At 47.0% G+C, this 53,536-nt stretch overlaps 2 protein-coding genes across 4 annotated transcripts; both read right to left on the bottom strand.

Moving 5' to 3' along the window:
* Nucleotides 1–1,327: 1,327 nt before the first annotated feature.
* On the bottom strand, nucleotides 1,328–33,467 carry LOC100688697 (cytochrome P450 2C23-like). 3 transcript variants are annotated; one of them, XM_038579212.1, is made up of 11 exons: nucleotides 33,449–33,467; nucleotides 22,992–23,083; nucleotides 22,062–22,302; nucleotides 20,153–20,315; nucleotides 11,446–11,595; nucleotides 11,113–11,273; nucleotides 10,569–10,745; nucleotides 9,699–9,840; nucleotides 7,379–7,566; nucleotides 1,999–2,140; nucleotides 1,328–1,536 (listed from the first exon to the last, which is right to left on the bottom strand). In XM_038579212.1, the coding sequence occupies exons 3-11, from the start codon at nucleotides 22,239–22,241 to the stop codon at nucleotides 1,349–1,351; spliced, it is 1,491 nt and encodes a 496-aa protein (XP_038435140.1). In that variant the 5' UTR covers nucleotides 22,242–22,302; nucleotides 22,992–23,083; nucleotides 33,449–33,467; the 3' UTR covers nucleotides 1,328–1,348. The 3 variants fall into 3 exon arrangements, with proteins under 3 accessions (XP_038435140.1, XP_038435139.1, XP_038435141.1); XM_038579211.1 differs by lacking the exon at nucleotides 33,449–33,467 and having other exon boundaries at nucleotides 22,992–23,120; XM_038579213.1 differs by lacking the exons at nucleotides 22,992–23,083; nucleotides 33,449–33,467 and adding an exon at nucleotides 22,866–22,978.
* Nucleotides 33,468–34,901: 1,434 nt separating this feature from the next.
* Nucleotides 34,902–44,928, bottom strand: CYP2E1 (cytochrome P450 family 2 subfamily E member 1). The gene is given in 9 exon segments (NM_001003339.1): nucleotides 34,902–35,323; nucleotides 35,762–35,903; nucleotides 36,318–36,505; nucleotides 38,502–38,643; nucleotides 40,128–40,304; nucleotides 40,630–40,790; nucleotides 41,068–41,217; nucleotides 43,674–43,833; nucleotides 44,745–44,928. Coding segments are annotated over 9 exon segments (1,485 nt in total). The 5' UTR covers nucleotides 44,922–44,928; the 3' UTR covers nucleotides 34,902–35,135.
* Nucleotides 44,929–53,536: the final 8,608 nt, after the last annotated feature.

The following is a 53,536-nucleotide window of genomic DNA, read 5'->3' as shown; positions in this document are numbered from 1 at the left end:
TATCCTGGAAACCGGCATGACTGTTATTCTGTCAGGCCATTGATGTGGAAAGTTGAAACAATCCAGACAAGAGTTGAGCTAAATTTGGGATTTGTTGTTATCATTACTTCTTTTATGCCAAGACTTCACATTTCTCCAAGGGAGTCATCTCACTGCCTTGGGCACAGGGCAGAGGCTGGGGTGCCGGGATGCCTTTCTCAACCCAGGTGTCCACACTCAGCTTTCAGCCACTTCTCCATTGTTCTTGCCTCTGTCGCGCAGCAGATGGCTGCCGACGGGTTCTGGGCTCACTGTGAGGGGCAGGGGACCCTCTGTGTCCTGCTGACCCTCAGCCCTGTGCAGGCTCTCGCACCTGGGCAGGATGCTCCTGTCTGTCCTGCTGACCCTCAGCCCTGTGCAGGCTCTCGCACCTGGGCAGGATGCTCCTGTCCCGCCCTCCTCTGCTGCCCAGCCTGCCTGGCGGGGGGGGGGGGGGGGGGGGGGGGGGGGGGGGGGGCGGGATGTCTGCCTCACACATCCCCCTCAGCCTGCGGTAGAGCTTCCTACCTGCCCTCAGGGGCTCAGGACTTTGCTTCCTGTTTGTCCCCAGCAGCCCTGGTCCTTGCCTGCCCTTCCCCAACAGCTTAAGGCTTTCTTGTCAGTGAGGAACAAAGGTCAGGTGGGTGGTGGTTTCTCCAGGCCCCCCCCCCCCCCCCCCCCCCCCCCCCCCCCCCGCACTCAGGCCCTCAGGCCTGTCCGCATCGCTGAGAGGGAAAGCGCTGCCCCCCGCCCCCCCCACCAGCTTCGGCCGACCCCATCTGTCCTGCGAGCTTATGGCTAGCGAATGAAGGCCCCTTCTCTTTCCTGTCCAAGCCCCCCAGCTCTTCCTGCCCAGACTTGGGCTCTGGCAATTCATTAACATTGGGGCAGACTTCTCCCTGTCCAGGTGACGGCTTCCTCTCCTCCCCCCTTGCAGAGTTCTGCCCCGCCTGGGATTTCAGGTAAGGCCACTTTGACCGGTGCTTTGTCTGGCTCTTTCTTGTCAGGAGGACAACACTCTTGAGCTTTCTACAGCTTGGTGGAAGTGGAACTCATATTTTCCTAACAGCTCTCGTTCAGTGAGGGGAACTCATGCCAGCAAATATCTTCCATGTTATAAAAAGGCCTGTGGATGACGGTCACACCCAGTTAAAACCTGTCATACATAGGACTGAAGTCATTGGCGCCAGCACTTACTTAGTATCCAGCGGGCATCTACTCTATGTGAGTTCTGATCGCGTTGAGGAAATAGATCTTGCGGGGATTTTAACCAGAGATGCTGGTGGCCACAGGTGGGCCGAGACTGTTCTGCTTTCCTCTGGTTTGTCTTTTATTTCAATCTGGGTAAGAAGCAGAGCTTGAAAGACTGACGTATGCTCAATAATCCATTACACATCGGGTCAATGTTCAGCTCCCTTTGATCAACAGCAGGCTTTAAGGTAAAATTCTGCAGAGTGGTGGTCAGGAATAAAAATACCTCCATTCGAGCAAGACTTTCTCCAAGACATGCCCGTTTTCCTGGAAGCAAAAATCATTTCATTAATTGACTTTTGTGAAGACTGACAAAGGAAAATGGAAATTTTATCGTCCAGAGTTCTTTTTGTTCTTTGCCCTCCAAAGATGGCTGGAACCTGGTCACCTGTCAGGATGACAGGATGGGAAGCCTCCCAGTGATCATCTCCAGGTACCAGAGGGAAGTGACAGAAATACCATTTTCAGAAAAGTTCATGTTGAGCTGGAGGGTGGCCTCTTTCATCATCTAGAGATTATTTTCACATGCGCACAAGAAAAATTCGATTTTTACATTGTTTTTATTGTAGATGGCCATGTATTTCAGGGGCAAGTGAAAATCATTTCACAATCATTTCCACAATCATTTTATTACAAACTATATTTTAAAATATACTGAATTGATTTATCTGTGATTCCATTTTAATGAATTAAATTGATAGATGGCCGGAAATGTGGAGTTTTATTTACCAATAGAGAAAGGCACGAAGAAGTCACTCTTCTGAAAGCTGCCATTTTCATCCAGAAAATGGTTCGGATCAAACCTTTGTGGGTTCGTAAACTCTTTACTGTCGTACAAAACAGAGGAGAGCAATGGGAACACAGTTGTGCCCTAAAACCAAGAAAATCTGATGGTTAACTGAGGCACTTCTTTCCAGAGAGCCCAGTGTCAGTTGGTGGAAGGTGGGATGACAAGTGACGCAGGTGACTCTGTGGGGAATGGCTCCATCATGACACTGGATCTGCGGCTTTCCCTGCATCTGCAGGAGGAATAGTTCAGGGACACATGACACACTGGGGGAGTCAGGTGGCAGTTGATGCTGAAGTGTCCAAGCAAATGGGTAGGACTCTCTGATCCAGGGCGTGAATATGAAATAGACCCTCGGGGTTCCCGCCTTTGCCACCACGTAAACACAGACTCTAAGACACACATCCTTGGATCTGCCTTCACCCTCACAGGAGCTGGTTCCCAGAGCCAGCGCAAAGCTTGAAAAATGATAACAGAAAAAAACTACTGAGAGAGGGAAATTTTGTGAACCTGTCTACAGCAGTGGTAAATCCAAGAAATTTTCTGTCTGATACTTTTTAATGAAAAGCAGAATTGTTTATTAAGGGGTTACAAACGGGAGCAAAACAATGAGGACAGAACAGAAAGAGAAGACCATTGTGGTTCATAAAGAAAACCATCGCAGCTGAGTAGATGATACTTATATTTTGCTGAGGGAAGATGTGAACATATGATGGTGCAGATTGTGTATGTAAACATGCAATTGTAAAACACAACACTTTAGGAGGAGCCTGAGCTTGAAGAAACATGAAGTGATGAGGACTGTGAATTTGATGGCTATGCAAGTGAGGATGAGGTGTAGGCCTGTTTTTTGAAAAAAAATGTAAGTCACAAAATATGCTTTCTTTTTAAGTATTGTCTTTTCTACCTTCTCTTTATTCTTTATTTTGTAAATCTCATCATCATGTTGCAATTTGCCTTTCCCGTCTCCCTGTCTCAGACTCTGTCTCTCCTATCTTATTTCTCTTTATTTCCCTGCAGTGGATCCTTGATAATCTTCCCCAGATCCGTCAGCACTTTATTTCTCACTTCAGCTGTGCATAATAGATCCATTATGCTGTTTAGTCCAACTATTATCCTTTAACATTTAAAACAACTGCTTATGTATTTAAATAACAGCTTTATTGGGATATAAGTTACATATCATAAAATTTAATCCTTTAAAGCATACAGTGCAGTGGTTTTAGCATATCCACAGTTGTGTAACCATTGCCTACTTTTAAACATTTTATTCACACCAAAGAAACCCCCATACTGCATTAGTAGTCATTCCCCATTCCCTTTGACTCCCAAACCTGATAAACACTAGTCTAATATCTGGCTCAAAGGATTTCCTAATCTGGACATTTCATATAAATGGGATCATACAAAACACATCCTTTGATCTTGTTTTTCTCATTTAGCATATTACTTTTAAGGTTTACATGTGTTGTAAAATGAATTGGTACATCATTTCTTTTTATGACTGAATAATACTCCATTGTACAGATAGACTTCTTTTTAATCTATTTGTGAGTTTTGGACATTCGAGTTGTTGCCATTTTTTTGGCTGCCATAAAGAATGCTGCTGGAGACACTTGTGTACAGGATGTGTGTGCGTGCGCGCACGTGTGTGTGTGTGTGTGTGTATTCACTGTTTGGTTTGTGAATTCTGCCCCCTAATAGCAGTGAAACTTTTGTGTCTAAACCTAGGCATGGCATAGGACTGGGCTTTGTCCTTACCCAGAATCCTTGGCAGTGATGATTCTCCATTGTGCTTGTTGGCTTGTGAGAGGAATTTTCTGGGTCTCATAGAGCGCATGGTCTTCATGCTGGGGTCAGGTCTAGCTGCTGCCCCACATGGACCAGTACACCGTTCTTGCCCATGGGGCTCAAATCTCTGGCCCCTAGCTGCTAGGATCTCTCAAAGCCTCTATCCATGTGAGTCACCCACGTTTTTACCAGTACTTGGTAATAAAATTTTTTTAAGTTACCTAGAGTATTATAGACTATAATTACAGTTTTAATTTGCACTTGCTAGTTTGCTTGAATATCTTTCCATACACATATTGACTTTCTAGGTGTTCTGGTCTGTGATTCTCTTAGTTTTATCTTTTGTTCATTTGTTCTTTGTTCTGTGTTTTATTTCCTTATGATTTGGGGAGTTCTTTACATAATTTAGCAGTTATTTATTTATCAGTTATATGCACTACAGGTATTTGTTCATGATCTTTAGCTTAGCTCTGGCCTTGTGTTGTGTTTGTTCTACAGAACATTTTCCCTTTTAATGAAATCACATTTGGCCATGCTTTTCTTCAAGATTGTGCCATTTCCATTGCGTTTGAGAAGAATTTTCCTGCCCCAATATCATAAAAATATTCTCCTGTTATTATAAATGAATTAATTTACTTCTTTTTTTTTTAGATTTTATTTATTTATTTATTCATGATAGACACAGAGAGAGAGGGAGAGAGAGGCAGAGGGAGAAGCAGGCTCCATGCAGGAAGCCCGACGTGGAACTCGATCCCAGGAGTCCAGGATCAGGCCCTGGGCCAAAGGCAGGCGCCAAACCACTGAGCCACCTAGGGATCCCCAATTAATTTACTTCTTGCATGAAAGTGCTCAATATTTCCAGAAATACCTTTTCTGTGGTTTGAGGTAGGGACTTCATAGGGATTTTTTTCTATCGTCATTTACTGAACAGTCTTTTCTGTCCCTAATTTACAATATCCCCTCATCACACACACCTGTCTAGGTCTCTTTCTAGGCTCCCTACTCTGTTCCCTGGGGGGAATCCCCACTATTTGAAACAATCACAATATCCACTGACATTAATTTAATATTATCACTCACCTTTTAAAAATGTATATGACTTTTCTTGGCATGTTTCCATTCTATATGAATCTAGGATCTTCTTGTTGTGTTCCATAGAAAACATAGTTCAGGTCAACTAATATTCGATAAAGGAGGAAAGACTATCCATTGGAAGAAAGACAGTCTCTTCAATAAATGGTGCTGGGAAAATTGGACATCCACATGCAGAAGAATTAAACTAGACCACTCTCTTGCACCATACACAAAGATAAACTCAAAATGGATGAAAGATCTAAATGTGAGACAAGATTCCATCAAAATCCTAGAGAAGAACACAGGCAACACCCTTTTTGAACTCAGCCACAGTAACTTCTTGCAAGATACATCCACGAAGGCAAAAGAAACAAAAGCAAAAATGAACTATTGGGACTTCATCAAGATAAGAAGCTTTTGCACAGCAAAGGATACAGTCAACAAAACTCAAAGACAACCTACAGAATGGGAGAAGATATTTGCAAATGACATATCAGATAAAGGGCTAGTTTCCAAGATCTATAAAGAACTTATTAAACTCAACACCAAAGAAACAAACAATCCAATCATGAAATGGGCAAAAGACATGAAGAGAAATCTCACAGAGGAAGACATAGACATGGCCAACATGCATATGAGAAAATGCTCTGCATCACTTGCCATCAGGGAAATACAAATCAAAACCACAATGAGATACCACCTCACACCGGTGAGAATGGGGCAAATTAACAAGGCAGGAAACAACAAATGTTGGAGGGGATGCGGAGAAAAGGGAACCCTCTTACACTGTTGGTGGGAATGTGAACTGGTGCAGCCACTCTGGAAAACTGTGTGGAGGTTCCTCAAAGAGTTAAAAATAGACCTGCCCTACGACCCAGCAATTGCACTACTGGGGATTTACCCCAAAGATACAGATGCAGTGAAACACCGGGACACCTGCACCCCGATGTTTCTAGCAGCAATGTCCACAGCAATGTCCAACCTGTGGAAGGAGCCTCGGTGTCCAACGAAAGATGAATGGAAAGAAGATGTGGTTTATGTATACAATGGAATATTACTCAGCTATTAGAAATGACAAATACCCACCATTTGCTTCAACGTGGATGGAACTGGAGGGTATTATGCTGAGTGAAGTAAGTCAGTCGGTGAAGGACAAACATTCTATGTTCTCATTCATTTGGGGAATATAAATAATAGTGAAAGGGAATATAAGGGAAGGGAGAAGAAATGTGTGGGAAATATCAGAAAGGGAGACAGAACGTAAAGACTGCTAACTCTGGGAAACGAACTAGGGGTGGTAGAAGGGGAGGAGGGCGGGAGGTGGGAGTGAATGGGTGACGGGCACTGGGGGTTATTCTGTATGTTAGTAAATTGAACACCAATAAAAAATAAAAAAAAATCAAAAAAAAAGAAAACATAGTTCAAAGTTTTATATGACTTTATAGATTAATATGGGAAAAATATCACCTTGGTGTTATTTTTTCTCTACTAATATATTAAGAATAACTCTATTTATTTAGGTCTTCTTTATGCCCTTCAATAGCTTGTTAATTCTCTCCACAAATGTCTTGCAGAGATCTTGTTAGATTAATTCCTATGACTTCATTTCCTATAATTTTGAGTCCATTTTAAGTGGACGTTCTTTAAATAAACATAAAATAATTTGTGTTTCACTATTGCTGATGTATGTAACCCATATTTTCTATCATATGAGTTTAAGATCATAAATTTTTATCACTAAAATATTATATTTGTTCCTAAATAAAAAAGAGAGCTGTGCAGCATACATTTTCTTTCCAATTCTCTTCTTGCTGCCCATGTAATTATCCCTTTATATCTTACTATTGTTTAAATCCAAATATATTCCAATTTCCATGAGAATTTCTGTTCTTAACTGATTATTTGATCTATTCCCTCACACTCTTTTGTTCTTTATCAGTCTCTCTAGAGGTTTGCTATTTTACCATTTTTCTCCCAAATCTAGATTTTATTTTTTTTCTATCATTAGTTTCTTTTTGGTATTATGACCTCATTTGTGCTCTCTTAGAGTCTGCACTGTTATTCTTTCTCTACCTTCTAATTGTAATATTCACTCATTAAACTCGAATCTGTCCTTTCTCTCTTTCAATATTCCTTTTGTCTTCCTTAGGTATATTGCACAAGCATTTCTAGTGGAGCTTTATTTAACTACTATTCAAGTGCAAACTCTATTGGAAATTGTGAAATCTCTGGAATAAAAACTGCCCAAAATATTTTTTTCTCCTACCTTTTCTTAAGATATAAAAAATTTTTTGATCATGATTATTAAAATGCCTCTTAAGAAAACAAGTAATTTTTTGGTAAAGTTTTTACTTACACAGAGTCAGCAAATGGGGCTAATAGAAACCCACTTCCCATAAAATAAAAAATCAGGCACTTAATTGTCATAATACAAGAATGTAAAGAAAGATGACTGACCTTAGGAATGTAGAACTGTCTGAACTTGGTGTCCTGAGTCACAGCATGAGGCAGATTAGAGGGGATGAGATTGATGTATCTCTGGACCTCATGCACCACGGCATCTGTGTAAGGCATCTGGGCCCTGTCGTTCATGCAGGGGACCCGGTCCCGGCCCACCACTCTGTCAATTTCCTCGTGAATTTTACCTGCATGAAACAACAGTGTCACTCATAAGCCATCCAGATGACATCCTGAAATGTCATCTGAAACTGGGCTACAGGGGTCCAGAAACTCAATTCTACAAATTCACAAAGGAAAGCATTCACTTCTATAAGTCATGCTGTTTGAAACTGTGGTAGAAACATGTTTGATTTGCCTGAAATTGCCCATAATGCAGGATGTGCCCAGGACCCCCCATGAGATGATCCTGTTAGCCTGAATCCTTCACTTGTTCTTTATGAGAACTAAAAGGGCAGGGTTACAACCATTCAGTTCCACACAGATATTTGCAAGCTATACTGCAGACAATTCTGACTCCGGAAGACCATCTAAGATGTCACTAGCAACCAGTATTCTGAACATTTATGAGAAGTGGTGGGAAAGATACTTACTAAGTGTACTAGACAATCAGCTAGAAACCTGTTCCTCTCAACAACACTCTAGGGTAGGTTTTAATCTTGTTTTTTAAAAAACATTTTATTTACTTATTTGAAAGAGAAAGAGAGTGAGCATGGGCAGAGAGAGAAGCAGGCTCCCCGTGGAGCAGGGGTCATGAGCAGGTCCCCCCTGGGATCATGACCTGAGCTGAAAGCAGACACTTCACCTACTGAGCTACCCAGGTGCCCAAATATTCTTGTTTTTAAGAGGCAACAACTACAATTCAGAGACATCAAGTGACCTCATGGAGGCTATCCTATTGTGGAGCCAGGATGGAAACCAAGGCTGTTTTACTGTAACCACACAATGCTTTTGGAACAAAACTTTCTAAGTGAAGAAAGTGTTGATTTCCTTAAAGCTCTCAAGAGACAGCTATTCTAATTTCATGAAATAGCTCCAGAGAACCACAGAAGCACTAGAGAGGGGCCCTCAGCTCTCACTTTGTGTTGCTTTGTACCAAGAGGGAGACTGAACTGAGAATGCACGTTTGTCCTGAGCCACACAGCCAATGTGCGGCACATGTGCAACAGGCATGTCACATGCCGACCCTCGTGTGTGAAATGAAGTTTGAGATTCAGAAACTAATTCCTTCCTCTTTCACTGATCAAAAAATTATTTATGTCATTTGATATCATCTTCATTGTGATTAAATATTTCAGTTTATTTATTGCCTGCTTGTATAAGGCAGTATATACAGGGGTTTCCAAGGACATATCAAAATTTGGGAATAATGATCAAAAGTTGGGCAGCCTAACTCAGTGGTTTAGCGCCACCTTCAGCCCAAGCATGATCCTGGAGACCCGGGATCGAGTCCCACGTCGGGCTCCCTGCACGGAGCCTGCTTTTCCCTCTGCCTGTGTCTCTGCCTCTCTCTCTCTGTGTCTCTCATGTCTCAATAAAATCTTTTTAAAAATGATCAAAAGTTATTTTAGTTATTCTAAATAATTTCTAAAAATTTATCCTAAAGCCATGATCAAAGGCATATAAAATTTTTGGTACAATGATCTTTTTCAAATTATGTATCATAGCAAAAAATGTAAAACAATTGAAATTCTCACAAATAATGAATTAGTTAAATTATAGTATGCTTCAGTATGAATAATTACATGCTAATTTAAAATAATATTTTATAAGAATTCCTAATAATGTGTAAACAAGCCCATGATGTATTACTAAGTGAAAAAATAAGGTTCAATACAGTAAAATTCTGATTGCTTGTGAAATGTGTATGTGCACACAGAAAGAGGGTTAGGAAGGAGACTGTCGGGACCCCTGGGTGGCTCAGCGGTTAAGCATTTGCCCTTGGCTCAGGGGGTCCTGGGATGGAGTCCCACATCGGGATCCCTGTGAGGAGCCTACTTCTCCCTCTGCCTATGTCTCTGCCTCTCTGTGTCTCTCACAAATAAATATAAAATATTTTTTAAAAAAAGAAGGAAGGAGACTGTCCAATGCAAATATACACTTATATCTGAATGATAGAACTGCTTAGTGAATTTTTTAAAATTTGTCTACGTAATTTTCTGTATTTTCCAATTTTTATAGGATGGACCCGTGTTAATTAACTTTTAAATCAGGGAAAGCTAGTACATGAAAAAATTACCTGGAAGAAATAACTGTTGAAGAGTTGGGATGCCATCTTCTTCCCCGTGTTGCCCCCACCCCAGCCCAAATGCTCACTCACCCTCCACCTCAGGGTGCTTCAGCAGGATCAGCAGCGCCAGCCGCAGGGTGTTTGTGACTGTCTCAGTGCCAGCACTGAACAGATTAAAGCCAACAGCTACTAGGTTCTCCAAGTTAAATTCAGAATATGGATTGTGTTTTTCCTGTAGATAATGGAGTGATCAGTACATGATTTCATAAGTTCACTACTAGGTACAGACAGATGCAGGTTAGAAATGGTAATAAGCCCTTAGGAAGTTGAATATTTACTGTGTATACGAATGGTTATTTTTATGTCTTTTTTTGCCAAGTGATTTTCATTTGATACATAATTTGTAATTGGCAAAGAAATTATTTCTAAAATTTTGCATAGTGGAAAATATATCTTAGGATGTTTCACTTTTGACAGCCTTGAAGGTAAAAACAACAGGACCTGCTTGTGTATAAACACATGCACATGACACACCTGTTCGTGTGCATGGACTCACACACAGACAAGCATACTCGCAGTATCCCCCAAGGCACTTATCATCTGTCCAGGTGGGCTCTGTCCAGGCATTAGAATAAGGTGACCTGAGCCCCCAAAGTAGTGATGGCAGCAACTGTCACTCTGCATATCAGCCAGTTTGCCCACAGTTGTAGGATCAGCCAGTGAGCTCCTCAGGGCAAACAGTGGCACTTGGGCCACTTTGCCAACAGGTGCACATACTCAGCCATCCATCAGTTAATGAGGGAAGGGTATGTGCTCCACATGTGAACAAGAAGGTTGGGAAACACACAGCAGAGGCCCAGGGGCTTCCAGACAGGGATTGGTTGACAGGCCTGGACCTGAGTGCCTGGAACCCAGAAGAACACATCTGTGCTCCAAGGGCCACACAGCCGTCACACATACCTCCTCCATCCTGTCGAGGAAGCAGTCAGTGTAGTCCCGGGGCTGCTCAGGCTTCAGAGTCTCTTGATGCTGTGCCACTTTCTCCAAAATGAAATTTTTTATATTCTGAATGTTTTTAAAAAATTTCTGGTGTCTCCCAGGAAGATAGTGAATGAATGATGGCCACAAATTGTAGAGCTGTAAGGAAAAGCCACATCCCCATTCTATCACCAGGAATCAAACACCAAGAGAGGGTTGTGTGGTCCTGAAGCATCTCTGTTCCACGGGACCCTACCCTCTGCAGCCCCTTCTTGTTTCTGGGTGCAGGATCTCAGGGTGGGCTCCTGCCTGCATTAGCAAGAGCCAGGGAAGCTTGAGGGCATCTCAGAAGAGACATACTGGCACAGGAAAGCCTGACTGCCCCTCATGGGCCCTCAGCTGTGTTCTGTCTCCCCATGTACACTCCGCACGGCTGCCTCCCTGCTGCCCAGGCTGGGACTCTGCACTCTGCTCACCCCTGGGACCAACGGCAGGCAATCCCACAACCAGGGACCATTGACTTCACCTGTGTCCAGAAAGAGCTTGCTATGGAAATGTTTTCATTCAGCAACATAATCAGCTGCTGCAATTCCTTGTCTTGGTAGTCAAGGCGCTCATTAAAGAGGATGGAGAAGATCATGTTGCAAGGAGCACAAGCAAAGATGAAGGTAGGGTCTACGGGCTGAGCTGATAAGAGGGAAGATTACAAACATCAAGGAAAACTTTCATGAATGGTCTACACTTTCCAAATAGAAAACAGGGAAGGTGGTCCCAGCGGTGTAGTGCTGGGCTCAGGGAAGCAAGGGGAGGTGGCCCTAACTCCCCCCAGATATCTGGCTGGCGGTGCATGCCGACCAACCCTGTGTGTGTGAGAGGGCCTGCATCAGGTGCTGGGCTTCCTCCTGGATGCGGTCCTCAATGCTCCTCTTCCCCATCCCAAAGTTCCGCAGGGTCATGAGGGTAAACCGACGCATTTGCTTCCACCGCTCACCATGGCTGAACACAATTCCTGAGGGAAGAACCAAGGACAGGAGTCTGGTCACCAGAGGGCAGGCAGAGGGGCCCTGGCACATGATGGACACTTGATACTATGGGGCTTCCTTGAGAACTTTCAGAGGACCAGAGCATCATCAACTTTTCCTTTTCTACCCCAGGCTGATGCTAGAAAGTAGATTTTTTAGAGTCCACAGAATGTCAGTTCTTCCTGGAGGCAGCTCATCTGAAGGGCTTTACTCTCAGACTCATCCCAGTTTGGCTCTTGTCAAAAACCCAGTTGTCTGCTTCTCTCTCTTTGTCCTATAGGAAAGTGCCACATCCAGCTGTACAAATCTGAAGTCAGTTCTGCCACAGGATTGTCAGGAAATACCAGCATGAGAGGATGTGAGCTCACACTAGTTACCCATATCCATCAATGGGGGCAACAAAGATATTTCTGATAATTCCAGGAATTCTAATTAATGTCTTAGACCAATTCAATAGGATCTTGGCACTATGACCAAAACAATAAGTAGTAAAAAGAGGCAGCCAGGACAGAAGAGAGTTTGTAAGAATTAAAAACTTACAGCATCTTATCTTCTTCTGACAGTGATGGGCTAGGTGATTCTAATCAATCCCTTCTGCTGAGATAAGATAGACTAGGTGCTACATAAACATATGTATGGTTCATAAGGACCAGTAGGAAAGCAGTATGGAGCCAACAAGGGAATGAGGAACTGTGGGGGTTGCTTTCCAATAGAAGCACAAGTGAGAGACAAAAACCAAGCAGACCTGTTGAACACTGGGAAGGTCCTAGAAGCAAGAGTCAAGCCTGCCAAGGAGAGCATCTTCGGTAACCATCTGGGGCTGCACCCAGGAGTGAGACTGACCTGGAGATAGATCAACCCAACAGGTCCACAGCCCAGCTTGAAGCCACCTGCTGGTGCAGGGCTAGGGTGCCCCTGGTGCTGTTGCCCTACCTGCTTCAAGGAAGCAGTAAATCTTCTCTGTACGAAGATGCCATTACTCAAGCCTGAAATTATCCCTGCAATTTTTAAGATAAGTTGTCTGGAACCTAGTACAAAATTAGTAGGCATCCCAATAGATGAGCACAGCCACGAAAGTACAGGTCACAGAGACCGGCTGGAGCTCCATCTGGTGGCAAAATCAGAGACGTTATTAACTCTGAGTAGGTCAGTGTTAAAAACATGATTAAGAATTTGTTAGAGATTGAAAACAAATCATAGAACATCAAGTTTTCAAACTGAAAAATAGAATAACTAAAGTTAATACTCACATTTACACACAACCGAAGAGAGAACTTGTGAGCTGGAAACTTAGAAGAAAACAGGTCAAACAACAGAAGTTAAAGATACTGAAAATCCTGAAAGAATTTAAGAAAGTTTTCAGATAACATGTATTATTGGTGAGTAACAGGGAAAGAATATTATGGGAGAAATGCTTGTCTGTATGATGACAGAACTTTCTCAAACTAACACACGTACTTTAAAAATGCAGAAACCGGGAGGAGGCAAGATGGCAGAGAGTAGGGGTCCTTGTTTCATCTGGTCTGTTTAGCTAGAAAACTATCAAACCATCCTGAACACCTATGGATTCAACCTGAGATGTAAAGGAAGAATGGCTGTAACTCTACAAATGGAAAAGTGATCACTTTTTGCAAAGTAGAGCGCGGAGAAGAGAGACGGAGGGGACATATGGGAAGATAAATGCTGGGGGAGGGAGTCTGTGTAAGCTGGCTGCAGGATAGAGCAGCTGATAGAGACCTGGAGCTCAAAATCAGGACCTTTAGACATCTGCTCCTGTGAGACAATTCCTTGCCTGAAAGGTGCTCAGTGGTGAAGTGGGGCAGAATCACAACAGAGATGGTAGGGTCTCAAGAGGGAACCCCAGAAAGGACAGAGGTTCGTGAGTCAGCAGAGTTCCCCAGCATTGGAGCAGGAAGTGGGTTGAGGTCAACTCACTTTGCCATAAACTAAGAACTAAGGCCAGGTTGGATGACCACTGTTCATGTTGGGTCCCTGCAAAGGCCTGGAATGAAGCAAACCTCGGCCTTCTTCTGGGAGAGACAACTATGCACTCTACCAGGCAAACGCCGTCTGTGCCAGGGCCCAGTGACGGACAGAAATGGGGCAACCCTCTGCTTCCTCAAGGAGAGGCTGAGTTGTGCGCACACAAGCTGCTGAAAGCTTTCCCTGCCCGGGCCACAAAAGGAAGAACCAGAAGTAATACTCTCTGTCACAGATCTAAAGGATATGAATTTAAGTAAAATGTCAGAGATGGAATTCAGGATAACAATTAGAAAGTTACTAGTTGGGCTTGAAAAAAGCATAAAGACTCTAGAGAATATCCTAGTGCAGAAATGAGATCTAATCAAGCCAAAATTATAAATACTCTAACTGTAATGCAATCTAAACTGAATGCTCTAACAGTTAGGGAGAGTGAGGAAGAAGAGAAAGTAACATAGAAGACAAGTTGATAGAAAAGAAAGAAACCAAGGAAAAGAGAGAAAAACAACCAAATAGCTCATGAGGAGAGCCTCTGAGAGATAAGTGGTGCCAAAGAAAAAGAACATCAAAATTATTGGAATGCAGAGAGAGAGAGAGAAAGAGAGAGAACCAGAAGGCATATTTGAGCAAATCATAGCTGAGAACTTCTCTAATCTGGGGAAGGAAACAGGCATTCATATCCAAGACATAGAGAGGACCCCTCCCAAAATCAACAAAAACAGATCAGCACCCTGGGATATAATAATGAAAACTTCAGAGGTAAAGAGAAAATCCTGAAAGCAGCTCAAGATAAGAGATTCCTAACATACAGAGAGAGAAATATTAGATTGGCAGCAGACATCTCCACAGAGACCAGGCAGGCCAGAAAGGGCTGGTGTGATATATTCAGGGTCCTAAATGAGAAAAACATGCAGCCAAGAATACTTCATCCAGCAAGACTATCATTCAGAATAGAAGGAGAGATAAAGAGCTTCCAGGATAGACAGAAACCGAAAGAATATGTGACCACCAAATCCACTCTGCAAGAAATATTAAGGGGGACCCTGTAAGGGAAGCGAAAGCCTAAGAGTGATATGGACCAGAAAGAAACAGACAATCTGCATAAACAGGGACATTACAAGTAATACAATGACTCTAAATTCATATCTTTCAATAGTTACTCTGAATGTAAATGGCTAATTCTCCAATTAAAAGACACAGGGTATCAGATCGGATTTTAAAAGCAAGATCCATCCATATGCTGTATACAGAGACGCATTTTAGACCTAATGAGACCTTCAGACTGAAAATAAGGGGGTGGAGAACCATTTGCCATGCAAGTGGACCTCAAAAGAAAGCTAGGGTAGCAATCCTCACTTCAGATAAATTGTATTTCAAACCAAAGACTATAGTAAGAAATGAAGAAGAACGCTATATCATTTTAAAGGGTGTATCCAATAAAAATATAATATCTAACAATTATAAATATAGGAGCAGCCAATTATATCAACCAATTAATAACCAAAGTAAAGAAACATATAGATAATAATACATTGACAGTAGGGGACTTCATCACCCCACTCACAGCAATGGTCAGATCATCAGCAGAAGAGCAAGAAGAAACAGGGGCTTTGAATGACACACTGGGCCAGATGGACTTCACAGATCTATACAGAACATTCTACACTAAAGCAACAGAATACATAATCTTCTCAACAGAACATATAACTTTCTCCAGAATAGATTTACCGGGTTACATATCAGATCTCAACTGGTACCAAAAGATTGGGATTATTCCTTGCATATTTTCAGGCCACAACACTTTGAAACTTGAAATCAATCATAAGAAATTTGGAAGAAACTCAAACACTTGGACGTTACAGAGCATCCTAGTGAATGAATGGGTCAACCAGAAGAACAGTAAAACAGATCAAACAGAAATTAGGAGCTTGTTCTTTAAAATAATTAATAAGATAAATAAACCCCTGCCCAGACTTATCAAAAATAAAAGAGAAAGGACTTAAATTAATAAAATCATGAATGAAATAGGAGAGCTCATGATCAACACCAAGGAAATACAAACAATTTTAAGAACATATTATGAAGAAAGAACATATTATGAGCAACTACATGCCAACAAATTAAGCAAATGGGAAAAATAGATACATTCCTGGAAACTTATAAATTATCAAAACTGAAACAGGAAATAATATAAAACCTGAACAGACCAATAACCAGCAAGGAAATTGAAGCAGTCATCAAAAACCTCCCCCCCCCAAAAAAACTTCCCAAAAACCAAGAGTCCAGGGCTAGTTGGCTTCCCAGAGGAACTCTACCAAACCTTTCAAGAATTAATAATACTTATTCTATTGAATCTGTTTCAAAAAATACAAATGGAAGGAAAACTTCCAAACTTGTTCTATGAGGCCAGCAATACCTTGATCCCCAAAACAGATGAAGACCCCATCAAAAAGAAGAATTACAGACCAATATCCCTGATGAACATAAATGTCAAAATACTAACCAAAATACTATTAATAGTTTCCAACAGTACACTAAGAAGATTATTCACCATGACCAAATGGGATTTATCCCTGGGATGCAAGGCTGGTTCAACATTCACAAATCAATAACATGATAGAACATTAATAAAAGAAAAGCCAAGTACCATATGATCCTCTTGATTGATGCAGAAAAATCATTTGACAATAGACACCATCCTTTCTTGATTAAAACTCTTCAAAGAGTAGGGATAGACAGAACATACCTTAATATCATAAAAGCCATCTACAAAAACCCCACAGGGAATATCATGCTCAATGAGGGAAAAACAGAGCTTTTCCCCTAAGGTCAGGAACACAACAGGGATGTCCACTCTCAGCACTGCTATTCAACATAGTACTAGAAGTCCTAGCCTCAGCAATCAGACAGCAAAAAGGAAAAAAAGGCATTCAAATTGGTGAAGAAGTCAAACTCTCACTCTTTGTGGATGACAGGTTATTGTATATGGAAAATCCAAAATACTCCACCCTAAAATTGCTAGAACACATAAAGGAATTCAGCAATGTGGCAGGATACAAAGTCAATGCACGGAAATCAGTGGCATATCTACACACTAACAATGAGGCTGAAGAAAGAGAAATTAAGGAACTGATCCCATTTACAATTGCCCCCAAAAGCATAAGATACCTAGCAATAAACCTAACCAAAGAGGTAAAGGATCTGTACTCTAAAAATTACAGAACACTGAAAGAAATTAAGGAAGACATAAAGAGATGGGAAAACATTCCATGCTCATGGGTTGGAAGAACAAATATTGTGAAAATGTCATGCTACCCAGAGCAATCTACACAATCAATGCAACCCCTATCAAAATACCATGGACTTTCTTCACAGAGTTGGAACAAATAATCCTAAGATTTGCATGGAACCAGAAAAGACCCCAAATAGCCAGGGGAATGTTGGGGGGAGGAACAGCCAAAGCTGGGAGCATCGCAATGCCTGACTTCAAGCTATATTACAAAGCTGTGATCATCAAAACAGCGTGGCACTGGTACAAAACAGACACATAGATCAATTGAACAGAATAGAGAACCCAGACATAGACCTTCACGTCTATGGTCAACTAATATTCCACAAAGCAGGAAAGACCATCCACTGGAAAAAAGACAGTCTCTTCAAGAAATGGTGCTGGGAAAATTGGAGAGTCACATGCAGAAGAATGAAACTGGACCATTCTCTTATACCAGACACAAAGATAAACTCAAAATGGTTGAAATATCTAAATGTGAGACAGTAATCCATCAAAATCTTAGGGGATAACATAGGCAGCAACCTTTTTGACCTCGGCTGCAGCAACTTCTACAAGTCACATCTCTAAAGGCAAGGGAAACAAAGGCAAAAATGAACTATTGTGACTTAATCAAGATATAAAAAGAAACTTCTGCACAGCAAAGGGTTGACAAAACTAAAAGGCAACCTACAGAATGGAAGAAGATATTTGGAAATGACACATCAGATAAAGGGCTGGTATCCAGGATCTATAAAAGAACTTCTTAAACTCAACATCTAAGACACATACAATCCAGTCAGTAATGGGCAGAAGACGTGAACAGACATTTCTCCAGAGAAGACCCTCACATGGCTCCCAAGCACATGAAAACATGCTCCGCATCCCTGGCCATCAGGGAAATACAGATCAAACCCACACTGAGATCCCACCTCACACCAGCGAGAATGAGGAAAATTAACAAGACAGGAAACCACACATGTTGGAGAGGATGTGGAGGAAGGGGACCCTCCTGCACTGTTGGTGGGAACGTGACCTGGTGCAGCCCTTCTGGAAAACTGTGTGGAGGTTCCTCAAAGAGGTAAAAATAGACCTGCCCTACGACCTGGCAATTGCACTGCTGGGGATTTACCCCAAAGATACTGATGTAATGAAACGCTGGGACACCTGCACCCCAGAGTTCACAGCAGCAGTGTCCACAGTAGCCACACTGCGGGAGGAGCCTCGGTGTCCTTCAGAGACCATGGATAGAGATGATGCGGTCTATATACACAATAGAATATTATTCAACCATCAGGAAGGATGAAATCTAACCATTTACATCATCGTGGATGGAACTGGAGGGTATTATGCTGAGTGAAATAAGTCAATCGGAGAAGGACAATTATACGGTTTCACTCATATGTGGGATTTAAGAAAGAAAACAGGATCATAGGGGAAAGGAGGGAAAACTGAATGGGGAAATCAGAGAGGAAGGCATACCATGAGAGACTCTTGACTTTGGGAAAAAACTGAGGTTTCGCTGGAGGGGCGGGGGTGGGGGGATGGGGTACCTGGGTGACCGGCATCAAGGAGGGCACATGATGTTAGATAACAGGGTGTTATACGAAACTGATGAATTACTGAACACTACATCTGAAAATAATGATGTACTATATGTCAGGAAATTGTATTTAAATTGTAAAAATGCAGAAACAGGATACATACAAACAAAACCATCCAAGGGGGATAAATACACACCATGCTCTAAAGGATGACACTATGAACTGTAATTTTGCACAAAAATAATAGACACCAGATACAAGGAATGGCATCTTTAAAAGAATGAGAAGAAATCGCCACTAACCAAAATTCTGATTCAGTTGAAACCTCTTTCAAAAATGAAGATAAAATTAAGGCAGGTTGAGGCAAATGTAATCAGAAAGAATTTGTCATGGAAGACTGCAGTAAATAAATATTAAAGGATGTATTTTAGGCAGAAGTAACTTGATTCCAATAGTTCACAGGACCCTTGTTCGTTTTTTGGAAACAGATCCAGGAATAAAATGACTCGCCACAGCTGGTGTAGTTTCTGCCTAAGTAGATACAGACCCACGACAGCAGGAGACGTGTTCAGGTGTGTTCCCAGCAGCAGCATGGGCCATGACCCCCAACCCAATGTCCACTAACAGTGGAAAAGATAAATGATGTCCAAACGGTAGAGCGCCGCACAGCGACAGAGCTGGCCTGAGCCCGGCAACCACAACATGCAGGCAGCGCAGAAGCACACTTCCGAAGGGAAGAGGCCGGATCCTACAGAGTAACTACTGTGTATGCCATGTCTATACAGCTCTAAAGTAGGAAAATTGAAATATGGTGTTCAGTGTCAGGGTATGTGTTAACTGGGGAAAGGCGGAGTAATGTGTTTGGGGGGAAGGCAAGCGGGGACTCCATGGTCTGGGGTGTTCGCTCCTTCATCTGAGTGGTGGCCGCACAGGTGGGCCGCACAGGTGCCCTCTGAGCTATACGATTGCGACTTTGTACTAACCCCAGGAAAGGTGGTAACAACTGTTATATTAAATGGTTCAAGCACTCTCCAAGTAACAGACACAAGGCTTAAGACTAAGCTGGTGACCCGAGGGAGGGCAAGGAAATCTTTCCTACTACAGAAATAGGGACAGCAGGGGGGCGGGAGGGTCACTGGCACCCCCAGCCTTGGACACAAAAGACGGTATCCATTCCAGATCTTCTGCTCACCAGCCACCAGTCAGCCATGAAGGCAGGAGGACACCCCTGGGTACGAGGACTCAGAAAACACCCCCACGCCCCCTCGCTCCCTCTAGGGTGGTGCCTCACAAAGCACAAAGGGAGAACCGAGATGGGCCTCTGCTCCCTGTGCTCTTGCTCACTGCAGAGCCCTTCCTGGCCAACCCTCCAGTCCACAGAAAATCTAGCACGGTGCCTGCCATCCCCTGGCACAGCAACTCTGCAAGCAATTAGACATTTCAGTCCTTGTGAAGATGAAGACCTGTCGCTCACACTTGCAGTAACTGGCACAAATCACTGTGTGATGCTCTACCTTCCTACGGCCCCCACCCCTTCAAAAAGCCACATATTCTGGAACAAGAGATGGAGGGGAATGAAAAAGGGGGAAGGGTACGTGGGTGGCATGGGCTGGGCAGAGCTGTGATGGAGTAACTGGGGTACCTGCCACACCCCCAGCACCCCAACCCCGGGAAGGGCTGTGAACCACAGCATCAGGCAGATCTGAGGCCCAGAGGGAAGGGGGCTGGCCCACGCTCTGGTTGGAGACATACCATATCCTCTGAGGGCATTATCCATGATGGGGAACTTCCCTCTGCCTTCAAAGTTGACTGCCTGGCCGCACAGGGCTTCCTTCAGAGCCTGGTATCCATGCAGCACGACGACCGGATGGGCGCCCAGGCGCAGTGAGTACACAGAGCCGTACTGCTCAGCCAGCTGGGGAGAGTGGCAAGGCACACCTGAGCAACTGGCCCGGCTCCTAGCTGCGCAGGCCCAGGTAGAAGAGAAGCAGCCCCGATGCGTGGCCAGCACCCTCCCTTAATGAACCCCGGCCAAGACTCGGGGCTGCAGTCCTGGGGGTGGGGTGAGTCATACTCCAGCCTCTTGAGCTCTTGTGCCTTTGCCCTAATCCCTTCCTTTACTGGAGGGAACAAACCACTTACTAAGCGTTGGACAAATCCTAGTACTACATGGTGTCTCGACTGGGAAAAGACAGGGCCCAGCGGGAAAATTACTGTCTTTGATAAGCTTTCTAGTGGGTGAGACGTGATGCTCAAGTCTGGACTCTGCTAGCGTGCAGACATGCAGAGGGAGACACCAGTGAGGATGGGGTGGAAGGCCGGGGCGTGGTCTCATCCTTGAGAGGCCACTGGGGAACGTCTCCTTGGAAGGCAGCGCTGTCACCACCAAGAAATAAGGGAATGGCAGCCAGGTGGGGATCTGCAAGAACAGTATGTCCTGCAGAGGGATCCGCGAAGCCCTGAGGATCACGGGTGCCTGGGGTGGGAAGGATTGAGGAGGCCAGTGGCCACAGAGGGCAGCGGAGGGCAGGAGGGTGTGCAAGGTGGGGCGGGGGGTTAGAGGGTGGGGGGAGTGGAAGGGCCAGGTCCTATGAGGGGCACGAGCTGCTGAGGGGGGTGGGCCACCTCCTTCAGGGCCTCTCTGCCTGGAGTGCGAACGGAACGGAAGGAGGCCATCTGTGGGCAGGACACTGTTGAATTGATCCAGGTAGAAAGAGAACGCTGGGTTCCCTGTGTCTTCCCAAGGTAGAGAGAGGGGTTTGCTGGTGGCTGGGATGTGGTGGTGGGGGGGAGTCAGGGTAACTGAGAATACAAGCACCCCTTCCAGACATGGAAGGCAGGAGAGGCGGCAGGGGCAGAGGTGCAGCTTCATGCCGGTCAGGGCAGTGCCCGTGAATTCCGTGGTGTGAGGGGGCTTCGAGAGCTTAGGGACCCATGAGTAGGGCCACCTGAGTCCTCCCAAGCCTGGCCCAGCAGAGGCACAGACTCGGGGCAGGGAGAGGGGACCACAGCTGATTGCCAGGGAGAGAAGCACATGACTAGGCATGGAATGCCAGCCGGGAAGGTGCCCACGTGGGCATTGGGGAAAGTGGAGACGAAGGACTCCATGAGGGCCCTGCAGAAGCTTCTAGAGGCAGTCTAGGACACACCCACCCACCTCTATGTCCCTCACTCAAGTCAGAATCCACTGCTGTCTGAGGATCCTGATTCCCCAACAGCCCTCCTAGCCTTTCCTGAGTGGATGCCCGTGATCCTGGCATCTGAGACTACACGGCACTGGGCTGACACAGGGCAGGGCAGTGGGACCAACGTGCTGGCAAGTCACGATGGTGCGATCCCAAGGTACAGCTGGAAAGCCAGATGGATGGGGGCACATCGAGTCACAACGATGGGGTACAGATTGGGCAATGACCGCACTGTGCCGCGGACACGCTCCTCACTCAACAGGCGCTCCGTATGTTATGGTCACATATCAGAGTCCAGCTGGAAGGGCCTTCTCTAGGGAGAGACCTGTCGGGGGGCCTCAGAGGCCGTTAGTTAAAATGGAGCCATTCTTGAGGGGTCACCATTCTTGCTCTCCTCAAAAGGATGGAACGAACAGGAAGTAGGAAGGAATCAACACCCGCCCCGGTGTTAGCTGGCCATACCTGAGAGGCCTTACCCTGGAGAGAGAGTTGGGCAGGTCCCAGAGGTTCACCTGCAGGATGTTCCCAATGATGGGAAGAGGAGGCGGGCCCGGTGGGAGCAAACGCCCGCGAGTGCCTCCTCTTCTCCACACAAAGATGAACAGCAGGAAAGCCACACAAGCCACCAGGAAGGTGGGCAGACCGAGCAGAGCCATGTCACTGCCCCGTGTGGGCCGTGGGGCTGGCACTCGGACTGTCAGCCACTCGTGGTGTCAGCTGTTGAAGACAGTGTGTTGTGATTGCAAACCAAGTATACAGGAGCCCCACACACTCCCTTGAGCCTGTTTAGAAATGTGACAGGTTTGGCATCTTTGAAGTCACTTAGTTCAGAGTCTATACTGTCCCCAGCAGGGTTCCCCTTGTCCCTTTGTTTCCCGCCCCCACCACCAACCTAGTCGTCAGTTTGGCTCTTCTCCCAGGATAGGAAGGGAGAATTTGGGCGTCTCTTGCTCCAGCATATACAGAGCTGGCGGTGGAAGAGGGTCTTTAACTGGATCCCCTAGCCCCCTCCTCTTCCCAACCACCTCTCATCCCATCTTCTCCCTCCTGGGCATTGGTGGTGTCCCCACATGTGGCACCTCCTCCCTTCCCACTGAGCCCCTGCATCACCCCTTCCCTGTTCAGTCCATTGAGGACAAAGCCGTCAGAATCTCCCTGAAAGACATAGATCAGGCAGGTCATTCACCTGCTGAACCCTCAATGGGTCCCCGGAATTTACCTAAGGGTAAAGCCTAAAAGCCTTAGAAAGACCTCTGAGACCCCCTAGCTTGCGGCCTTGCCTTCCTGCCCTGTGGGGAGTCCGAGCGCCCAGCTCCAGGAACAGCCCACAGTGTGGCCTCCGGGCATCTCCCCTGCCCTTCCCTTGGCCTGCGATGATGCCCCTCCTGCCTCTTCTGGGGACTCACCTGCACCTTCAGCCCAAGCCTCTCCTCACGCTCACCAGGCAGACCTCCTCTCATGTCTTAGGTGGTGATTGTACATTAACTTCGATGACTTGCTGTATTTGGACAGAAACCATGGAATTGAGGACAGTGAGCGAACTGTCCACTTACCCTTGGCCCCTGGGATGGGGTCCAGCTGCCCACACCTCCACTAGGCAGGTGCGTTTTGTAACCGTCCCGGCGTCCTCCATCTCAGGCATCTTCCACACTTGCCTGACTATTCCTTCTCTCCATCCCACGGTGGGCTGCCTCCTCATTTCCACTGGCACTTACTTAGTTATCCACAAGATTAAACAATTAGTATTTTTTAGGTTTACGGGCTATTTGTAATATTTGAACTGTTATTTGCCCATTTTTCTAATGAGATGTTTGCCTTATTGCTTTTTCAAGATCTTTATGATATAGTCAATTTTCCAAAAAGGCAGTAGCATCTTCATCTGCCCAAATAATATGCACATTAACTTAGTGAACGTGTTCCCCAAGTTAGGTGTCAGTTTGTCAAATTTCATGTCAGGATATTCAAGACAATGTCTTACATGAGAAGTAATGATGAGCTATTCCTTTTCTGGCATTACAAATTAAAGTTCATTTTTTAAGCAAATCCTCATTTTCACTGGGGAAACAATACACAGGTATGTGAAGAAAGTCACTACCCCCCGCCACCTCTCCTCCAGACTCACTCCCGCCTAGTCCCTGGGTCGGCAGCCAGCCACGCATTGCTCCTTTTGGCTGCACGTTTGGGTGCCTGCACGTGGGGTGGGGGAGCCAGTGCTGCTGGCCTTGCCAGGATCCTGGGGGCTCACTCGGTTAAGTATCTGCCTTCGGCTCAGGTCATGATCTCAGGGTCCTGAGATCGAGTCCCTCATAGAGCCCTGCATGGGGTTCCCTGCTCAGCGAGGAGTCTGCTTCTCCCTCTGCCTGCTGCTCCCCCCGTTTGTTCTCTCTCTCTCTCTCTCTCTCTGTCAGAACAAAAAAGAGTCCTGCCATCTGCTCTTCTACTTGTTTTTTGTTTTAAAGATTTTTTGGGGGGATCCCTAGGTGGCTCAGCGGTTTAGCACCTGTCTTTGGCCCAGGGTGTGATCCTGGAGACCCAGGATCGAGTCCCACATCGGGCTCCCTGCATGGAGCCTGCTTCTCCCGCTGCCTGTGTCTGTGCCTCTCTCTCTCTCTCTGTGTGTCTCATGAATAAATAAATACAATCTTTTAAAATAAAAGTCTAATCAATTTTTATTTATTTATTTATTTATTTATTTATTTATTTATTTATTTCAGAGAAAGCACAAGCTCACTTAGAGGAAGAGGGAGAAGAAGGCTCCCACTGAGCAAGGAGCCCGACTTGAGGCTCAGTCCCAGGACCCTGAGATCATGACCCGAGCCGAAAGCAAACACTTAACTGACTGTGTCACCCAGGTGCCCCTGGCCTACTTGGTTTTTATTCTCTCAGCAGCTATTCCTTGGGCATCCTCTTTGAGATCGATAGATGTAGCTTCTGATCATTCCTTTTAATGCTGCACAATATTCCATGGTGGGATACATGATAAGATAAAGGAAATTTTCAACTTCTAATGTTTATGGGCCTCAGGAAGTTATACTAGAACATTAACCAAGGTCAAAGCGACTCAGCAATGTCTCAAACCATGGCTCTATTTCTGGCCGGCACACTGTGTACATCTGTGTTGTTCAAAGTATAACTGAAAGGGGGCATTCCAAACACAAAGATAAACAAAAGGGAGAAAGCTCTTTGTTCCCATAAAATTAAAGCCACGCGCCCTGCATCTTGTGTGGTTTGGCTCACACCTGAAGCCCAAGGTGAGGTCTGCGACTCTCTAAAGCATCCTTTGTCTGATGACTTCTAACTGTTGTACGGGAACGACACGCACAACCCTGCACCAATATCCTCCCTGAGACCCTCTTCTCGTGGAGATCCTGTGCCCCAGGCAGTTGGCCTCACTTGGGCTCCCGTAAAACTCCTCCTCTTTTTAGGTTTCTTCATTTTTGCATCAACATACACCACACACAATAAACCATTCCCCTGAGAAGGTATATTTGCGTCCTTTCCAGTTTTCCTGTTTGCTTTTTGCCCACAATTAAGGAGGCTGTCTTGAGGGTTCTTTCATGTAATTTTAATATTCTGTTGTTTCTGTGGTTCCCAAAACAGGAACAGTGGGGTCAAAGGGTGTGTATCATGTTCCTTGGAGGAGGATTATTTCCACAAGACACACTCCCAACCTGGCGTCGCTGACCTCTGGTGGGGCTCCTTGGGGACTCTGGCCACAGGCCAAGCGTCCAGCCCAGTGGGTGGAGGTCACGGGGGTTCTGGCCCTCAGTTCTTCACCCCACGTTCATTCATGTGATGTCATCACATTCCTTGCTCTGTAGAATAACTCAAATACATCTTTTTTGGAACAAGCTTTTTAAAAAGATTTATTTATTTGGGGGGGCGCAGAGGGAAAGGGAGAGAGAGTCTCCAGCAGACTCAGCCCTGGTGGGGGGCCTCATGTGCCTGGACCTGAAGATCCTGCGATCAGGACCTGAGCCAAAACCAAGAGTGGGTGCTCAGCAACTGGCCCCCTAGGTGCCCCGGAATAAGTTTATTCTTCATCCCACAACACAAAATCACTGCTTTTAGTCTTTCTCCCACTTAAGAAAAGAATGACTGGCATGATTTTATGGACATCACAAGGAAACTTAAAGAGAGTTCTGTGTTTCTGGGTCTGGAACCAGGGCGCTTGGTCCCAGCGGCCCTCGCAGGGGCAGTGGCGGTGGTTTCCTCTGCCCTGACCAATGCGCTCTCTGTAAATAAAAGTGGACTTTATAACAAATATTTGTGTTTGGCAGAAACAACAGTTATGGACTTTGAGAGGGGTTGTGAAATTGGGGGGTGAACTCGTCTTGTGTGTGGGAAACAGGTGAGGCAACTCCAGCAAGTGTGAGCAAGAGGCTCCCAGGCCCCGCCCCCCAGCCCCTCTAGCCCCCTCAGCACCCCCCCGCGTCAATGCCCCTCTTCTTCCTGCACCGCCGTGGTCCGAGCCCTCCCGGGATGCAGGTGCGCTGCTGGATGAGCACCTGCTCCCAGGCCGGCAGGTGACCTCTGTCAGCTTTCCCTGGGCCGCGGGACCCTGACACACCCCCAGGGGAGGTGGGGAGCGCCTTCGTGCACCTGCCTCTGCTCTGTGCCAGGGAGCTGGTCCAAGACCAGGCCCCAACTTCCCCAGCAGGGAAGCGCCCCACCTGCAGCCTTCTGGTGCAGCCGGAGCTGAGCCACAGGCACTCGGCCACCCTCAGCCTCGGCCACGGGAACAGGTGCTCGCCCAACCCGCTCCTGGCCTTCTTGTCTTCCAGCACCACGCAGCACTGTGGAGGTACCCAGTTCTCTACCCCAAAGATCCCGAGGGGCTTCCTCCTGAGCCAGGCGTTCCCACTGCTGCTGCCCAAACACTGAAGGCCCCGTTGCCAAATTAGCAAGACCCTTGTGTTGGCTCCCACAGGGGCTTGAGCACTGGGCAGTTTTGCTTCAAGGGTGAGAGCTTCGTCACGTGGGAGTCCTGAACTGGGATGTCTCAACTCCTGAGAACTCACACCGGGGCTGTAACTGACCCCAATCAGGGAAGAGTGTGAGCAGTCCCTGAGAATGCCTGGTGTTCCCACCTACAAGAGAACAGTGTGGACAGCAGCTCTCACTTTGGACCACCCTCGCCAAGAGAAATCACTACTAGGTATGACGGTCCACTCGGTCCTTCCTTTGGGAAAGTCTTGGCAGAAAATTCACATTCAGTAGGTTTGCAGGTAAGCTGGAGATTGCATCAGGGCTCAGGGGCAGGTGAGCCCATGTGTCCTTGGGCCACAGTGGCCTGACATGGGGGTTGGGTCTCCTGTGACCAATTACCATCAGCGCCCTCCGGGCTCACCAGTCAACTTCCACCATATCCCAGCTCAGGTCTCCAAGGCCATGCAGGCAAGGGCTGAAGGCTCGCAAGTACCCTGGGTTCTTGTCAGGAACTTTATGCACCATCTGGCCCATCACTCTCACCCCACGCTCACACTTGCACACACTCCTGCTTCTCATCATGACCTGTACATGAGCCTGTTTCATGTCTCACACACATGCTTATACACAAACACATACTTCATTCATCATATACACACATACAACTTTCATGTCCCACACATGTATGTACTCATTATACACACACAAACACACATGCACATGCGTGTGTCCATATACATGAACACAGGGTCTTTCTCACTCTGATTCCTCCCTGCTCCTCTGATGGAGCATGCTATGGTCATCTGTGAGGCAGGAAATACCCCCGGTCGATGGCCTCACTCCCTGTGGGAACATTTGTGATTTCTGAATTGGGCCTATCCAGTCACATTCCCCTAGTTTCTTTGAGACAATTGGACTCCTTTCCTAGTGGAGTTGCTGTACCTTGAGTGGGTTAGCTTTGCTCTGGGCCAGTGGGGACACAGGCCATCTGCCTCCTTTTATTTCACCCCTACAGAACCTCAAAAAACTCCTCTCCAACTTAACAATATATTTGGTTTTAATTAAACCTGTCCTAAGAGCAAGTTGTATTCTTCTTATAATGGAACTCTCTAGTTATTAAATATGTATCTTTGCTGATTGACAGCAGCTTCCAAGCCACGTTGATGCCCTGCCTCATGCAAGCCTGTGTGATCCTAGATGCCTGAGCTCACCAGAAAGCCTAGCAGCCCTGCTGCCAGGAAATATATAGCTGTAAATACTTCCAATAAAAAAAGATTTCAAATCAACAACCTATATTTATACTGTAAGAAACTAGAAAAATAAGAACACACTAGATTCAATACTAACAGAGGAAGGGAATAATAAGGATTAGAGATAAATTACAGAGAGAATAGAAAAACGATATGAAAGATCTTTAAAGCCAAGAGTTGCTTCTTTGAAAGACCAACAACTGACAAACCTTTAAGGTTGCTTTTTCTTTTTTTAAAGATTTTATTTATTTATTCATGACAGACAGACAGACAGACAGACAAGCAGAGGGAGAAGCAGGCTCCACACAAAGAGCCTGATGTGGAACTTGATCTCCAGACTCTGGGATCATGCCCTGAGCTGAAAGCTGATGCTCAACCACTGAGTCACCCAGGGGTCCCGTAAGGTTGCTTTTCACTCTGCTCAGCTTTCTTTTGCTGTTGGGATGGAGTGGGGGCATCTTAGTTCCTTATATGTGGAACTCGAATCAGAAGTCTTCTGCACCATTCTTCTTGCATTCCTGAGAGAGGGTAGGACATGGGGAAAGCTGCTGCCCCCAACACCAAGAGACAGATGGGTTAACACAGAGCCACAACTTACAGGAGGAGGACCCACGAGCTGAAGCTGCCATGGGACCATGTGGGGCAGGAAACTTGAACTGTGCAGAGAACACAGAGTGAACTCCAGAAGGACCCACTCACAGGGGTCCCTACAATATTGTGAGATTTGTTTCCAGGACCTTGACCAGATTCCCACAGTAAATATCAGAGTAAAGGAGGGGGGGAAGGTGGAGGGGAAATGAATGGCAAATAAATGTACAATTTGAAACACATCAGAGCACACCTTTTCTTAACAGGGCCTGCCCTCAGGGGCACTTACTTAACTAGAGTTCAATTGACCTGGGAAGGGAAACAGCCCACCTCCAACCGCATCTAACCACCCTGTCCCACCTGGGGGAGAAGGGGAAGCTTAGAACCCCTTGTTAGGGTCACAGTCCTGAGGCATAGGCCTACTAATGACTGAGACCTGATCATAGGCTGTAGGACATGTCCCCTGCCCCATACTTCACTGCCACACAATGGCCTATTTACTGCAGTTCCCTTTACCCGAGTGTCATATTCAGCAATCAAGAAAAATTACAAGGCATACCAAAAGACCAAGATCACAATCTGAGAATGCAAAATAGCATCAGAACCAGATGGAGAGATATTGGAATTGTCAATCCAGGAATTTAAAACAACTATAATTAATATGCTAAGGGTCTTAAGGGATAGGGTAGACAGTATACAAGAATGCATGAGCGATGTAAGCAGGGAGGTGGAAATCCTAAGAACCAAAAGAGAAATGCTACATATATTTATCACTGTAACAGAAATGAAGAATGCCTTTGATGCACTCGTGAGTGACTGGACACAGATGCAGAAAGAATCTATGAGCTAGAAAATATATCAATAGAATCATCAAAAAGCAAAGAGAATGAAGAATGAAAAAAAAGTATCAGAATATCCAAGGATGTAGGACAACTACAGAAAATGTAACCTATATGTAACAGGAAGACCAGAAGGAGAGAAAAGAGATAAAGGACCACAAGAAACATTGAAACAATAATAACTGAGAATTTCCCCAAACTAATGTTAAACACCAATAAGAAATATGAAAACACCAACCAGGATAAGTGCCAAAAACAGCACACCTAGGAATATCATATTCAAACTGCAGTAAATCAAAAATAAAGAAAAAAATCCTGCAAGAAAGTCAGAGGAAAAAAACTATTATCTATAGCAGAACAGAGATAAGAATCACAACCACTTTCTCCCCAGAAACTATGAGAGGAACAAGAGAGTGGAATGAAATACTTAACTTGAGAGAAAAACCCACCAACCTAGAATACTATATCCTGCAAAATCAACCTCCAAAAGTGAAGGAGAAATAAAGACTTTCTCATATAAACAAAAATTGAGGGAATTTGTTTCCAGTAGACCTACCTTGCTGAAAATGTTAAAATGAAAATAATACAGATCAGAAACTTGGCTCTATATAATTATATATAATGTAAGGAAGAATATATATGTATATATATTACATATATATGCTTACATGTAAATGAAATGAACAATGATAATACAAGGAATTAGGACTTTCTTATATTATACTTACGCTATCTGTGAAGTGCTATACTACTACTTTAAAGAGGATTTGGATTAGTTGTAGATGCAAAATCCTGGACAACCATTGTAAATCATATCTTAATTTTCATAGTACAGATCTTTTATCTCTTTGATTAGGTTCATTCCTAGGTATTTTATAACTTGGTGCAATTGCAAATGGGATTCCTTGATTTCTCTTCCTCTTTCTTCATTACTGGTATAGAGAAATGTGACAGATTTCTGTACATTAATTTTGTATCCAGTGACTTTACTGAATTCCTGTGTCAGTTCTAGCAAATTTTTGGTGAAATCTTTTGGGTTTTCTATATATAGTATCATGTGATCTCTAATAGTGAAAGTTTAACTTCTTGGCCAATTTAGATTTCTTTGCCTTTTATTTCTTTTTGCTGTCTGACTGCTGAGGCTGGAACTTTCAGTACTATGTTACATAGTAATAATAAGAGTGGACATTCCTATCTTGTTCCTGGCTGTCACTTTTCCCCCATTGAGGTTATTAGCTATCGGTTTTTGATATATGGACTTTATTATGTTGATATATGTCCCCATTAACCCTACTTTGTTGAAGGTTTATCATGAATGGATATACTTTTTATAGCAGCACAATAAGCAATATTCAAATTATGGAAAGAGCCCAAATATCCATCAAATAATGAGTGGGTAAAGAGAATATGGTATATACATACAATGGAATATTACTCAGCCATAAAAAAGAATGAAATCTTGCCATTTGCAACACCATGGATGGAGCTAAGAAAAATAAGTCAGAGAAAACCAAATATCATATGATTTCATTCATATGTGGGATTTCAGAAAAAAAAAACAAATGAAAATAGGAGGAGAAAAGAGAGGCAATACAAGAAACAGATTCTTTACTATAAAGAACAAACTGATGGTTACTAGAGATGAGGTGGGGAGGAATGGGTTAAACAGGTGATAGGCATTAAAAAAGGTGCTGTTATGATGAGTACCAGGTGTTGTATGTGTTGTATGTGAGTGATAAATCACTAAATTCTATACCTGAAATTAACATTGCACTGTATGTTAACTAGCTGGAATTTAAAACTTGGAAAAAAGAAGTATAAGTAATAAGCTAAGAAAGGAGAGAGAATGAAATCATATAAAATACTCAATTAACAGTGTGCCTAGGTGGCTCAATCAGTTAAGCATCTGCCTTCAGCTCAGTTCACAATCTCAGGGTCCTGGGACTGAGTTCCACATCGAGCTCCTTGCTCAGTGGGGAGTCTGCTTCTCCCTTTTCCTCTGTACTCCCCACTGCTTGTGTGTGCGCTCTCTCTCTCTCTCTCTCTCACCCTCTCTCTCACTCTCTCTCTCTGTTAAATTAATAAATACAATCTTTTAAAAATACTCAATCAAAACAAAAAAAAAGGTAGTAAAAGAGTGGAATATAAAAATAGGAACAAAGAACAAGGGCAATGAATAGAAAACCATAATAAATATGGTAGATATTAACCCAAGTATATCAAGTATCACTTGGAATGTCAGTGGTAAAAATACACCAAATAAGACAGATTGTCACAATGATCAAAAAATAAGACCCAACTATATGTTGTCTACAAGAAATCCACTTTAATTTTTTAAAATTTATTTATTTATTTATTTATTTATTTATTTATTTATTTATGAGAGAGAGAGATAGCAGAGGGAGGGGCAGAGGGAGAAGGAGAGAGAGAATCTCAAGCAGACTCCTGATGAGTACAGAGCCCGATGTGAGCTGGATCTCACAACCCATAGGACCATGACCCGAGCCAAAACCAAGAGTCTGACACTCAACTGACTGAGCCCACCCAAGCACCCCACACCTTAACATATTTCAAAGAACAGAATTCATACAATGTCTGCTCTCAGATCACAATAGAATTAAGGCAGAAATAAATAACAGAAAAGTAACTGAAAAATCCCAAAATACGTGAAGATTACACAATACACTTCTAAATAATACAGGTGTCTGAAAGGAAGTCAAAAGAAATTTAGAAATATCTTAATCTAAATGAAACTGAAGACACAATTCATCAAAATCTGCAAAAGGTAGTGAAAACTCCACATAGAGGGTGATTGACAGCACTGAGTGCACCTATTAGAAAAGAAGGAAGACCTACAATGAGTGATCTAAGTTCCCACCTTAAGAAAGTAGAAAACTAAGACCAAATTATATCTAGGGCAGCCTGGGTGATGCAGCAGTTTAGCGCCACCTTCAGCCCTGGGTGTGATCGGGTCCCACATCGGGCTCCCTGCATGGAGCCTGCTTCTCCCTCTGCCTGTGTCTCTGCCTCTCTCTCTCTCTGTGTCTCTCATGAATAAATAAATAAATAATCTTAAAAAAATTATTATATCCAAAGTAAGCCAAGAAAAGAAATAATATGAATCAGAGCAGAAAGCAATAAAATTCAAAAGAGGAAATTAACAGAGAAAATCAACAAAACCAAAATCAGTTCCTTGAAAAGACCAATAAAATCAATAAGCCTTCAGCCAGGCTAACTAAGAAAAGAAGTAAGAGGATGCAAATAATATCAAAAATGAAAGAGGGGTGATCACTACAGATGCCATAGAAGTTAAAAGGTTAATCAAGGAATACTGAACAAGTCTATGTCACAAACATGGTAACCTAGATGACCATAATCATGGACAAATTCCTTGAAATCCCTACCTGCCCAATTAAAACAAGAGGAAATAAATGATAGGAATAGACTTATCGCTATTAAATAAATTAAATCAATAATTAATAACGTTCTAAATCCAAAAGCACCAGGCCCAGATGGGCTCCCTGGTGAAATCTACCAAACTTCTAAGGAATGGATTATCTATAATCTCTTTCAGAGGAAGAAGCAGAGGGAATGCTTCCTCACACATTATATTCATTACTCAAATACCCAAATCAGACAAACACATTATGAGAAAACTACAGACCAATTACTCTTATTAACATAGATGCAAAAATTCTCAACAAAATATTAGCAAATCAAATCCAGACGGGATTGTGGACTTAAATGCTAACTGCAAGCAGTAGGACTTTGAGGTTGTTGGGATGGATTAAGTGTATCCTGCAGGTGGTAGGACACGAATCTTGGGAAGCGAGAAATGGAATGCTCTAGACTGAATGTCTGTGTCCCCAGGATTCCTATGTTGAAGCCCTAATCCCAGGAGGTGGGGCCTTTGGGAGGTGATCAGGCCACGAATGGGACCAGTGTCCTTAGGAGAAGAGGCCAGAGACCAGCTAGCTCTCTTTCTACCACGTGAGGACACAGTAAGAAGTCAGCCACCCGCAACCGGGCAGCCCTCTGCCCTCACCGGAACCCCACGCTGCTGGCATCCTGGTTTCCAGCCCCCACACCTTCAGTGGCCAGTTACTCCCAGCCAATGATACTTCGCTACAGCAACAGAAGAGACCGAGACACCTCCCGAGCCTGTCCACCCTGCCCTTTCTCTTCCTGTTTTGCCAAAGGGGGTTCAGATTGATCAAAGATTTTCTAAGCTCAGGCTACCTCTTGAGGTAGTGTTACCTCGTATCCATGCTTGCCCGTGATCACACGGCAGGACTTCAAGAGCTGGGCCAGGAAGCCACCCCGTGGACGCAGTTTTGGAATGTGCTGACCAAGAAGCCAACTCAAGCCTGTTGATAATCGAAGGCTGCTGCCTGGGATCAGTTAAACATTTACACTCAAGTGGCCCCTACCCTCCCTCCCAACTGTTCCTTTTTTTTTTTTAAGATTTTATTTATTTATTCATGAGAGACACAGAGAGAGGCAGAGACACAGGCAGAGGGAGAAGCAGGCTCCACCCAGGGAGCCTGATGTGGGACCCGATCCCAGGACCCCGGGGTCATGCTCTGAGCCAAAGCAGACCCTCAACCACGGAGCCACCCAGGCGTCCCTCCCAACTGTTCTTCATTACATTTGAGTACTTTGGAATTTTCCTAGGACATTCTCTCAAATTTAAATCCCCAAAGCAAATGAGAAGGCATTTTCTCACACTCTTCTGCTGGAAGCAGGATTACCACTGGGTAGGCATGGGCAAGAGCAGGACAGGCAGCTTTCAGAATGCGGTAGCCGGGGTGTCAGTGTCGATTCTTGCTAGTGCCGCCTTGCGGGTACGACGGCACGCACATCCTCTCACCCCGGAGCCCGTGATGACTCTACCTTACATGGGGAAGGGACTTTGAATGTGTGACTAGTTAGGAACCCTAAGAGCGGGAGATTATCTGGTGCTATCTGGGTGGGCCATTGTCACCAGACGTGTGTAAGAGAGAGAGATGGGAAGATGCTACATGACTGGCCTTGAAACGTTACTCCCTTCACTAAGGAACACTTAGGCAGGACTCTGAGCGTGCCACACGTGTTCCGGAGGCCCTGCATACCTAACCTGTGCAGCCCTCACACTCTTTTCAGCAGCAGGGCCTCCATCAGGCCCATCTCACCGATGGGCAGTCCAAGCACGCAGGCTGAGCACACAGGAGGCCTTGGTGGGAGCCAGCGGGGTGGGGAACGAGTTCTTTTTCCAAATGCCTCTTCTGTTCCACAACTTTGTGTAGTTCATGGAGGCGACCAATCATTTCCTCATTTCTGCCTAACCCCACATGGGGTCCCCATGTGCCTAGAGTTTTTGTTCCAGGTAAAAAGTCGCATCTTATTAAGAGATAATAATGGATGTCTACGTGGACTTTTCAGACCTATTTTAATCTTAAAATATAGCACATAATGATACTGAGAAGTGAGCCCAAAGGAACAACCTCATTTCCGAGGCACAGATGGCACGGGATATGTTTTCAACGTGGCTAACAAGCCTTCAAGGTATATTATTTTCCTCTTTTCCAAACTAATCCAACAAAATAGCATCTGTATTCGTTTTTGTGAACCCTAAGCACCAGGCAGTTCTACCTTCCTGGAAGAGACATGTTTCCATTACTGTGGTCGCCCTTGTTTCCGGGGACTCCAACACAGACTCAACTAGGTCATAGTTTGTTTCAATTTGTTTAATTAGTTTTGCACAATCTTTTTTGGACGTTGCTGTCAAATTTCATCTGATGAGTGTGACTCTGAAAAGCAGCATCTCAGGACCAATTTATTCCCTGTGAAACCCTGAGTGCCTCCACCAGACTGTGCAGGGAGGGTCTTCCTGGAGGCATTAAAGGGATATGCGGAAGCAGGAAGACTCCAGGTTTGCACCAAAGAGCCTGGGGCCCGGGGGTCTTCAGCCCGAGCGGGGAACGACACAGAGTTTGTAATGGGGGGGGATCTTGGCAAACCCGATTGTGCAGGGACTGAGGTCAATATCCTTGGGGTCGACGAGAGACTTCAGGTTAAAGTGCTGCAAAATGGCGGACAAGAACAGGAAGAGCTCCATGCGAGCCAGGCCTTCTCCAACACACACCCGCTTTCCTGGAAGCGACAACAGTGCTGCTGAGGCTCTGAGGCGGTCAAGACACAGAGCCCTGTCACGGGGGGGGGGGTGGTGGTGGCAGCAGAGGGGGCCCAACCACAGCAGAACTGACCCCTCTCTGCCCCTTGAAGGGAAGCACATAACACACTTCAGTATAAGAACGCCCGTGAGCCTGCCCACGGCTTCCGTCACCAGGACCAGCAGGTAATACGGTTTTGAGAGATTTTCACTAAGCCCTATTAGATCATTTTAGCACTAGAACGAGGAGAAGTATCTGCTGCGCAGAAAGAATAATTCATCTCATCCCCAGGACTGCTGGTGGGAAGATGTCATTTAACCTCTGTGAACAGAGAAGAATTTGGGTCCCCGGGGCAGGTGCTTGACCGTGGCAGAGAGCAGGACCTGGGGACGGCTCCCTACACCTGCTCTCCTCTTACCTGCGGAGAATGCCTTGAAGTAGTCACTATATTTGAATTTTCCGTTTTCATTCAGAAAGTGCTCTGGCTTGAACTTCTCTGGATCAGGGAATTCTTGTTTGTCAAACAAGACGGAGTCCAGTGTGGGAATTACCACTGTGCCCTAGGAGGAGCAGAGGCCCGTGTCAGCCAGTCAAGGTAACAGAACACGGGCTTCCCCCTGGGACCCGGTGGTGGAAGCAGTTAGCTGACGGGCTACATGAAAGGCAGTCAGGGGTCAGGTCAAAACGGTGACGAGAGCTCTCATCTCATCAGAGAAGCTCACAGGCTAGATGGTACTGTTGTTGGTTTCTGGGGTTGGGAAGTATGATAACCCCCAGGCGCTGTCCCGGGGGCCCCCTTCCAGATTTTTCCCATATCTTGGTCACCAGGTGCCAGGGAGGTACCGCTCCATGGGCCAGGAGCACTGGCCTGGGACCCACTAGACCCACTAGTCAGCCACATCTACCAAAGGATCCTGCCCTTTGGTGGGCTAGTGGGTGGGTGGGTGGGGCGTCCACGCTAGCTCACAGCTGACCTTGGGGATGACATATCCTCTGAACATCGTGTCCTGGTTTGCTACATGGGGCAGGTTGGAGGGCAGCAGGTCGATGAATCGCTGAATCTCGTGCACCACGGCATCCATGTAGGGCATCTCCAGCCTGTCCTTGATGGCAGGGACTCGGCTTGGGCCGATCACCCTGTCGATTTCTTCATGAAGTTTCTCTGTCAAGAGAATAGATGCAGAGGACGGACTCCAGGGTGGCTCAGCACCCCCGCCCATCTACCCAGCACAAGCTTATAGAGCATTCCCAGCGGTGCTGCGGGGGGTCCTGGATACATTGGATTCTGGGGTCATTGCTCCACAAATGCCAATGAGAGCCAGTCGCCGCGAGACGCCTCAAGTCTCTAGCACGTGTTAGCCTCTAGCTGATCCAACTCTCGTCATTACGCCAGGAATAGAGAAGAACGAAAGGGTCTTAGGAATTTCAGTTGGAGGGAAATCTCTGTATGAGTTATACCCAGGCTGCTTCACTGCAGGCCCGGGAAGGTGGAGGTGACGGCAGGACGGAAACAGATGCACGTGGCCTTCTGCATGAGGAATGAGGGAGCGGGGTCTGGACATCCCTCTCTTTGGGTGGGGTCACCAGCAGCCTTTGACAAGTCACTGGGCCTTCATAGCAGGTTGAGGGACGTGCAAATGATGTGCCACATGGTTCCCAGGTGTACAACTGTAAGCACATCCCGTGTGCATGGTGTGCTGATACTTAATAAATGTGAAACGTGTGACGTTGAGCACCGAGACGACACTCAGCAGAAGTCTGGGGGTGGGCGGCAGGGGCCCGACAGGGGCGTCGGCGGGCTCTGCAACCTGCTGCCCCGAGCTCCGAGCAGGCACTGCAAACGTTCACGCTTGCTAAGTTTGGCTGTGGTGTGGCTGTCAGTCATATGTATCTTCTACCTTTTTCTCTATATTGGAAATTACTCTTAATTAATCATGTAAGACACTTGTCCAGCGTACAATTCCCCCGACAGACTGGTCAGAAGTTCTCTCAGATCTGTGAGAGATCTCCAGGGACTTCTGGCTCCTTCCCCCCAATTCTGTGAGACAGACAAAGCAGTGGCTTTGGGGTCAGAAGCAGCAGATCCTGTTCCTGAGCAGGTCACACTCCACATCCCTCAGGGAAATTACCTCCTGCCCTAGAACACCTGCCCTTAAGATCACGGGATATTCAAGGGTGTAGCCCCAGCCTGGCACAGAGCAGAAGCCAGATTAGCAGCAGCAGCGGCAGGAAGCGAACCTCAGGGTGATGGGGCCCCCCAGAGCCAAGCCCAGGGGAGCGGGGAGGCTGGGCCTGGACACCAGCCAGGAGGAGCCTTCATTCCCGGGAGCAGCTCCCTTTCTTTCCTCCTTCCTGGGAGGTTGGTGCTCATCCCCCTGCGAGTAGCGACGCCCTCACACTGCTTGTCCTTGGCCCATGCCATCGGGAGGTGCTTCCGGGCCGTGACCCCCTGCACGTGCGGCACCAGGGCCTTCTCCTCCTCCAGGGCACTGGGAGGAGGAGCCCCGGGGGAAGAACGAAGGGCGTCCAGGCTGGCGGGCAGTCCTGGAGCACTCGTCCCCGGGGTTCCCTCTTGGTTCCTATTCTTCCAGTAGGGTAAACTATGCCACGAGGGCCTCAGCCCCATGCTGCCTCATCTCTCTGTTCTGCCTAGGAGGCCAAGTCTTGTTTGGGGATGAGATAGACATTATTGGGACTGCTGGGTGGCTCAAAGGTTGAGCATCTGCCTGTGGCCCAGGGCGTGACCCCAGGGTCCCTGCATAGAGCCTGCTTCTCTGCCTGCCTGTGTCTCTGCTTCTCTCTTTGTGTCTCTCAGGAATAAATAAATAAAATCTTTTTAAAAAAGAGATAGCCCTTACTGTCACTGTCATAAATAGGTTATATTATGGAGCAGAACACAGACGCCGTGCGTGTCTCCACACTGCTGTTGGCTCTTCTTTTCTGCAATCAGGTGTGTCAGTGGGGCGTGGGGGGGGCTGGTGTCCCAGAGTGCCGGTGCCCGTCCTACACAAGAACATGTCCGCTGAATCCATGCGGTTGCGGTGGTCCCCGTGCCACTTTCCACTTTGCAGACAGAAAGTTAAAGCCCAGATGCTCCAGCCTAGCGGCCAGGGTGTGACAGCCATGGCCCCAGGACCCTTGTTTGTTAGCTGGCCTACCTTCGACCTCTGGGTATTTCATGAGAATCAGGAGCCCGTATCTCAGGGTGGTGCTGGTGGTCTCCGTGCCCGCAAAGAACAGGTCAGCCACGGTCACGGCAATGTTGTCCAAGGTATACCAAGGCTCCGTACCGTATCTCTCCTGCAGGCAGTAGAGTCAGACAGGGACTCTGTAAGAGGAGACTTCAGGTGTACGAGAGGGAACCGTCTCCCTCAGCAGAAAGGAACTGGAAGCCCTGCCAGCTCCACAGGGAGGAGGGGGCAGGTGTGCATGAGGCTACCCCATGGGACATGACCATGTCCGCAGTACTGTTAGGGGAAGCAAGGCTCCCAGAGAGCTGGCCACGGGCAGGACTGTGCGCTGCCCCAGGCTGTGCAACCGTGCTCCTTCTACAGAAGTAGGTGTAGGGGCAGCCCGGGTGGCTCAGCGGTGTAGCACCACCTTCAGCCCAGGTGCGATCCTGGAGACCTGGGATCGAGTCCCGCGTCGGGCTCCCTGCAGGAAGCCTGCTTCTCCCTCTGCCTGGGTCTCTGTCTCTGTCTCTCTCTCTGTGTCTCTCATGAATAAATAAATAAAATCTTTAAAAAAAAAAAGAAGTAGGTGTAGGGGTAGGGGTGTAGGTATTGTAGGCTTAGGGTTAGGGTATAGGTAGGAGTAGGCATAGGGTATGTGTGGGGTTAGGGATATGGCTAGGATTAGGGGTAGGGGCAGGATAGGGGTAGGGGTATATTTAGGGGTGGGGTAGAGCTAGCAGTAGGGCCTGGTGTAGTGGTACGTTTAGGGTGGGGGTAGGATTAGGGGAATGGTTAGAGTATGGGTAGATTTAGGGGTGGGGTAGGTGTTGGGGTAGGGCTTGGGTTATGGGTATGGTCAGGGTTAGTGTTAGTCACAGGGTTTGGGGTAAGGTTAGGGCAGGGTTAGGTTATGGTTATGGGTAGAGGTAGGTTAGGAGTAGAGTTAAGGGTGGGGTAGGGGTAGCACATTGTAGGGGAAGGGTCGGCATAGTGCTAGGGGTAGTTGTAAGATTAGGGGTGGTGTTAGTCCTGGGGGGCGAGGCTCTCCCTGGCCCTGAACCGTGACCTCCAGCAGCCCAAGGTGAGCTCCATGCCCCAGTCAGCACCACTGGGTCCCAGCAGGCAGGGAGTCACCAGGAAGCCAGACACCCGGGAGGGGCAGTGAGGAGTCCCACCAACGGAAGAGCTTCTCAGCCCCCAGAGTTATCCAGGGAAACCAGGTGGAGAATTCACATCCTGTTCTAGAGGCACGAGAGATGTCAAAAGAGAGAGGGGAAGCCTCACCATCTGGGTGGGGGTCTGGGGGCTGTCAGGTAGATGATGCTGGACAGGCCTGGAAACCCCTCAAGTCCCATACAATTTGGGGTCTACATGCTGGCAAGGAGTGTGCAGGGCTTCTCCCCAAATGAGACCAGCCGTGTGTCCCCACTTCTGGGAGCAGCTGTGGACCTGTGAGGCCGGCGTGGAGCAGGTCCCGGGCGTGGGCACGGGCCATGTGGACCGTCTGGGCGTTAGCAGGGCCACCCCGGGACCCGGAGCACACAAGCACCCCGCGCCCCGCCAGCAGGGCACCACGTTTCCCCGGCTGCGGGGAGCAGTGCATGCATGTACCTTCTGCAGCTCCTGGAGCAAGCAGTCAGTGAAGTCCCGGGAGCAGGTGGGGTCCAGCGACTCCTGGTGCTCCTTCACCCTTTCTAAGCTGTAATCCTTTAGTTCAGCCACATTTCTTAAGACTTTTCTATGGCTTCCGGGCAGGTAGTGCAGATAGCTTGGGAAAATGTTATAAAGCTAGAAAGAGAGAGACGGGGAATTTCCCTACTTGTTTCCAGATGCAACAGGGTTGGTGTCCTGGGCCCACTGTTTCTCCGCGTGAACTGATGCGTCATATGGTTTCACGACGGAACATTTTGGCTCACGGTATCTTTCGGAAACCAGCGGTCGCGTGTGTGGGGTCTCGCGTTGGCAGGGCCCCGCTTAGAGGGCAAAGCGGCCTCCTGGGGCCGGCGAGGGGGCACCGCGGCCCCGGTGTCTGCAGGAGCAGCAGCCGGCTCGGGCCTTGCGCCAGCCCTGGCTGACCTCGGGCTCCGCCGGGCCTGCTGCCCTCGGGCCTCACCTGGAGCCAGCCGGTGCTGAGCAGGTGGAAGTTCTCGTTGAACAGCTTCTGTATCCGCAGCCCAGTCTGATCCGAGTAGTCAAAGTGCTTGTGGAAGAGGATGTCAGCGATGACGTTGAAGGGGGCGAAGCCCAGGAGAAAGGTGGGGTCGAAGGGCTGGCCTGGAAGACGGGGCGGTCAGGGCGGCCCGCACCGCCCGGCCGCCCCGCACCTGGGGCCCTCCCCGCGGCCGCAACCCTAAAAGGCTTGTGGGGCCTCCCGGGGGGTGCCCAACTCCCCGGCTCCTCCGGGCGAACACGAGGGCTGTGGAGAGGACCCCGAGCTGCAGACGGGCTCTGTGGAGTCGAGCCACCCTCGGGGAGCCACCACCTATGACGGCTCTGGGGCCTTGCACTCCAGGGCTGCCCCTGGCAGAGCTGGGACCTGGGCCACACGCACCCCGGGTGCCCCTGAGCGCCTCCAGCAGGAAGGGGATCTCCCTCTGGATCCGCTCCTCGTTGCCGCGCTTCCCCATGCCGTAGTCCCGGAGGGTGCTCAGGGAGAGTCGCCGCGTGTCCTTCCAGCCGGGCCCATTGTTGAACGTGATCCCTGGGGGACGGGACAGCGGGGCTGGCTTACCGCGGGCGGCAGGGACCCGGGGCGGCCGCCGGGACACACTCGGTGTCGGTCCCACCCTGGAGCCAAGCAGGCCGAGGAGACGGAGAGTAGACGGGTCCCGGCCCTGATGGGGCGGGAGCGCACCGCGGCCCCGGGCCTGCTCAGACGGGCCACGGCCAGGCTGCACCACGGGGACGCCTCGGGGTCCCGGGAGCAGGGCTGCGCAGGCCAAGCCCCGGTTCCTACGGGCCCCGCGGAGCCTGCCGGGTGGACGCCGGGTCATGGCCTGGCTGTCAAAGGGGGAACCCAGGGCACATGTGACCGTACCCCCTCGTGTCCGTGGGGGCCACTGACGTCCCACCTCCCGGGGCTGCGCAGACTCGCAGATCCAGACAAGCAGGGGGACCAGAGTGCAGACCCCCGAGAGGCCAGAGGCCGGAGCTGTGGGCTGGGAGCCGCAGCCGGAGGACCCGAGAGGCTGGCAGGGACGCGAGAGAAGGGAGTGCCCACCGGACCTCCTGGCATGGCTGTGGCATGGCCACTGCGGGGCCGACAGGGAGGCCGACAACTTTAAGTTGGTAAAGGGAAGAGTTGTGTAGCAAAGGGAAGGTGGCAGATGCCACAGAATGTGAGAAGACAGAGAGACAGAGAGACTGAGACAGGGAGACAGAGACTGAGAGACAGGGAGACAGAGACACGGAGACTGAGAGACTGAGACACAGAATCTGAGACAGAGATAGACATTAAGACAGAGATTGAGACAGGGAGACGGGAGACAGAGACAGGGAGACAGAGACTGAGAGACAGAGACAGAGACAGGGAGACAGAGAGGCAGACAATGAGATTCAGAGAGGGCGATCCCAGAGGGGCCAAGACTTTGGGACCCAGAATAGGCTGAAATGGAGATAGTAACGCTTCTGGGTCAGAGCCTCATAAACATTCACTGAAATGAAATTTATTGAACTTACCATGCACCCGTGCCCCATCAGCCCCATCCGCCCCATCCGCCCCATCCACCCCATCCACCCACAAGTCCCTTGTGCTTGATGTTGAGCTAATTGCCACTGGCATCATTATGCCTGGGGAACCGGAGGTGTCCCACGGACAGGATCTGGGCCACGTGGGACGTGTGAAAATAGGAGTTGGGAGCCAGAGGCAGGAGGGGATAAAGCCCCCTTGAGTCCAACGCATGTAATGTGAATGTGGGCCCTGCCCAGCTGCCCTCAGGGGCCTGTGGCTTGGACCAGATGTGGCAGTTAAGGGCTCCCTGGAAGCAGCTGGAGCTCCTTGACCCCATAACCCCTGCTCTTGTGTTAATGACAAAGACTGAGGTAGTTAACTTTGCTCTTGGCAACCCCAAACAAGTAAAAAAAACTTACAATGCCCAAGAAAGAAAATCCAATGTCATTGATAATGACGGGGTATGACCTTGTGACTGTAGACGGGAATACGGGGACAGCACCGTAAGAACAGTGGACCCAGCTGTAATCCCATCAATTTGAAAATTCTGCATCATTGGATACAGATTTTCCAGAGATTTTTTTTACCCAAGTTAATTCAGAAAAAACTAGAGGCTTCTGGTTTTTTTTAGAGCAGGGGGGACCCTGCTTTATTTCTTTTTTTTTTTCCCTGCTTTATTTCTAACGTGATTTGGAATCTCACTAAAACAATAGTAAGTCAGTAGAGGAGAATAGGCACATGAGGGCGGAGGGCAGGCAGTGTGAGCAGTGAGCTCCCAGGGCTTTGAGCCGGAGGAGCTATGAGCAGGTGCCCCACGGGCTCCAGGATGTCCCAGGAGATGCAGGAGGTGGGTGCTGGAGTCGGGAGTCTGGGCGACGCTCAGAGACCCACGTGAACACTAATATAAGGTAACAGTGCATACTCTCCATATGGGAACCCAGGGCTCTGGAGGCATGGGCTGCAGGAGAGAGACGAGACTGGCCAGACCAGAGCATGTAGAAGTCCCTTGTGAGCGGGGCTGCTGTGCCCGGCACCCCTTCCTGGTCTGAACACCCCACCCATCCCAGTATAGAGGTCTCCTGGTTGTAGAATGAGAAGTGCAGCTGACCTAAGCCCCACAGACAAGCAGATGGCCCAGCATGTTAGGTGAGGGGCCTCAGAGCACGGAGCACCCACACCCAGGAGCAGGAGAGGTTGGAGGTGGGGAGAGCTCCCCAGACGGAGGCCCCGGGAGGCTGGAAGGTCTTCAGGAGAAAGCACAGCTCACCTGCCCCTGTGGCATTTCTCTACACGCACATCTGTGCTGCTGGTCAGAGTGGGGGTGCGGGTACACCCATAGCAACTTTCAGGAAAGTGGGTACTGAGCACCTGGATTGTTGAGGGTGTCTCTACCCTTCTGTCTTGTTGCACTAAGTGGTTACCACCCCCTGGTATTTCAGGCCTGGGCTCCGACCCCATCCTAGGAGTCCTCTGAAAAGCTGGCTCACCTCTGTCCTTGTGCGACTGGAATGCGAAGACTTCTCCTCTGCCAGAAAGGTCATTCTTGTGGTCAAGCAGAACTTCCTTCACCGCCTTGTAGCCATGCAGGACCACTGTGCGCTGGGAGCCCAGGTACAAGGTGAACACTGGCCCGTACTGCTCTGCCAGCTGCAGAGACCAGCAAGCAGACAAGTGAGACCACTGGGAACTTAGGGAGGATGTGGGCCAGGCTTTACACTGATCCCCAAAGCGGTTGTTGGCCGAGAGAACTCAGAAGCAACTGGGGAGAGATAATCTTTGTCCAGCTCGACTTGGGAAGACCCTTCCCATAGAGACTTCCTTCTGCAGGGAGTGAGGCTCCAGCATACCTGGGCTCCTGGACACAGCTTGGTGGGCTGACTCCTGTCCCTCCCTTGAGAACCCTCTGCCCATATCTGCCCCATCACTCCCACCTGCTGCCGTCCGCAGGCAAAGTCCCAGACCCCAGGGTGCTATAGGAGGACACTGAGCCAGCACCGTCCTGACCTCCATGAGCCCATCCTCCAGGGTGCGTGAAGCACTGTCAGCACCTCCTGTACCTCAAACACTTCCCATGCCTGCTGGGCGCCCGATGGCATTCTTTGCTCATGTAACAGATTTAGTGATTCATTCAGTTTTTAGATTTGGTAGTTCATTCGCTATTCACAACAATTGTAGACAGAGGGACTACACAGGTCGGTTGACACCACTTTTCATCCCGCCCTTTGGCATCTACAGTGTGCGCCTGCTGTGAACGCATGGCCCTCCTTGCGTTGCAGTGGCCTCGCCAAGCCATCCAGTGACAGAGCAGTTAACCTGTGGCTCAAGCAGAGGCTTCCAGGTCAGCCATGGCCAATGCCCCCGCCCCCCGCCAGGGGCTCCATGCCCACACTGTATCAACTACTAAATATCATTAAGATCACTCTTGGATGCTACTGTTAAGTCAGTTCATTCATAACAGGCCGATATTGAATAACAACTTGTCTGACAGTGAATTAAATGCACCCAAACCATGTCTAGTCCCTGAATTCTCCTCCCCTAATCAACAGTATGTCTCCTACCTTGGCGAGAGATTTGGGAACATTCTTGATATCCACCTGCAGAATATTCCCAATGATGGGCAGTGGAAAAGGGCCAGGGGGCAGTTTCCAGCAGCTGTAGATCTGCTTCCAGATAGAGATAAGCATTAAGGTGGCCATCCACACCAGCAGGGCCACTGTGATGCCCAAGGCGGCCATGGTGTCTTTGGAGTCACTGCTGACTTGTGAGGATGCTCCAAAGAAAGGCAAAGCTTTTTATAATGCACCTTCAGGAAGGAGGGTGACCAGTCAACCAATGCCGCCTTCCTTTTCCTCTGGCCCAAGACACTGGTTTATTATTAGCCACTGTTGGCATTCATTTCAAAGGCTGGTTCCTATAGTGGTTGCATCTGAGAAGCCCCATCCCATCGCACACTTTATGATGCCCGGGTCTGTCAACACTGGATGCTGGCACCTATGCCAGTCAGCAAACACAGCATCTAGGGGACTATCACCAACAGGTCAGAACACAGAACACAGACATTGGTTGGGCAGGAGGATTCAGGCTATGTTTACAGGTGTGGTTTGGGGGCAGAATCTATATACGGCAGCATCGATTACGCGCTGATGAGTATCTCCGTGGCACAGTGCTGGATCTTGTGGCGCAAGTCTCTTGACATCTGATCAGGTGATGCCTTGATCACCAGCAGCCAAACCCATAGGGCCAGAACAGGGTGATCTGGCATCTGAAGTCTACTCCACTTTGTCAAAGCAACTGGCAAATTCAGAGCAAGAAAGAAAAGAAAGAAAAAAGTTAACCAACCCTGAAAATGCTACTATGACAAAGAGGTACATTTTGTTGGAGAAAATTAGGGGATACTTATTCTTTAGAATCATTTTTGTCAAATTCTTTAAAAATTACATTAGGATTTACTGGATTTGTTTTAAGTCAATGAGTTAAATTGAGCAGACTTATCCTCTTGTGATGTCCTGTCTTCATTTATCCACAAATGCTGCAGGCTCCGCAGGCTCCTCACGTTAGTCCTTCACACAGGAACGTCCACCTACCTGCTAGGGTTGTTTCTAGGTATTTCACAGAGTTTTTTCTGTGTGTTTACAATGAAGAGAATGTTTTTCATCCTGTCTTCTAATTGGTGATATTAGGGAAGATCTTTTTAAGATTTTATTTATTTATTCATGAAAGACAGAGAGAGAGAGAGACAGAGAAGAGACAGAGACAGAGACAGACACAGACACAGGCAGAGGCAGAGGGAGAAGCAGGCTCCATGCAGGGAGCCCGACATGGGACTCGATCCCAGGTCTCCAGGATCAGGCCCTGGTCTGAAGGCAGCGCTAAACCGCTGAGCTACCCGGGTGCCCGATATTAGGGAAGATCTTAATTTCAGGTTGTAATTTTGTACTTTCGTGTAAGTAATACATTTTTGTGTATCATGGAAAATAGAATGAAAGATGAAAAAGTTAAAACCACCTTCTATACTTTTATTTATAAGAAAATGAGGCTGTACCCCATATACCATTTGTAACCCATTTTTTTTCTCTCAAATTATTAGCAACATGGGCAATCTATTGATTGTTCTACATTTAGAAATGCTGCCATGTTACTTGTGTTTTACTTGTTAACTGTCCTGTGTTGTGAAGGGATGTGGTTCTCTGGCACAAGTTTTGGAGGCCCTGGCTCCTATCTGGTGCTGAACCCCTTGAGCTGGAACTCACAAGGCTGGTTGGGTTGTAGACCATGTATGAGTTGCACTTGACCTTGTCTTCCCTTCCAGGAGCTAGTGTGGGGTGACAGGGTCCACTCCTCAGGATGGAAACTTAGCTGTCTGGATCCTCTACCGTCTTTTTTTTAAGATTTTTTATTTATTTATTCATAGAGACACAGAGAGAGAGAGGCAGAGACCCAGGCAGAGGGAGAAGCAGGCTTCACGCAGGGAGCCCGACGTGGGACTCGATCCAGGGTCTCCAGGATCAGGCCCTGGGCTGAAGGCGGCGCTAAACCGCTGAGCCCCCCGGGCTGCCCTGCATCCTTTACCCTCTTAATCAGCCCTGTCAGGCACACCGGGGTGAGACAACATTGGGTCTATGCACCATTTCTCCTCTTTGCTTGTCCCAGTTGCTGCTGCCGGAGGAAGGGCTCTCATTCAAGTGAGGTTGAGGACGGGATGTGTGTGAGGTAGAGCAGGCCTGATGGCTCCCATTGGCTAAGAACGGCTGTGTCTGTGCATCTTTCCCAAGGGTGTGCATGCTGAGGAGGGAGCCTGAGGGCAGGCGCAGGTGAGCCTGGAGCTCACAGGAGTGCCACTATGGTGTGGGGCCAGGCCCTACCGTTCTAGGTCCTCCGCCCATAATGCTGGTGGGCACCCAAATAACATCAGATTCTAAATACAGGAATACATCTCTGTATATGTGCATAATATTTATACCTGTATAGGTATATCACGACATTTCTGAGTACTTCTTTTTCAAAGCAAAGCCTTTTTATTTCTCTTACATCTTATTCAATTGCCTGGACCTTCTAAGATAATGCTAACAAATGGAGATGACAGAGCTGGTCTGGCAGCAGTGAGGTCCTTCTGCAGGCTTTCCATCACATCTATTGTTGGTTGTTTGTGGCTAAGATTCCATCACACCAGAACCGCTTTCCTGTTTCTCTAGTTAACTAAGAGGACCTAGAATGAGTGTTGAGATGATGAAATAGGTTTTTAACTGAGAGGATCTTACGACTTTTCTCCTTGGGTCTGTTGGATTGTGCTGGATGAAGACATGGTCTCGTGTGAAAGCACTCGTATTCCTACATCACAGCCAGTGTTTTCGTGGATTGACTCTCTTTTCGCATGCTGATGGATTCAACTATTAATAGTATTTTTAATAGTTTTGCATCTATATCCATACATAAAATTGGGCTGCAGATTCTTATGTTTTATTAAGTTCTTGTATAAGAAAAAAAAAGTTCTTGTATAAGAATTGTGCTAACTCAAGAAACAATTGAAATGCTCTCCATCTTTTTTTCATGTCTGAGATATTTTAAACTGTCATAAAATTATCTGGACTTTGAAATGTTGTTAGAACTCATTAGTAAAATGATATGGAGAGGCTTTATTAAAGTTAAACAATTGTTCATAAAGATTAATTAGGAAAGTAAAACATGTTCTGTGTAACAAATTCAAACAATTCATAACTGGATAAAGCAGAAAGAGTCTCAGGCTCTCCCCACAGAAGTAGATTCCCTATTTTAAGCCCCATTAAGAAAGAAAAACTGTTGCCAATTCTTTTATTTATTTCTTATTTTTGCTTTATTTCATGAAATGTTTCTTTTGAAGGCGACTGGGTGCCTCAGTGGTTGAGTGTCTCCCTTTGGCTCAGGTCATGATCTCAGGGTGCTGAGATGGAGCACCACCTCAGGATCTCTGCTCAGCGGGGAGTCTGCTTCTCCACCTGCTTCTGCCCCCCTTGCTCGTGTCCTCTCTCTCTCTCTTTCAAATAAATTAATAAAATCTTTAAAAAAAGATTTATTTTTCACTTACTTAATTCTGTGTATCAACCTCATAAATATACTTAAAAGGGAAATTAAACAAGTGCCTTGGTTATAGTTAACTGAAAACAACTTCCTGTAAGCTGGCCTGGCCTCTCACTGCAGGTGGGAGCCACATCTTCAACACTTGCACAATTAGCTGTAGGAATTGAAATAAAGTCATAGGAGAATAACAGAGCCTTCTTTTTAAAGAGGCTGCCTGCCTAAAATCAACAACTCAGGAGACAACAAGTGTTGGCGAGGATGTGGATATTACATAATAGCCAAGGTCTGGAAGCTGCCCAAGTGTCCATCAAGTGAGGAATGGACAAAGAAGATGTGGTCCGTGTACACAATGGGATATTACTCATCAAGAAGAATGAGATCTTGCCATTTGCGATGATGTGGATACAGCCAGAGACTATTATGCTAAGTGAAGTCAGTCAGAGAAGGGCAAACACCATACGGTTTCACTCATATGTGGAATTTAAGAAGCAAAATGAGCAAAGGGAAAAAGAAAGAGAGAAACCGAGAAATAGACTGTTAGCCCTAGAGAAGCCGCTGACGGTCAGCAGAGGGGAGGTGGGGGGGTGAAAGTGTGCACTTGAGCTGGGGTGAAGCGTGCACGTATCAAATCACGACACTGTACACCTCAAACTGATATTACACTCTATGTCAACAATATTGGAGTTGAAATAAAATACAAATATAAATAACAAATAATAAATAATAAATAAATAAATGCTGCCTGCTATGTTCCCAATGGCATAGAGGAAAATATTACGCAGGAAAACCAGCACAAACATTGACAGCTCAGATGGAAGATGTGCTTCGGAAGAGTTGTACCTGGTAACTTATCCTGGATACAAATCCCTCATCAGATATGCAATTTGCAAATATTCTTTCCCATTCTGTGAGCTTTTTACTTCCTTGGTGATGTTCTCTGAGCACAGAAGGTATAACTTTTGATAAAGCCTGATTAATCTAATTTCTCTTCGTCATTTGTGCTTTTGGTTTGTATCCAAGTAACAACTCCCAAACTAAGGCCACACAGACTTACTGTCAGGTTTTCTTTAAAGTCTATGAGCCACTTTGAGGTAAGGCTCTTCATGGTATGAGATATGTCTCCAATTTCATTCTTTTGCCCCAGCATCACTTGTTGAAAAGACTATTCAGCAGCAGAGAAAGCCTTGAGAGTGACAACTGTCTTGTCAAAAATCAATTGGCCGTAGATGTATGGATTTATTTCTGAATTTTAAATTCTATTCCATTAATCTACGTCTGTCCTTATGCCAGTGCCACACTGCCTGGATTACTGTAGCTTTGCAGTAAGTTTTTGGGTCAAGAAATGAGTTCCCCCAAATAGTTCTTTTTGAAGATATTTTTTAGATATTCTGAGTCCCTTGGTTTCCATACGAATTTTCACTTTGTCAGTTACTGATATTTTGGTAGAACTTAAAATAAATCCATACATCGATTTGGGGAGGAATGCCATCTGTATTAGTTTCCAGTTTGCCACTGGAACAAAGCACCATAGACTGAATGATGTAACAATAGACATTTATTTCTCACAGTTCTAAAGGCTACTAGTCCAAGACTATGATGCCTGCAGGCTGGCACCTTTTGAGGTGTTTCTCCTTGGCTTGCAGACCGCTGCCCTCTTGCTGCCCTTCACATGGCCTTTCCTCTGCACAGGGTACCCCTGAGGCCTCTCAGTTCTTCACCCCCACTTTAGTTCATGTGATGTAAAATCTCCTATGCTCAGCCAGGCATTATGGGGAGAGGGTGGGCTCCACGAGGAGGTATTTTGACTACCCACTGAGCCTCTCCTCTCAGATGTTTGTCAGGTCGTACTGCTCCTTGACTGCCTTCTATTAAACCACTTGCTTTAGTGGCAATTTCTGTGGGGAAAGTAGCTTCTATCAGGCTGCCTCAGTGTCAAGAGGGGAGGGGCAGAGGGAGAAGAGAGGGAGAATTTCAAGCATACTCCCCGCTGAACATGGAGCTCAATATGGAGCCCAATGCAGGACTTGATCTCAGGACCTTGAGATTATGACCTGAGCCAAAATCAAGAGTTGGTCACTTAACCGACTGAGCCACCCAGATCCCACCCTCTCAGAAGTTCTTTAAGAGGCAACTCAGTAGCCATAAATCCTTAGACCATAGAGGAGAAAGGACACCCAAAAGGCTCTGGATAGGCAAGAAGGGAATGCAGTAGGAATGGAGTTGAAAATGTGCTTGACAGTTAATTTCAGAAATGTCTCCTGGAGGGGCGCCTGCCTGGTTCAGTTGGTGGAGCATGCAACTCTTGATCTCAGGGTCATGAGTTCAAGCCCTGCACAGAGTGGATAGATTACTTAAAAATAAAAATTAAAAATCTTTTAAGAAGAGAGAGGGAGGGAGAGAGAGACAGAAAGAAATCTCTCCTGGAAATTTCCTCTTATTTTGTATGGTGAAAGGATTGAGAACACCAAAATGGAAATTTGGGCAGATAAGTAATTAATGTTTAATGAATTCCTTTTTTATTTAAATTCAACTTGCCAACATATAGTACATCATTAGTTTCAAATGTAGTTTTAACAATTCATCAGTTGCGTACAACACCCAGTGCTCATCACATCACGATCCTCCTTCATGCCAATCACGCACTTACCCTATCCCCCCACCCCCCTCCCCTACAGCAATCCTGTTTGTTTCCTATGGTTAAGCGTCTCTCATGGTTTGTCTCCCTCTTTGAACTCTTGATTAAAAATAATGACCTTGACAAAAGCCAATAATCTTTTCCAAGTTAAATAAAAGCAGAGAACATACAACATCACAATGTCCAAAGAGCAAGCCAGCGTGGTCCAAGATTGCTTTCCACATCAAGGGGACTAGGGACTATACGTGTGTGTTCTCTTATCTGTCAGTTGGCTCTGACTCTATCTGGGAGCTGCTGTTTAAGATTCTGGGAGCAAGGAACACTGTTTTCTGACATGCAAAAGCATTAGCCCCTCTGGGTGGAAGAAGCAGCCCTTTTGTGTAGCTTCAACTCACCAAAACCCCAATGGAGATGCCAGCACACCAGTAGTTGGGGAGCTTGGCTACAGAAGGGTCCCCCAAAAGGCCTGATGCCTGTGGAGGACCAGCAGCTGTGGTAGCTACTGGCGGGGGTGGGGGGGCGGCAGAGGAGAAGAGCAAGAACAAAGACTCTGAAGCAACTGGGTCCTTCATTATCTTCAATAATGTAGTTGACACATTGAAAAGAAAGTGTGAGGCAGAGACCAGGCAAGATGGCAGAATAGGTGTCCTCAACTCACCTGGCTCCACAAACTTTCCTAGATAACTTTCAAAACATCCTGAACACCTATGAATTCGACCTAAGATTTAAAGAGAGAACAGCTGGGATGCTCCAGAGAGAAACGTTTCACTTCTAACAAGGTAGGAAGGTGGAAAAAATAAAAAAGAACTAAAGTAGGGGAGGAGAACCACAACTAGCAGGGCTAAAGCAGAGCAGGAGAGCCTCGGGGCAGGAAAGCCCAGCCCTGGGGAAGCGGGAACTTTAAAAGTCCGTGCCAGTGGGTGGCCCGGGGGGCTCGGCAGTTTGGCACCGCCTTCAGCCCAGGGCCTGATCCTGGAAACCCGGGATCGAATCCCACGTTGGGCTCCCTGCATGGAGCCTGCTTCTCCTTCTCCTGTGTCTCTGCCTCTCTCTGTGTATGTGTTTCTCATTAATAAATGAATAAAGTATTTTTTTTAAAAAATCCATGCCAGAGTTTGCGCTGATGGAAAAGTGCTTAGTTGGGAAATGAGGCAGAATTGCAGGAGGGGCAGTGAAGCCTCCAGATTCCCAGAGTCACTATAAGAGGAGGGGTGCCCGGGGGAAAGCTCACTGCAAGGCGCAGTCCGATATGGTAAAGGGCTGGAGCACCGCAGCCCTCCGGGGCAGGGCATTTGGGAGAAGCCAGGTGGTTAGGCAGGCGGCTCCAGAGGTCCTTTACCCTAGAGGCTGGCAACAGAAGGAGTGACTGTACCTGGTTCCCTTCAGGAGAGGCGGTCCCTTCAGGAGGTGCAGGTCCAGCAGCACAGGGCACGGGATCCCCGGGCACCCAAGTGGACAAAGCCTAGGATCCTGCGCTCGCCCTGGGACAGGCGGAAACAGGGAGGACACATGACAGCGAGAACTCTCCTGCACTGGGAGCCACGCAGCTGCACAGATCAGCGCACCCAAGCCCAACCCAGGAGCATCCAGGCCAGTGCGGACTTGGAGCTGCGGTTAGTTACTCATGGGGAGCTGACTCCAGAGCTGCGAATCTGCCCGCCGCCATTGTTGGTTTTCCTCCTTGTTTCACCTCTGCCTGGGAGGGGCGAGGCCACCAGGGAACAAAGGCTTCCCAGGATAAACAGCTCATACTGAGCCCAGCACCTGGTGAGCAGCGGGCATCTCCACCCAGGCGCACACACCTGAGAACCAGCACAGCAGGCCCCTCCCCCTGAAGACCAGCTGGAAGAACAGAGGAAAAGCAAGTTTACTGAACAAGCAGTGCTGTAAAGCTCCAGGACTGAGGGAAAATAGAATATAGGACTAGAAGGTCCTTTTTTTTTTTTCCATTACGACTCGTTTTTATAGCAGGGTAAAAATTTCCAATATTTTTTCTCTTTTCCCACCTTCTCTACAATATTTACCAACTCTTCATTTTTAAGTTTTTTTTCCTTTTTGACTTTCATATTTCTACAATTACATGTCTTAGACATATTTTTCACTTCTGGATTCCCTTCAACGTACTCAATTTAATTTTGATAGGTATACGAGATATGAGTATTTGGTTTTTTTTTTTTCTCCCTTGTTTTGTTTTACAATGGTGGAAGTTAGTACCTTCTAATGCATGACCTACATACACCCAGAACCAAGTGGAACACAGTGTTGGTTCATTCTGTGAGATTATATTCTCTCTCTTCCTTCCCATTCTGAGCCCCTCTTTTATCTTGTTTATGTTTTTGTGGTCAATGTTGGGGCTTTATATAAGTATTGCTGGGGTTTTTTTTAAAGATTTTATTTGTTTATTCATGAGAGACACACAGAGAGAGAGAGGCAGAGACACAGGCATAGGGAGAAGCAGGCTCCATGCAGGGAGCCCGATCGTGGGACTCAATCCCAGGTCTCCAGGATCACACCCTGGGCTGAAGGCGGCACCAAACTGCTGAGCCACCCGAGCTGCCCAGTATTGCTGGTTTATAGAAATTTGGGATTGAGCATCTTCTAACTACAGAACAAAATACACTCAGAACCAAGAGGGTCACCCTCTAGGACACTCAGGGAGAC

Source organism: Canis lupus, chromosome 28, assembly GCF_011100685.1.
Source record: "Canis lupus familiaris isolate Mischka breed German Shepherd chromosome 28, alternate assembly UU_Cfam_GSD_1.0, whole genome shotgun sequence".
Lineage (NCBI taxonomy): Eukaryota > Metazoa > Chordata > Mammalia > Carnivora > Canidae > Canis > Canis lupus.
This window is presented reverse-complemented; position numbering and strand designations above follow the sequence as displayed.

What these genes read in the sequence shown, in the direction of transcription:
- LOC100688697 (XM_038579212.1), bottom strand. Translation starts at nt 22,241, where the DNA reads ATGGCTCTGCTCGGTCTGCCCACCTTCCTGGTGGCTTGTGTGGCTTTC. An exon ending in GGCCCTCTCACACACACAGG is followed by an intron (nt 11,274 to 11,445) that starts GTTGGTCGGCAT and finishes CCCTCTTATCAG; the next exon opens with CTCAGCCCGTAGACCCTACC. An exon ending in TCCTCGACAGGATGGAGGAG is followed by an intron (nt 9,841 to 10,568) that starts GTATGTGTGACG and finishes CATTATCTACAG; the next exon opens with GAAAAACACAATCCATATTC.